This window comes from Salarias fasciatus, chromosome 4 (assembly GCF_902148845.1).
Source record: "Salarias fasciatus chromosome 4, fSalaFa1.1, whole genome shotgun sequence".
Taxonomy (NCBI): domain Eukaryota; kingdom Metazoa; phylum Chordata; class Actinopteri; order Blenniiformes; family Blenniidae; genus Salarias; species Salarias fasciatus.
This window is the reverse complement of record NC_043748.1, coordinates 20,350,938-20,416,251: the sequence shown is the minus strand read 5'-3', so window position 1 is coordinate 20,416,251 and position 65,314 is coordinate 20,350,938. Positions and strand designations below refer to the sequence as shown.

Here is a 65,314-nt window from a genome sequence, read left to right as displayed (position 1 = left end):
ACAGAACCCTGAAAGAACCACCACCAGAACCATCAATAGAACCACCAACAGAGCTAACACTGGAACCACCAATACAATCACCAACAGAACCACCACCAGAACAACCACCAGAACCACCAATACAACCACCAATAGAACCACCACCAGAGCCAACACCAGACCCACCAACAGAACCACCACCAGAATCACCACCAGAACCAGCAATAGAACCACCACCAGAACCACCAACATAACCACCACCAGAATCACCAATAGAACCACCACCAGAACCAGCAACAGAACCACCACCAGAGCCAACACCAGAACCAGCAACAGAACCAGCAACAGAACCACTGGAACCCCCCCAGCCCACCTCCCACCTGAGTCCCGTCTTTCGGATCCTCGTCGTTCTGAAAACTTTCACTGTTGGTTTTTAGTCAGAAGGTCAGAGATTTAGTGTCTGCAGGATTTCTCCACATACAAGAGGTGGAGGGTTGGTGTTGGTGTTGTTGTTGGTGTTGTGGTTGGTGTTAGGAGTGGTGTTGGTGTTATGGTTGTGGTTGGTGTTGGTGTTGCAGGTGGTGTTGTTGTTGGTGTTATGGTTGGTATTGCGGGTGTTGTGGTTGGTGTTGGGAGTGTAGCTCCTGTGTGGAATCAGCTGCCAGTTGAAACCCGTCAGCTGAGGGTTCCGGTTCTCAGATCAGAACCAGCAGCGGCTCTGGGTCGAGGACAGAGCGCAAGTCGGGACGGAGTTTTTAAAAAAACAAAACAAACAGAACCAGGAGAAGCTGCTCTGAGAGGAGCAGAGTTTACAAAGTGAGAAAATCAGAAAGCGGCGACCGACCTGCGACGGCGATCCTCATCCAGCCCGGCTCGGCGCCGCTCATCCCGTCTGCAGCCTCCAGCCTCCGCACCTTGCTCTCCTCTCGCTCCTTCCTCCTCTTCCTCTCCCCTCCTCTTCCTCTCCCCTCCTCTTCCTCGCCTTGCACTTGTTTGAGTCTCTATCCGTGGCGGAGCGGGGCTCCCGCTGCGCCGGTGGCTCGGGTTCCAGCTCTTTGGCAGAAGGTCAGGTTGTCGCTCGGGGAGGGGGGAGGAGCAGAAGGACGGCGTGATGGATGGAAGGAGGGATGGAGGGATGGAGGGAGGGATGGATGCGGGACGGAGATGGAGGTGAGCAGGCGCCCGGGGAAGCGGGGGAAAGAGGGAGCAAAACAAATCGCTGAACGCGAGCCGCAAGGCGAGTCAGAGTTTCAGGTGAGACGAGTCGAAGCTCCTCCAGGTGGAACCTGCTGCATATTCAACGCCGTTCCGCTGCCGCCACGGTGGGCCAGGGAGGGGGGGGAATCCTGTCCTGGCTGCACGGCCAGACTTCAGAAGTGGAGAAAAAGCTGCCAGAAAGTTCCGGTCGTTATCCGTCAGCCGCAGAGGCGAGCCCGGCGCCGCTGCCACGCCGACTCCATCTGGTCGGACCCCCGTCCGGGCGGCTTCCCGCCTCCTCTTCCTCCTCCTTCGTCTTCGTCGCCCTGCCCGCCTCTCGCTGCTGCTCCATCAACGTGAAGCGGAGCGGCGGTCCTGGCCCGGAGCGGCCGGGTCCGGGTTCTGCTCGTCCCGGGTTCTCGCTCCGCAGTTCTCTGCACTTGTTGTTGCGCCCGTCCTCCGTCTCTTCTCGGGCTCCTGCGCCCGCCGGCGGCTGCCCTCCGTCTCCGTCCGGCTGTAATCCCGGCTCCTCACTCCGTGTCACAGGAAGGGCTTCTGAGCTCTAATCGCTCTGTAGTAGGGATTTATCCTCCCGCTCTCCTCCACCCCTCCCTCCACCGTCCCCTCAACTCTCAACATACTACAACCACAGCGCCGCCTCCCCGCCGCTATCCTCTCCTCTCCTCTCCTCTCCTCTCTTTCTTCCCGCTATGCGCCGTCCGTCTCGCCGTCTCGCTGCAGCTCACATCAACAGGTTTGTCCTTGAAATCTTCTCCGGGACGGACGGGCAGCGTCCCGCTTGCTCTCGCATTCTTTTTTATTTTTCCATCTTTGTCATCATGTCAGCTGTGTTTACATTAGTGCATGCAGCACATGCAGCATGCACACGCAGGACCAGCAGCCACACTCCTTCCCCTCTGCTCCAGAGCATCTGTGCACGTGGACGCCGCTCAGCGCAGAGACGTGTGTGTCAGTGGGGTTTTGAGTGAGTCTTGCTGCTGCAGAGTGTCTCCAGCAGAGCGCGCCACCTCGTCCGTCCTGCCCTGCATGGAGAGCACACCTGGACGTGCGGTACGGCGCTTCGTCCCATACGCCCAGAGACGAGGATGCAGCGCAGTCAGATCTCTGTTCTCGAGCTCCAGCTTTATGTTAGGATGCCGGACAAGGTCAGAGGTCAAACTCTCTGAAACCACACGGTGGGATTTTATTGGCCACCAGGGGAGGACCTGCTGCATGAACACTATGGTCTGTAATGGACGGATGGACAGCAGGCAGGGACAACCGTCTCAGCTGCAGGACTCTTTTCTAAAAGTCAAACTTCTTCCGGTTCCTGCATAAAACAAGAAACGGGCCACTTTAAGAACTTCCTGAGTCAGCACGAACATCAGCAGCTACAAAAGCAGGATGTCAGAGGAGGAAGATGCTCTACAATCTGGATGTTAGAGGAGGAAGATGCTCTATAATCTGATGTTGTAGAAGGAAGATGCTCTACAATCTGGATGTCAGAGGAGGAAGATGCTCTATAATCTGATGTCAGAAGAGGAAGATGCTCTATAATCTGGTTGTTAGAGGAGGAAGATGCTCTATAATCTGATGCGAGGTGCTGCTCATGCTAACTGGTCCCGGAACAGGGAGAGTCTCTGCAGGCGTCCTGCTGACTGCCTGACAGTTTTGAGTTTTTTTCACTGATCTTCATCCTTTCATTCTGCCGCTGACGGGGTGAGGAGAAAGACGACGACTCTGACCTCTGCTCTGATTTTAATCCCGATCAAATAGCTCAGATGTCCTCTGGGTTTGAACACACCCTCTTAGAGGCATTCGAGTACAGCTGGGACTTTTCAAGACACAAATTTAGAATTTGTCCACAAGGCCATTTTCAGTTTATCATTTCATTTATTTGCCGTTGCTTGTTGACATCTGATCACTTTCTCCGAAGAGGAAATCTTTTTCAGTTTCTTTCATTTTGGGAAACAGAAGATGATGTAATGTTGTCCAGACTATCTGACAGAATGGCGTCCTTCTGCCTGGCAGTCCACCGTGGTCCCCGGTGGTCCGCAGTGGTTCTGGGCTCCGTCTTTGACCCTGGCCATCTCTCTCCTGCCCCCAGCTGGTTCTGGACGCCCGGAGCTCCTGGAGTCGGACCGTGGAAACTTCTGAAAGGTCGCCTTGCTTGTTTTGGGACATGAAGCGTCTCAGGTGACTCATTCCAGCGTCCGCTTGCAGCTTAGGACCTGAGAGCCCCCTGGAGTCCGGGGCAGGGCGGTGTACGCTTCCTGCCGCTCTCTTGATGTGTGAATACTTTAACGCCTCCCTTCAGTGAGTGCTGGATCATTTGGGAGTTTCCTAATTGTCCACTTCCAGGTCACATGTCCACACGTTCCTCTGTCCAGCTGAGAAGACGGAGGTGAGGAGACGGCGGCCAGGAGCGGCGTCGCTCGCTCGCCATTCATCTTCATTCCTCCCTCAGTGGATGAATCCTCAGGAAATGGATCTTCCCTGCGGGCAGGAAGGCGTCGGGGTGATGAGGTGTCGGAGCGGCGCTGAGGGATGAGTCGCTGCATCCGATTTGTTTTCCGCATGTCGGACGGAGGAGGACGAGCCTCGTGACCCCGATCGATGGCCGCAGCGTAACAAATGTTCCGGAATCCGCCGCCTGTGATCAACGGCTCACCGAGTCGGCTTTCCTCCATCGAAATCTGATCAATAAGGCAAACAGACCGGCTGTAAAGCAAAAGGTCATTATGGGATGGCCGCGTCTCCGCCTGCAGCTGAACAGAGCAGGTTGTGAAACGAGGACAAGGCAGAGTGGTCGTCTGTCCTCCACAAGTCTGCAGGTTCGATTCTTCATCTCTGCATGTCGAGGTGTCCTTGAGCAAGGCTCTGAACCCCAAACTGCTCCCAGCGGACGGACTGAGCACCGCCTCACACGGCAACTGTGACAAATGATCTGGAACATTCTGGAATAGTGGTCTGTCTTCAGGTTCTCCAGGGCACTGTGAACTTCAGGCTCCATGGATTCATGAACTTTTCCTCCCAGACACAGGGAAACATCAGGCTGTACAAGTTCGACTGAAGTATGGTCCGAGTTGGTTCGACTGAAGTTAGGTCCGAGTTGGCTTTGGAATCTATTCAGAGTGGATCACTAAATCCTCCCTGAGAAGCGGTGCCTTCATCTTTCTCACCAAACATTCGACAGCAATGAACAGCAGGATGAGTAACGTGAAGAGCAGCACAGCGAATAGTGAGGAACAGCCCGACAAATAGCCTGAAGGAACAGCCTGAGGAACAGTCTGACGAACATCCTGAAGGAACAGCCTGATGAACAGTCTGAAGAAAAGCCTGATGAACATCCTGAAGGAACAACCTGAGGAACAGCCTGAAGGAACAGCCTGACAAACAGTCTGAAGGAACAGCCTGACGAACAGCCTGAGGAACAGCCTGAAGGAACAGTCTGACGAACAGCCTGAAGGAACAACCTGAAGGAACAACCTGAGGAACAGCCTGAAGGAACAACCTGAGGAACAGCCTGAAGGAACAGCCTGACAAACAGCCTGAAGGAACAGTCTGACGAACAGCCTGAAGGAACAGCCTGAAGGAACAGTCTGACGAACAGCCTGAAGGAACAACCTGAAGGAACAGCCTGAAGAACAGCCTGAAGAAAAGCCTGACGAACATCCTGAAGGAACAACCTGAGGAACAGCCTGAAGGAACAGCCTGACAAACAGTCTGAAGGAACAGCCTGAAGGAACAGCCTGACGAACAACCTGAAGGAACAGCCTGAAGGAACAGCCTGACGAACAGCCTGAAGGAAGAACCTGAGGAACAGCGTTGATGAACAGCCCGACAAATAGCCAGAGGAACACCCTGACGAACAGCGTGACAAAGGGCCAGAGGAACAGTGTATTGAACAGTGCAATGCTCTATTGAAGTGAAAATCCTTCCAAAGCCTCATCACTGTTCTTGCAGGTCTTGCTGGTCCTGCTGGTCTTGCTGATCTGTCTCTTCTCAGATATCTTTCTCCTCTTACCCCGGCGATTGTTTGACTTCTTGTTCCATCTTCACTCCGTCCAGAGGACATGATGAAAAGAAACCTCAAAACGAGACCAGATCCAGTCCACAAAAGAAACAGTTCTGAGAGTCTCAGCTTGGTTCTCTTCTGGTTCTGGTTCTGGTCCTGGTTTTGGTTCTTGATGCTGTAGTGACTCCTTTGTTGCTTGGCCGCCTCTGGCAGTGGAAGCAATAAGCTCTATTATCACTTTCTGAAAGGATGAGTACCAGTCTGAGTACTGGAACGGACCGGGCTCCTGGGTCTTGGTTACCTTTCCAGCCAGTGCTCTGGTTCTGGTGCTGCAGGATCCCAAACTCTCAGAAGGAAGTTAAAGAACTTCAAATTCCAAAGACGTTGCCAAAGACGTTAAAAGAATGACCCAGTTATAAAACGGCAGTCTGAAATCGGCTCAGTCCCTCCGATTCAGCCTCATTGTTCAGGCTGCTGTGATAAGCTGGAGTCGGCCCGCTCCACCCGGGGGCCCCAGGGGGCCCCAGCGGAGCAGGCAGACCAGAGGATGAGGCTCTCGCCTCCCGCTGGCCCGGCCTTCTCGCTCCGTCGGACAAAAGGCAGAAGAAGCACGTCTGACCTCTGACCTCCAGTCACATCCGCAAACATCCTCCGGCTCAGACTGCTGGCATTTACACAGCCGCGCTCCTTCTCTGTCCGAGGCATTTTCAGACGAGCGCTGGCGATCGGCCGCTGAGAGACGGCAAGGCAGAAGGCCAGACCGGCCGTGGCGGAATCCCGAGAGGACGGCCGTCTGAATATTGACGGCTCCGTCTCGGCTCTCGGGCTGAAAGCCGGGATCTCTCCGGGCCGGCGGAGGATCTCAGGATCTCTGAGCCGTCTGCTTCTCTTCATCCATCACTTCTGCTTCACAGAACAGGACTCCAGTCCCCAGGACCACATCTGAAACCCGGAGTCTGTCCACAAGCCACCGGCGCTCCTCCAGAGGCCGTTCAGAGACTGAGTGGACCGGGTCTAGAAATGACGGTTAGAAACGCAGTGACAGCTGGCATTATTAGCTATAGCGCTGTTAGCATAGCACAGTTAGCATAGCGCTGTTAGCTCGGTCACAGTGACGGTGCAGCTCCATTGATGGACGTCCCAGACGAGAAACCGGCTTCACTGCAGCGTTCTGCTTTTCATGAACAATGAACAGAATATCAGACGCTACATAAGCTAACGTGACCTCTGACGCTAACGACGTGACCATCAGCTGATCTGTCCAACTCGTTTTCCTCCACAGGGACAAAACGGAGGACACCCAGGAGCTGAAGCCGTCCCCTGTGGACAACGAGCAAGATTTCTGAAAATCACAGGAATCCTGTAAATAATCCCTGCGGTCAGTTTTCTCTTTTCTGTGATTCTTTCTCTGCTTTAGAAAACGCTCACTGACTGGTGTGCTGCAGAATTACAATTAACTATTAACTAATTAATTAGTTTGCTGATTACTATTGCAGCAACACATCATCAGTAGGGTAAAATTAACCTGTCTCACAACGGTATTGATTGATTGATTGATTGATTGATTGATTATCGAATTACTTACAGTAATTATTCAAATTACAGGTTGCATTTATTCATTCATAAGCCACAGGACAGAACTGACTTCATCACATCTATCCAGGTCTACAGCTGATCCTGATCCAGGCCAACAGCTGATCCTGATCCAGGTCTTCAGGGCTTTAGGACTATACTTCAGGATGGGACTTCAGGACTTCAGGACTTTAGGACTAGACTTCAGGATGGGACTTCAGGACTTCAGGACTTTAGGACTAGACTTCAGGACTGGATTTCAGGATGGGACTTCAGGACTTAAAGGTGTAATACAGGATTTTGATTTCCGGGTGGATCACCTAAATAATTGGTGGGTCCGTTTGTCAATCATTCTGACGAGCTGGTTTCGTAAGGCGGTTCTACGTGCTTGCGCCCAATCAGCTTCTCCCTTTTGTGCATGCGCATTCAGAGTGTTTATGTAGCCGGTGAGCTTCTGAGCCAGTAGTTACCAATGGCGAGTCTGACATAATGAAACTGTAACTGTTTCGGAAAAAAAGCTTTATTTATGAGCGAGGCGGATCGCAGAAACTGTAAACAGAGCCGTGCACGCCGGAGAAGAGGAGATCGCACTCGCACGCTTCCGCGTTTCCTGGGAGAAGCAGGAGAGCCGGGCGGATGGTCTGGAGCATGTGCGTTGTTCAAAAAGTGAGTAGCCGACGTTTGGCTTCGTCCTTTCGAGAAAATCCTGTATTAGACCTTTAACCAATCCTCATGGTGAGTAAAAGTGGATTTGGCTGAACAGAAGCTCTGTAAAGCTGCAGGATTCGCTCATGTTTCACATAATAATAATAATAATAATAATAATAATAATAATAATAATAATAATAATACATTTTATTTATAGGCGCCTTTCAAGACACTCAAGGCACACATGTTGAGAGCTTCAGCCTGCAGCAACGCTAATGCTCAGCAACACACACACACACACACACACACACACACACACACCTACTATCAACACACATGTCAACAATGCATGCACATCAGCAACATCAGATCTTCAGGGTTTCCTTCTGAACAGGCTGTATGGAGAAGGTGAGGTGTGGAGATCTACTGCACTGATCTACTGTACTGATCTACTGTATTGATCCATTGTAGTGATCTGCTGTAGCGATCCACTGTAGTGATCCACTGTACTGATCTACTGTCGTGATCTACTGCACTGATCTACTGCATTGATCCATTGTACTGATCTACTGTACTAATCTACTGTATTGATATACTGTGTTGATCCATTGTAGTGATCTGCTGTATTGATATACTGTGCTGATCCATTGTAGTGATCTACTGTAGTGATCTACTGTGCTGATCCACTGTAGTGATCTACTGTACTGATCTACTGTAGAGGCTTCTGTGGATCTCCAGCTCCGCTCTGCCTCTCGGACAACAGACGGGTCACAGCGAAGCCTCACCACCTAAATCCGGTGTGCAGATGGAAAACAAACAGGAGTGATCTGGCATCAGAGAGAGAGCGAGAGAGAGAGCTAGACAGAGGGAGGGAGAGAAAGAGAGGGAGGCAGAGGGAGGGAGAGAGAGAGAGCGAGAGAGAGACAGACGGAGGGAGAGGAAGGGAGGGAGGGAGGGAGAGACAGGGAGAGAGAGAGTGGGGTAGAGAGGGAGAGAGAGAGAGGCAGAGACACTGAGGGAATGAGGGAGGGACAGAAGCATCAGCAGGTCGATATGAGACTCAAATTACTTTTTCAATTAAAATTCCAGAAATTCTGGAGCAGACTTCAGTCAGAGAGTCCGGGACATAAATCCAGCTTCTCTTCAGACAGTCTGACGGATAAATAAATCAATAATCATCACAACAGAGCGTCGAATCGGACAAACACCGAACAGAAGAGGAGGGGATCCACACATCTGCTCCGCCGTGAAGCTCCGAGATCCCAGAGTCACCGGTTCCCTCTGGAGGGAGAACCAGAGGAGAACCAAAAGAGAACCAGAGGCCTGCTGCAGTCTGGACCAACCGCAGGACCCATCGCTACCCTGGACCAACCGCAGGACCCAGGAAAACCCTGAACCTACAGCAGTGGACCCAGGAAGACCTCCATGTTGGCCTGCAGTCTGAACCTACAGAGTCGGAGAGGAGCTGCTGTTGCTCAACCTGATCCAGACCAGGTCACTGTGGAACGGGTCCTAACATCAGCCGGTCCGACCAGGCTGGGAGACCGGAGGACGTCTGGACAGTGGAGACTGCAGCCGGACTGAGTCAAGACTCCGGACTCAAGTCACTGCGCCTGGTGGAGGAGCTGCTAGACCTGGTGAAGGGAGCTCTGCCGGGGGAGGGACCCCCGGGGGGACCAGTCACCGTCACCGTCTGTCCACAGCTGTCCATCAGGGCTGCAGGTGCTGAACCGGATACGGAAAACCTTTATGACACCCGGGTTACCGGACCTCTCTGAAGTGAAGAAGAGTCTGGACCTGGTCGCTGTGAAGGTCTGGAACTGCTCATCGCTGGCTGGTCCTCGGGAGTCCATGTGGTCCGGGACATCGGTGTCTGGTTCCCCTGTTCAAGGCGCCCATAGAGTGATGCCCTGCGGACGTCCAGGAGGGTGGTGCAAACAGAGACGTGGTAAATATTTATCTAAACTGTGTTCTCGCCCTTCCTGGGTGGATTCTCCTTCCAGCTGAAGTCCTCTCCCAGAGGCCTGCGAGCTTGGGGGTTCCTGCCCCTATTAGGTAATTCAGTAATGATCATCTTCCCTCTCCTTGATACCATCCTTGTTCCCCTCTCTCAGCAGCTGGGCCTTTCGGGCTGCCAGGCCTTCATGGAGAGCAGGTAGCTTTTTTAGCTAGTATAGGTGTGGGTCCTGTCCGGACCTGGAGCGGTCCAGGTCTTCTTCTCTGGACCTGGAGCGATCCAGGTCTTCTTCTCTGGATGTCTGCTGTCGTGATGTGTTCTGGTTCTGGTTCTTGTTGCAGGGTTCTGCTAGCAGGTCTGCGAGCCACTGTGTGTTCGTGCGTGGCTCCTCGTTCTCCCAGATCCTCCTCCAGTCTCCGTCTCCGTCCCGGGTGGGTCTGCTGTGGTCCTCCTGCCATGGAGAGGACACCTCTGCTGGGCTGTTGGAGAACGTTGTGGTTCTTGTCCTGGTTCCGCTTCTCTTCTATGTCTCTTTAGGTGGGTAGTGAGGACTGAGCGGTGTCCAGTGTCTCTGCTGTGGACAGCTGGCCGCATGCGCCTGCAGAGCGGTCCCTGGCCCCGTACACCCACGTCCTTGCCCCGTCCCCACCTCGTCCCCGCCTCCCGGAGGTCCTGCAGTCCGTCCCCTCCACTGTCCGCTGGGTGATCGTCCACGTCGTGACTAACGACCCGGCCCGGCGGCAGTCAGGGGACCAAGCAGGATTTCAAGGACCTCTTTAGCCTGTTGGAGAGCTGTGGGAGGTCGGGTTTTATCAGAGGACGTTTGAAGACCTTTTCAGAGAGAGCCAAGCTTCTCCTGCTCAGCCTCAACATCTGGCTCCAGATCAGCCTCAACATCTGGCTCCAGCTCAGCCTCAACATCTGGCTCCGGCTCTTCTGCTCGGCTCCCACATTTTCTTTTAGAGACGATTTGAACCTCTTCTGGAACGGCCCAGCTTTTTATGGTCAGCAGGAATTCACCCAAGTCGCTGAGCAGCTCCGTTTCAGCAGGTAACGTTCAGCAGCAGTTCCCCCACTGAATGACTGCCTGGAAGCCCCGCCCACTCACCACACGCCACACAAACCCCTCACACCCCTCCACCACCCACACACACCACACACTGTCCACAGCATCCAGTCATCACCTCCTTCAGACACCACGTCCCCCGGACTGTTTCTAAACCCAGGACTCGTTAACATTACAACTCCAGAGCCTCGTCCGGCCGTCCTCCGCTCTGAACGTGGAGCTGCTGAATGTTCTGCTCTTGCTATGAAAAACTTTATTTTAGATAGTAATTCAGACTCTTTCTTGATTCTTCTTTTATCTGAGACATGGCGTCTGTTTGAGTTCTCACCAAACTTTGTGTTTTCAACCGGAGAGAATAAGAGGGGTGGAGGGACTGCGTCCATTAAAAACAAACAAACAAACACTCATTGAGCGAATGTGCAGTGGTTTTTAATGGTTTTACATCATTTGAGCTCCTCGCCTTTGTTTTTTGCAGACCCCCATGACTCTAACAGGGTTTTTTTTTTTTTTTTTTAATTTTAATCAGTGAATTTACAGAACATTTATCAATAATTTCAGGCATGGGCCTTGACCAGTCCGGCGCCCTAGGTGGCGACTGTGGGTGGTGCCCCCTTGCATTCTAACATAAACCGTATACTCACAAAAAAAAACTGGACAGCTTTGTCTTTGACTTTTTGTCTAATCTAAAGAAAGCAAATTCCCAGTCAGCACAGTCAACACGGTAGTACATTATGGATAAATAAGTGAAAAAAAAAAAGCATTGAAATCAATATATGAAATACACTATAGATATGTTTGATACACAAAATTTAAACATGTGGCGTAAAATAAGTGAAAAATAAAATGTAAATGAGGCACTGTACAGAATAAGACATGAACCAGCAGCGACTATGTAACAAAAAGAGGATCCTACAGAGACCTCTGCTGGTGCCTTTCAGTACTGCACCCCCTGATCAGCCTCATCGCCTGCTGCAACCGGACTCTCACTGATTTTAGACCACATGATTGATTCCTCTGATAGAAAGGGGGAAGACGGAAGGTCACGAGTTTGATGTTTGTCATGTTCTTTGATGGCAGCGGTGGAACTTTCTGCGTTTCCTTTGCAGGTCCTGTGCCGGTGATGTCCGGCTGATTGCCGGGGGTCGGAGTCCTACTCCGGGTTTGACGCTTGCTGGAGCAGCTCTGCTTTTTGTAAACTGTTGCTTTGCTGTTGTTTGTGCATCAGAAAATCCAGAGCTGCTGCAGCCGATGAAGGAATCCGGTTTTCTTCAGCCACGTCGGTCTGCATGAGTTTACTCTCCTGCTGGATCTCGCTGAGATCGTCATGCCGTATGGCTGACAGGATCCCGTCTCCTCAGCCAGACACCGGGCTCCAGCCCACCACAGGGTCTGCAGACGTTCCCCTCCCCTCCAGGAGAGCCTCTCAACCAGCCTGATGCCTCCATGCCTCTTATCCTGCTTCCATCCGGTTCCAGCCTGTGATTCCAGACTGGTTTTAGCCTGTTTCAGGAGTACATCCCGCTGCAGCCTCCGAAGGGAATGTTAATCTCCTCTCGCCTTTTCAGGACTAGAGTTGACGAACGATCTCCTGGTGACTCCAGGAAGTGCTCTTCAAGCCGTGGTCCGTCTTGTCGGGACGCTGTCCTGACTCTGACAGAATGATGGAGACGTACTCGGATGTTCTGATGTCTTTCTCAGAGCTTTCTGTTATTGTTGAACTGATGGAGTCAACCAGTTCATTGTGGATTGTTTTGCCCGGATCATGTCCGTGACCGCCAGCTCCACTTTCTGCTCTAACATGCTGCTTCAGTATCGGATCAAATATGGCCAAAAGCTCCGCATCTCTCAGAAAACTCCCATCGTCCGGTTTGTTTAATGTGTATGTGGAAGCTTCTAACTATCTGGGCTTTAGCGTCAACAGGTTTTGGTCAGGCGTAGAACTGTTTGTTTCATGATGTGTGGACTTCATTGAGACTGTTTTTTCCGTCTTGATGAGCTGAGGGTGAGCTAACGGTCTGTAAGCACGAGAAAGTGCCGTGCTTCAAAAACCTCATAAACTCACTGTCGTTGAGAAAGCACCAGACATGAAGGTGAACCGGAACTTTAGAAATAAAACACAATGCACGACCTCTCGAACGTAAATGTTTTCCTACATGTTGTTACGCTGCCTCGGGAGGAGAGCATCAGGTCAACAGGGTCCAGACTGCAGCAAACGCAGAAATTACCATTTCTTTATTATTATTTATAGAGAATAAACCATAAAAAGTAACTATTGGATAAAGAAAAGCTCTCATTTGAGATAAAAACACAGTTATCTTTGATTATTAACCGTCACTGACGGCCAAATTTATTTAGTTCAAATCACAACATTATTGATGAGCCAGAAAAACTTGAATGCTGTGAACCTAAAGACTGTTGACCGTGTTTTCATGTTTGTTTTGGCAACGTTTGCTGTTTCCTGTTATAACTTTGGTTGTTATGTTGTGACTTTTTTCTGCTGGAACTGTTGTTGTTTCGTGTTGTAATTTTTTTTCTTGTTGCAGCTGTTGTCTCATGTTGGAACATGTTTTCAGGTAGCAACTTTTGTTGTTACATGATACGACTTCTATTTTCATTTTGCAACTTTGTTGTTTCATTCATCAATTTTTTCCCCAATTTTCAGTCATGGATGGTCACAGCCTGAAATCTGTTTTAAAACCTTCTCTTTTTTTTAATTTCACTCACCGAAGGTTTTACTGAACCGTTACGTCCCTATTAAAGCAGAAATGATGAATTCTGTTTTTCAGTTTTCACTCATCGATGATCTTAAATAGTAAGACCACCCATGAGTCAAACACGAAAAAAAGTTTTTCAAAATTTTCACGGTATTTTGGAGGTAAGGCAATAGTAAGACCATTGATGAGTGAATTTTGAAAAACTGTTTTTTTCCTTTTTTAACTTATCGATGGTCTTACTATAGCCTTACCTCCAAAATAAAGTAAAAATTTTGAAAAACATTTTTTTTCAAGTTTCACTCATCGATGGTCTTACTGTGGCCTTACCTCCAAAATAAAGTGAACATGTTCAAAAACTTTGTTTTTTTTTTCATTTTTTCCTCATCAATGGTCTTTCTATGACCTTTCCTCCAAAATAAAGTGAAAATTTAAAGAAATTTTGTTTTTCTAATTTCACTCATCGATGGCCTTACCTCCAAAATAAAGTGACAATTTTGAAAAGCCTTTTTTTTATTTTTCAGTATTCGATGGTCTTACTATAGCCTTATGTGATGTGCTGCAGGAACATCGTGGTTTTTTTTTTTTTGTACAGTTTCTCTTGTTTTTTTTTCCATTCAGGTATTTTTGTGAATATTTATCTTGTTTTGTGTTTTGTTACTTTTTTTTTAAGCAATTATCCTTTTCTTTTTTTTTTTTTTGGGTTCTGATTGGAGCAAGTCGCTCCTTTCCTCGTAAACCAGCCCCGCCCACTGCTCATCCGTTTGGATTTCGGAGATGAGCTCAGTCTGGGTAGGAGACCATAGACGGGGATTTCACGCAGTCCTGAAACGGCCGAGCCAAACAGCGTTGCCGCTTTTTGTTTTCAATTTTTTTTGGCAAATTCCGGCGGCTAACAAAAGCCTTACCTCCAAAATGAAGTGAAAATTTTGAAAAACATTTATTTTTTAATTGTAGATGCTCTTACTATAGTCTTACCTACAAAATAAATTGAAAATTTGAATTTTTTTTTTTTTTTTGCAAGTTTCACTCATCGATGGTCTTACTATAGCCTTCCCTCCAAAATGATGCGAAAAATTCGAAAACTTTTTTTGTAATATTTCACTCCATCCATGGTGTTACGCCTTTCCTCCAAAATAAAGTAAAAATTTTGAAAATCTTTTTTTTTTTCAGTATTCGATGGTCTTTCTATAGTCACACCTCCAAAATGAACCAAAACATTTTCATTTTTTTTTTCAAATCTTACCCGTTGATGGTCTTAATGTAGCCTTACCTCCAAAATAAAGCGAAAATTTGGAAAACCATTTTTTTATTTTTCAGTATTCGATGGTCTTTCTATTGCCACTGTTGGAGCCCAGGACTTCCGTCCCACTGACTCCACCCGGTTCTCTTATTCTATGCTTGGTATAAAGAATGCCAAAACGACTGACTTCAGATTATTACCATTTATTTAAGTATAGCCAGATGTAATGTTCAGCGCTGGACCTTACAGGGAAAGATACAAAGTATTTCGCCCCGAAAGGATCCTGATTGTTGACGAATCAGAGTTTTTATTCCATGTTCTTCTGGGCTGGGCCTGCCCCGACAGATAGGCTGGACTTTGTTCGCAATTGGACAATTTGGTATTGATGTCAGCTGCCAACCAAGAGCTGACATCCTTATCCGGTATGTTTTGGAACACTAGCGAGTGTGTGTTGGTTTCTCCGGAACGTGTGGATATGTTTACACCTTAGCAGAGCATCTTATAACCTTGGTGTACTTCTTTCAGGAAAGGCCTAATATACAGTTAATACAATTATTCCATAGTAGTAGTGCCAATTAAAGTATATCCCTAACACCACACCTCCAAAATAAAGCAAACATTTTTTTTTTCAAATTTCACTCATCGATGGTCTTACTATAGCCTTCCCTTCAAAATAAAGCGAAAATTTTGAAAACTTTTTTTTTTAATATTTCACTCATCCATGATGTTACGCCTTTCCTCCATAGTAAAGTGAAAATTTTAAAAATCATGTTTTTTATTTTTCAGTATTTGATGGTCTTTCTATAACCTTCAATCCAAAATAAAGCAAAACATTTTAAAAAAAATTTTAAATCTTACCCGTTGATGGTCTTAATATAGCCTTACCTCCAAAATAAAGTGAAAATTTTGAAAAACATTTTTTTTCCAAGTTTCACTCATCAATGATCTTACTATAGCCTTACCTCCAAAATAAAGTGAAAATTTTGAAAAACTTTAATTTTATTTTTTAATTGTAGATGGTCTTACCCGTTGATGGTCTTACTATAGCCTTCCCTCCAAAATAAAGCAAAAAAAATTTTTTTTTCAAATCTTACTCCAAAATAAAGTAAAAATGTTGAAAAACTTTTTTTTTTCAAATGTCACTCATCGATGGTCTTACTATAGCCTTACCTCGAAAATGAAGCGAAAAATTCGAAAACTTTTTTTGTAATATTTCACTCATCCATGGTGTTACGCCTTTCCTCCAAAATAAAGGAAAAATTTTGAAAAACATTTTTTTTCAAGTTTCACCCATCGATGGTCTTACTGTGGCCTTACCTCCAAAATAAAGTGAACATGTTGAAAAACTTTGTTTTTTTTTTTTTGTTTTTTTTTTTCTCATCGATGGTCTTTCTATGACCTTTCCTCCAAAATAAAGTGAAAATTTAAAGAAATTTTGTTTTTCTAATTTCACTCATGGATGGCGCTACCTCCAAAATAAAGTGAACATTTTTTGAAAAAAATTTTTTTCTTAATATTTCAATTATCGATGGCCTTACTATAGCCTTATCTCCAAAATAAAGTGACAATTTTGAAAAGCCTTTTTTTTATTTTTCAGTATTCGATGGTCTTACTATAGCCTTATGTGATGTGCTGCGGGCACATGGTGTTTTTTTTTTTAATGTACAGTTTCTCTTGTTTTTTTTTTTCCGTTCAGGTATTTTTGTGAAAATTTTTCTTGTTTTGTGTTTTGTTTGTGTAAGGCTATAGCCTTACCTCCAAAATAAAGTGAAAATTTTGAAAAACTTTTATTTTATTTTTTAATTGTAGATGGTCTTACCCGTTAATGGTCTTACTACAGCCTTACCTCCAAAATAAAGCAAAGAATTTTTTTTTTTTTCAAATCTTACTCCAAAATAAAGTAAAAATGTTGAAAAACTTTTTTTTAATTTTTTTTCCTCATCCATGGTCTTACTATAGCCTTCCCTCCAAAATGAAGCGAAAAATTTGAAAACTTTTTGTAATATTTCACTCATCCATGGTGTTACGCCTTTCCTCCAAAATAAAGGAAAAATTTTGAAAATCACTTTTTTTATTTTTCAGTATTCGATGGTCTTTCTATAGCCACACCTCCAAAATAAACCAAAAATTTTTATTTTTTTTTTAAATTTCACTCATCGATGGCGTTACTATAGCCTTACCTCCAAAATAAAGTGAAAATTTTAAAAAAAACTTTTATTTTTTAATTGTAGATGGTCTTACTATAGCCTTACCTCCAAAATGAAGTGAAAAATTTGAAAACTTTTTTTTAATATTTCACTAATACATGGTATTACGCCTTTCCTCCAAAATAATATAAAAATTTTAGTTTTTTTTTCAAATCTTACTTGTTGATGGTGCTTACCTCCAAAATGAAGTGAAAATTAAAAAAAAAATTTTTTTAAATTTTTTCCTCATCGATGGTCCCTTACCTTCAAAATACAGTAAAAAAATTTTTAAAAAGTTTTTTTTTTTTTCATTTTTCAGTCATCGATGGTTTTTCCTTAGCCTTCCCTCCAAAATGAAGTGAACATTTTGAATCTTTTTTCAAGTTTCACTCATTCATGGACTTAGCTCCAAAATAAAGTAAAAATGTTGAAAAACTTTTTTTTTCAAGTTTCACTCGTCGATGGTCTTACCTCCAAAGTAAAGGGAAAATTTTGAAAAACTTTTTTTTTTTTTTTATCTTTCAGTATTCGATGGACTTACTATAGCCTTACCTCCAAAATAAAGTGAACATTTTGAAAACTTTTTTTTTTCATTTTTTTTTTCCTTATCCATGGTCTTACTATAGCCTTCCCTCCAAAATAAAGCAAAAAAAAAATTTTTTTTCCAAATCTTACTCGTTGATGGCCTTACCTCCAAAATAAAGTGAAAATTTTCAAAACTTTTTTTTAATATTTCATTCATTCATGGTACTACCCCTTTCCTCCAAAATAAAGTAAAAAATCATGTTTTTTATTTTTCAGTATTTGATGGTCTTTCTATAGCTATACCTCCAAAATAAAGCAAAAATTGTAATTTTTTTTTTCAAATTTCACTCATCGATGGTCTTACTATAGCCTTACCTCCAAAATAAAGTGAAAATTTTGAAAACCTTTTTTGTTCGTTTTTCAGTCATCATTTGGCCTTACTATGGCTTGACCTCCAAAATAAAGTAAATATTTTGAAAACTTTTTTTTATCAAGTTTCACTCATCAATAGTCTTACTTCCAAAATAAAGTGATTTTTTTTTTTTTTTTTTTTTTTTAGTTTCACTCATTGATGGTCTTCCCCAAAAAGTCAGAAGGATCATGAGGCCCCGCTTTCAAAATGAAGTGAAAATTTTTAATTTTTTTTTGTTTTTAGTTTCACTCATCAATGGTCTTACTAATACCATTGATGAGTGAAACTTTGAAAACTTTTTCTTTTCCTTTGTTGATCATCAATGTGTCGCCTTTATAGCCTTACTTCCAAAATTAAGAGAAATTTTTCAAAAACTTTTTTTTCCCCGTTTTTTACTTTTCGGTCGTCTTACTATAGCCTCACTTCCAAAATAAAGTGAAAATTTTCAAAAACTTCTTTTTTCAGTTTTTGCTCATCAATTGTTCTTACCTCCAAAATAAAATGAAAATGTTCAAAAACTTTTTTTCATATTTTCACTCTTTGGTATTCTTACTATGGCCTTACTTCCAAAATAAAGTGAAACATTTCCAAAACTTTAAGTTCGTTTTTCGCTTATCAATGGTATTACTATAGCCTTACCTCCAAAATAAAGTGGTAATTTTCAAAAACTTTTTTTTTTTATCCGTCTTTCACTCATCAGTGGCCTTACTTTGAAACATTTCAAAAACTTTCTTTGAAACAAGTAAAAAAAAAATATTGCGGTGAGTTTTTCCCTCAGTGTCTCTTGATGATCTTATTTTATCCAATCCTCTGAAATAAAGTGAAAATTATCCCAAACAAAAGTCTTCAGTTTTCACTCACTGGTTTCACTAACTGTCTCACCTCCTTATTAAAGTGGAAATATGGTTTAAAAAAAGCCTCAGGTGATTCAAACGCTGCGGCTGAGATGTTGTCATGGAAACAGATTAACGTAGAGATATATAGCAGACACATGTTCAGATAGATATAAATGTAGACTAGCGATATATAGACAGCTAGTTAGATATAGATGTATGGATAGAATTATAGAATATACAGAGATAGATGTAAATATATAGATATAGAGACAGAGGGGATATGTAGAAGATATATAGAGATACATAAGATAGATGTAGATATAAATAGATAGACATGTTGATAGAGATACTCAGAGACAGATACAGATACTCATAGAGATACAGCCTGATACAGGTAATTTTTTTCTGGCTTGATACATTCGAATGGTTTTGAATTGAAGGTTGCAGAAAATGTTTCCTCTTGACTGATGGAGCAGAAGCTTCGAAACGTTCTTGTGCCGTTTCAGTGTTTTCACAGACCTGTTGTCCTTTCTGCAGTGTCAGCATTCTTTCTGCTGTTCACACACAAAGTAGATTTTAAATTGTGTCTATTTGATTTATGAAAAATGCACTTTCACATCAAAGAAAATTTTTTATTTAAATTTGAGGTTATGGCAGGTATTTCCCCAGCTTAGCTTTATCCAGATGAAGACGGAGATCAAGTTTGAGTCTCTTTATTGGACTTTTTTTTTTAAATTCTGAGACGTCACAACACTGCAATGAAGCAAAAATACAAACCATGAATATAAACGAGGAATCATTAAACATTTGTGCAACAAGAGACGGTAACAAATAGAATTACACATGAGATGATGACAAACTTTAAGACTGAGAACATTTAAACCGGCTCGGACCCGGCGGTGGAGGTCCGGGCCCGGCGGTGGAGGTCCATGCTGTATGATCTTCAGACACCTCTGATGCTCGTCTTCAGAACCAGAAGACAGATTGTCCTCGCTCTCCGAGACACTCAAACACCTGAAGACAGACGGAGAGACGTGAGTCAGGACATCAGTCTCCTGCCGTCGTCGTCTTTCCTTCTGCTTCAGTTTCTCCTCAGACTCTCCGGCTTGTCGGGCCAGAGACGCACGTCTGTCTCCAGAGACATTCAGAGCCCAGTGCAGGTCATCAGCGGAGAGGAAGGAATCAAAACTCTGTTTATGAAGCACTTTTTATATTCAAACAAAACACAGAGTGCTTCACAGCAATTAAACCAAGAATCAATATATAATACAAAAAACCAGAAACGCAGTGAAACCTTCACACACATACACACACACTAATGTGTGTATAGTACAGTGCATCTACGTGAGGACTTCCATTGATAAACCACATTTCCGAGCCCCTTACCCACACCCTGAACCTAACTTTAACCCCAACTCACTGCCTAACTCTAAACCAACCCAAAGTCTTAACCCTTAAAAGGGACAGCGAGGACCAGCAACAACCCCCTCACACTGTCACACCTTACAGTCAGACATGGCACCAACCACCATGGGGGCCGGCCACAGTGGAGGAGTCACAGGTCAAGACTGCTGGAGAACTGACCCTGGCCCCCCCAGACCCCCCCCAGACCGGAGGACCCTCACACCAAACACTACAAGGGAAAAGGTTTCTATTGGCCCCGAGTCATCAGGAGACGTAGCGATGAACAGCTGAGCATCATCAGCGTAACCATGGAAACTGATGAACAGCTGAGTAGTAGGGATGCAACGGTACGCGGCAAAGTACTGATCCGTTCCGTAAGCTTGGCACGGGACAACACGCCCTCGTGGACCGCGGTTTTTGGGTTTTGTGATTCACTTTACACGGCTGCTTCACAGCCCATCGTTTAATTCCACCGGACGCGGAAGCGCCGCGCCGCCGTCTTGCTCCTAAAGTCAAAGCACACTGGAAGCGCCGCCCGGAGGGGCAGGGCTGCTCCTCGGGGAGGCTCTCGTGAATTAAGTATATGCGCCTGACCGGACAGAGAAAAAACGCTCTCCCTCCATGGCCTAATGTCCAACCGCCTCCGTGTTGCTGCTCACGCTCACACGCTGCTGTAACTGCAGCCGGTCGAAGTGCAGCAATTGTTGCCAGGTCTGATTGTTATCAGGTTCTTATTTAGAAAAGTCGCTTGTCAATGTTGGCAGTGGTAAGTTGAGGGATTTATTTATTTATGTATTTTTTTTTTTGCTTGTTCCAAAAGTGCCGTTTATGGCTTTTCTGCTCCCAAACCCAAACTCTGGTTTATACTGCTGTAGAATGTAAACAAGCACTCAGGCAATAAGAGGAAACTTATGTTTTGAAAATACTATGTTCAGTATCTGTTATCATGAGAGAAGCGCATGATATTATACAGTCCACCAGCGATATTTTTTAATGTTTACTGTGAAATGCAGTTTCTGAAAGATAAAGGGAGATCTTTGGGAGAAAAGTTGTTCTCTTTATGCACAAAATGTGTACTGAACCGAAACCGTGGCACAAAAACCGAGGTACGGACCGTACCGTGGGTTATCTGTACCGCTGCACCGCTACCGAGCAGCATCAGCGTGACCATGGAAACGAACAGCTGAGCCCAAACAGGGACTGATGAGGGAGCCCATCTGCGACTGAGCTGGTTTATCATCTGATATTGCGGGAGTTAAGTTCATATTTACTGTCACGAGTTATTAAATGGGTGCAACTGTCTCACGATCCTCGATCCAGGCTGAAACTGACAGGAGCGACTCAGAGTCAAAACCAGGGCAACATCCATCATAATGAACCCAGACTTCACCAGTGCTGTTTTAAAGGCAGAGGGGAAGACACCTGTCTGAAGAGCTTTTCATCACATTGAAAAACTGTTCCTTAAAGAACGAATGAAAAGATTTAAAGTGTTGGGACTGGGATCTAAAAGAGAAAACTGGACCTTCAGTCCTCCATCAACCAGGTGAAAACTCTCTAGTTTCCGCCAGGAATTGTTGTAAATTTTGAGTTGTTGGCGTAGGATCTTACATGGTGCAACAGAGGAGCTCCAGTGTTTCAGGACCGACCTCTGAGAGTCACTCCGGTCTGAAGCCCTCCCTGCTGGCAGACCTGAAACGAGAAAATCAGAGTCACGGCTCTGGAACCGTCCTCTTCACGGGAGATCCTCGGTTCAGCCTCTCCTCAGACTCCCCGGCTTGTCGGGCCGGAGACGCACGTCTGTCTCCATCCAGACTCAGAGCCCAGTGCAGGTCATCAGCGGAGAGCGAGGAATTCACATTCACACAACCAGATCATTGACTCAACGTTTCAACATTTGGCCGAACTTTCCAGGCCCGCAGATTATTGAGTTTCAGGACTTCATAAACACTGAAACCATCTGAAGAAGCTTTACTCGTTTTTCATCAGGGAAAAAAAAAAAACAGTTTCTAGCCTTTTGGGGTTTGTAGAAATCGGCCGTAGAACTGATGGTTTCAGTGAAAACACCGGATTTTGACCAAAAACAACAGAAAATGAGCAAATTCAAGCAGAAGAGAGACAGAAACAGGAAAAAGGCTTCTGATGACAAAATAACTACATTCATTCAGATCTGGAACTTAACACAACCTATTGACAGACGTGTGTGTAGATGTGTGTTCTTAGAAATATTCACAAGTATCACACATCTTTCTTATAGATGTGTGTGTGTCTTAAAAATATATTTAAATAATATTTAATTTATATCTGTCATTTAATTATATCTGTCTTGGATTTAAATATAAATTATATCTAGTTTATATCTATTATTTAATCACATCTGTCCTGAATGTATTTAAATTATACTTGATTTTTCTTTGTATGGTTGGTTTTGTAAATGTTTCACTTTGTGTTTTTTCCTCCTGCTGCAGTTTCCCCCCCGAGGGGCGAATAAAGGACTTTCAGCATCTGCTGCAGCAGTGAGGCGTAATGTCTGTACCTGGCCTCCAGGGGGCGTCTCTCTCGTCTCTGCTGGATCATGAATCCCTGCTGCTGAGGCTCCAGGTGGCCCAGCAGCTCCCGGCACAGCGCCGCCTGGTGGCTGAACAAGACGTGTATCCTGTCAGCCTGAGCTCAGGGTGGAAAAACCCTCGCCTTACAGAGCTGAATCTGTCCGACAGCAGGAGGGAAAAACAAAACAAAAAAATCATGTTAAAACAGAAGAGACAGCTGGACTCTGACCTGGAGATCAGTCTGTTCTGGTTCCTTTCAGCTGCAGAGGAGGGTCAAGCTTTGATTTAGAGACGCTCCGATACCACTGTGCTGCTGACCGAGTACGAGTACTGATACTCGAGTACTTGAGAAACCGATACGAGCAACTAAAACCATGAAAACAAAGTGAAATGTGATTTTTTTTTTTTCAGCACGTTCCCTGAAACACGACACCACTGCCGCCGAGTTCACTGAACATTCGACCTCAGCCTGACCCATGCATGGACAGGAGGAAATCAATGTTTGACCAACAGAACTCGGGCTGCAGCGGATCAGGAGACTCGGTCTGGATCACGAGTCCAAGACACGGATCGGATCAGTTTTCAGATCAGCACTTAAAAAAAATAAAGAAACAAGACAGATGTAACTCTGTCCTCTATTCGTTGAACACTTCTGCCCTTGAAATCAACACAAAATCAACTGAAAATGTCCAATGTGGATGTTTAAATTACGTAAAAACGACTAAGTGTGATTTCAGGCGCCGCCTCCTGAAGGTGAGCAGTCGGCTCAGAGCAGGAGAGTCTGCACAGCTTCTCTTCTCCTGCTTTTCCATCAAACAGCCCGGTGGCTTTATTAACCCCTTCATCCTCCTCCAGAGAGGAATCCGTACAGATGAACCCGAAACACACGACTGAAACACCACAGCAATTTAGAGAGCAGCTCGTACCGACAGTCAACAGAATCAACACAACACGACATGAAGAGGGAGGAATAAATATAAAGGCCACTACTGTGAGCTGAACCGTTCTTTAATAACTCTGATCGCTCCTCAGCCTGTAAACCACACCGATCCATGACAGACGACCCCCTGCCGAGAGGTCAGCCTGGACTCCACTGCTGAAATCCCCCCCTCCTCACGGAAACAGACAATGGCCAACTGCAAGGGACGTTCAACAGAAGACAGAAGAATGAAGACAGAAGAATGAATGACTGAACTAGCAGAGCTCGCAGCGAACGGACAGCACAGCCTGATGACAGACAGACACACACACACACACACAAGTGCAAGACGGCACACAAACTTTTTTGGGCTTTTCAAATTAAACACATACAGGACCGACTGAAGTTGCCTGCAACAGATCATCATGATGTGAACGTGCAGAAGGCCAGGCGTCTGAAGACAAGCAGAGCGCTCCAGAGTCTGACGCGTTTTCTTCCTGTGCTTGAATTTAGAAAGATCATTACTGACAGTGAAGTTGTGACTGGTGACTCACCTTCACAGGAACCGTCCCGACTGAAGGCCTTCATCTCCCCACAGACCTGGAAGAACAGAGAGATGAGTCCCTCCTCTCCTCCAGTCCCTCCTCTCACTCGTTTCCAGCAGCAGTTTCTCCTCAGACTCTCCGGCTTGTCGGGCCGGAGACGCACGTCTGTCTCCATCCAGACTCAGAGCCCAGTGCAGGTCATCAGCGGAGAGGAGGACGCTACGCTCACGCTGACAGGTCAGTCATTTAAAATCTCCTCATCTCCCTCTGGGATCCAGACGGGTGAAAACACTGAAACCAGCTGAAGACATGAAATGTTCGCCGTCCTGAATTAGAACCCAGAAGATCCCGTTTGTTTCCAAACCGCTACAGAAGCTGCGCTGGCCTCACTTTAAAGCTCTGGAGGAAAAACCACGGCAAAGGCTCAGCTGGTCGTGAAGCTTCAGCCTCCTGGTGGCGCCGTTAAAGCTTCTATTCAACCCTTCAGTATTCAGTCGTCGCTCACGGAGGATGATTGTACAGAGCTGTATCAGTGCTTTCAGAGTCGTGGATCTCACTCTGTCAGACTCTGGGCATAGCGCCACCTGATGGCTGCAAAAGACGCGTCCCATCCGAGGTTCATTCAGTCTTCCTTCCTGAGCCTGTCAGCCTTAGCTCAGGGCAACAAAACCCTCGCCTTACAGATGTGAGTCTGACAGCAGGAGTACAGAAGAACTCACATGGAAATAAAAAAACCGCCGACTGAAGCTGCTGGACTCCAGACTGCTGAGCTCTCTGCGTTTATAGAACTTGAAGCCGAACATGAACACTTCCAACGGTGAATCGAATCGACAGATCTTATTACACGTTTAAATCTTCAAACAGAGAAGAAGAATTTCATACATTAGAGAAAACTTTCAGAGATTCTGGTTGACATTGAAAACTGTCCCTTTGGACTGACTGAGATAAATACTTTAGCTACAATAATCCTCCATAAATCTGACTTCAGTTCTAACAGAACGTCTGCTTTCAATACATGAGCCTCACGAAGAGGAAACAAATTCACACATTTCTGCTGAGAACCAGCAAAAGATTTGAACATGATCGTTACTGTCAGGACTGCAGCCGATGAAGACCTGAAGCTTCTGATCGGAGCTTTTAAACACAGGCTTCGTTTCATCTGTTGTTTTAGGTCCATCGTGAAGGTTTCCTGCTTTACTTTATGTCTGGATACAGAATAAAGTGTTTGTGTGTGTGAATGTGCAAAAATCCATCATGACTCACCTTCACAGGTACCGTCCCGACTGAAGGCCTTCATCTCTCCACAGACCTGGAAGAACAGAGAGATGAGTCCCTCCTCTCCTCCAGTCCCTCCTCTCACTCGTTTCCAGCAGCAGTTTCTCCTCAGACTCTCCGGCTTGTCGGGCCGGAGACGCACGTCTGTCTCCATCCAGACTCAGAGCCCAGTGCAGGTCATCAGCGGAGAGGGAGGATAAAGAGTAGGAAGAGTGGCCTGCAGTACCAGAAACGGCCACCGGTGGAAGTGAAGAGCTGCAGCAGATTTATCGACACCAGCTGACCTCCGGCTTCAGGACAAAGAAGCCCAAGCTGTGACCGCTTACAATTCTACGTTCAGGAAACCGTTCTGTTAAACTCAGTTTGGAGTCGCATCGCACTCTTGATAGAACTTTATACTGAATAACTTAACATGAGTTATATAACTTAATGCCCATATTTTCACAGTGATGCATGTCTCCAAACAGATATATATTTTTTAAAGTAGCTGAACAAGCTTTCCAAACACCTTAGTTTTATTTATTCAGAGAAGGAAACATGGGAACTACGAGCATCAGGCGTGTAAAGACAGAGAACAAGAGGTGTGCATTTGAGGTGTGATTCTGGGCAACGTACCAGATGTGGTGTGCCGATTCAGTGTCTTCACGCTGCTGCTCGGCCTGGCAGCTCTTTATCTTACGACGGAGCGATGCGTGGATCTCCAGTTCAGCGCCGTCCTCCGCCGCTCGGGGAGCTTCTGGAGCATCTTCCTCCCCATCAGGCAGAACACTTCCTCTCTTCCTCCCTGCTCAGAGTCTGGAGTGTCTCCTCCCGCCTCCTCTTCTGCAGCCACATTTCTGAGGAAGAGGATCCAGATGAGGTGGGAGGGGCCTGAGGGGCAGCAGCACTCATGACCCCAGCTGAAGCCGCGCTGCAGACGGGTGTCACCCCCACGTGGCTTCCACTGAGGCCTGCTGACTTTCTGAGGCTCTAATAGTTTAATCACTGCTTCTCCTGCCACGTCTCGGGACAGAGCAGGCAGTTCACACTCCAACCCGCCAGCTGGTAGAGGCCTCTCCTGTTCCTACTGCCATGAATCAGTAGCTAACATGGCCTCTTCTGTGAAGGTGGGAACCCTCAGGACCAGGATTACACAGATGAAGATATTTTGGAATCTCCTCAACGTCTGCATATTAGTGAAAATAATCTGTCATCTGCTCTACTTCAGTTTTTAAGATAAGTTTCTTGTGAGACCGTTTGAGTGTGTTCTGAGGTGAACCGTGCTGATTCAGGAGCAGGGACATGGAGGACAGGAAGCAGAGAAAACTCAGTTTTTTCAGAGGTGTGAATGACTTAAAGTGATGCATGGTAGCAATAAAAACAGCAGTTTTATATGATCAGACCAGTTTAAAGCCCATCTATAAAGGTGATTTGAATTCATTTGAATTTAAATGAATCAACGTGACACCATGCTGAAACCCAAAAGCAATGAAATAAAACAGGTGCCTGAATTAAAAGTGCCAGGGAGTTGTGTTTGGCATTACACTGATGTTTCACTAACCTCACACACTGATCGGACACGTTTCAGCCCACGTGGGAAGCGCACGATCCGCGCACGCGGGGCTTCAGACTCTCTCCACGAGGGACTGATCGAACCGGGTTGTGGAAATAACAGTTGGTTTCACCTTGACTGGTCAGACACAGCAGAGAAGCTCGGTTTTAAAGTGATTTTTCAAACGGAAACACAGAAGGATCGCGTTCAGCGCCACGCGGTCTGCAGTTTCCCCTACACGTACACAGCACGTGCTCGTCCATTAAAAGCGTTTTTTTTTCACTCAGTCTAGAAGCAGTGCCGAGCTGCGGCTGAAGGAGCAGAAATATCTCTATAAAAACCGAAGATAAAGAGAGAAAATGAAGATATTTTACCTTTTTCGAGGGAAAAGTGCCGCTGAAGTGCCGTCCTCCTCCATTCCTCCTCTCTGCTGCTGCTGCTTCTTCTTCTTCTTCGTCGTCTTCCTGCTCTCAGCGGAAGCTGGTCCATGAACGCACCACGGCCCCCTGCTGGACAGGAGGCGTCATTGCACGACCTGCACGTTCAAATTACACAGAACAGACACTTTCAAATTGAACTGAACTGAAAGTCTTTATTTGTCCCTCAGGGGGAAACTGCAGCGTTCCAGCTGGACAGAGAAAAGAAATATAAATAGAATTGAATTGTGAAAAATGTATAAAGCCCAACCATACTGTATATAGAAAAATTAAGTATTATTTAAATAAATTCAGGACAGACATAGTTAAATAACAGACATAAACAGGCACAATTAAATATAATTTAAAAGAGATAATTAAATAAATAACAAATATACACTAATGGATATAAATAAATATAATTTAAATATACATTTAAGTCTGTACTAATGCAATAACAGATATGTTAAACATGATACAAATATACATTTACCTACTGTTGAAATTTGATCAGTCTATTGTGTCTTTTTCTTCTATTAATGCTGTAGTTTGTTGGAGACGATTCACTCAAAAAAAAAGCTCTGCAGCACCATCAGAAACTAGGTTTTCAGAACGTCTGAAAAATCTGTACGAAAATCTGTAAAAACACGATGAAATTCTGAAACTGCGACAGAAGGATTTGATACAGAAACAAAGAACCGACACGGCCGAATCTCTGCACGTGAATTTATTAACTATTTACAGTCAGAACACCAGCAGCCCGCCGCTCACGGCCAAGCCTTCAGAGAAACGCTGGCGTTCAGGAACACCAGGTGCTTCACGCTGGCGGGCTCCAGCTCGCTCCTCCTCTCCGTCAGGCGCCGTCCTGCTTCGGTGAAGAGCGTCTCCGAGCGGACGGCGGTCGCCACCGCGCACAGCCTCCGGGGCACCATGTATGAGAGGTAGCGGTAACCCGGAGCCCGGGCCCGCCACCAGCCCAGCGGGTCGCCGTCCTGCGGCAGCAGGGGCTCCTGCGGGTACGCCCTCGCCTCCGCCTCCACCTCGGCCGGCTCGTAGCTCAGCGCGCCGGGATTGGCTCGATAATTTTCAAAGAAACTCCAGACGTAAGCGCCCGGCGGTTCCTGTCGGCGCGCCGCCTCTGCCCTGGCCGCCGCCGCCAGCTCCTCATTCCTCTTCCTCTCCTCTCTGGACAGCGGGCGGAACGTCGCCGCCACCATTACTCTGTGAAGAGCTTCGGCCACCTTGCCGTCGTCGAAGGCCAGATTCCTGAACCTTGGGTCCAGGAGCGTGTTTTCTAACAGGAAGGGCATGTTCTCCAGGCTTTGGAACCGTCTCTCCATGGACGCACGGAGGACGGACACCATCGCCTTCACCCTCGCCGTGGCGACCCGGGGCTCCTGGTAAGCCGTGATTCCCTGCAGACCCCGACACAGAATCACCGTTTTGGAGGCTGCAACGTAGCTGGAAAAGTAGAAAATAAGCATTAAACACCCTGTTAGGACGCAGCGATGCATCGTGACGAACCATATTGTGGACGTAGCAACAAACTGGACTTGCCCGTCTGCGCTCATCTGCACGGAGACCTGCTCCAACGGCTCCAGAATGGAGCAGGCCTCCTTCAGCTCCTCCCATTCCTCGTGGCTCAGGAGATTATCGCGAGCGCCCATGGCCTCCAGGGTGGAGACGACGGCGTCCCTGGAGGCCAGAATCGCTCGGATCATGGGGACGGCGGAGGTCCACAGGCCGGAGGGGTCCGGCTGCAGTCTCAGCCTGGGAAGGCCCAGCCGCCGCTGGGTGGATCTGAGCGCCTCCTCCGCCGTCCTGCTCAGGCAGAAGAAATCGACGATGGCGCTGGCTTTGTCCACGGTGGGCTTCATGGCCGCCACGGCCTCTCTTCCGAGCCGGTCGATGGCGTCTGCGAGACACGGGTGGTGGTTCCACCTCAGTTTCCGAACCGCCTCGATGATCTTGGCGTCTCCGGCGCTCACGCAGCACATCACCTTGGTGTCTACGTTCCACTCCTCCGCCACTCTGAGAAACTCCTCCGCCAGCTTCTCAGCAGAGTCCGTCCCATCGAACAGAAGGCAGTCCAGCACGCAGGACGCCATCCGGTAGTCCTCCACGAAGTGGCACGCCACCGACACGTAGAACGGCGCGGTCCAGCTGCTGCAGCGCGGCGTCCAGCGGTCCAGCGTCAGACACACCGCCGCCGCGCCCCTCACCCGCTCCACCAGCAGGGCGTGCTCTTTGTTATAAAGCTCTGGGATGATCCTCTGGGAAAACTCCTCCATGCTGGGAAACACATACGGCGGACAGAGAGCGCGGACGAACAGGGTGAACCCACGGTCCTCCACGAGCGACACTTTCTCAAACCGCAGCGCCACCAGCTTCGCCACGCTCTCATCCATCTCGACCTGCCGCTCCGGGGTGAACGTCTCCTCCAGAAACTCGATCCTGGAGGTCTCGCTCGTCGGCGGTGGACTGGCGGACGCCGTAGGAGCCGCACAGGGGTCTCCACTGTTGACATCCATCGCCTCTCTGCCTCTGATGGAGCTGAAGGAGGAGCAGACTCTCCACACGGGGATCGAGCCCGGCTCTGGAAACGACTTCAAATGAACACAAAACGCATTACTGAGACACACACACAACATGATCACGTCCGCTGACGGGTGGGCTGCAGGTTTACGTTCTAAAAACGGTTTCTGTGTCACATTCGCTAAAATATTTTCACATTTAGAGGCCATTCATCCATTCTCTGTACTACGTATTGACATAAAACCACATTTAAGATTTTAACTGAGACAAAAACGTTGCCAGACAACCAATATGAATATCTAAAACCTTTATTATATCAGTGGAAATAAATAAAAAAAAGAGCATATTTAACAATAATCTACAAAACGAGAAAACAATGAAGAAGTCACAGATCGAAAACCACTGGAACCAGACTTATAAAATCCAGACTACCTTATTCTACAGAAGTTAAAATTTCATTAAAACACTGATTCTGATTTGTGAAACCTTTATAGGATTTCAAAAAAAACAAAAAACAAACAAAAAAGGAAAAGGTGCAGGTTTTTACGTATTTTCCTCACCTGGACCGCATTGGACCAGATCCACATCGAAAACCCCTGGACCCAGACTTCTGAAATCTTCTGACCAGGTCTTTCTAAAGACGTTACACTTCCAACAGCGTTTTAATTGAAAGTTGAACATCTGCAGAATAATAGAGTCCAGATTCGAGAAGCACAGGTCCAGCAGTTTTTGATCTGACGCGGGTCCAAAGCGGTCCAGGTGTGGAAAGCGGATTAATGTGAAAATACTTTCCCCAAAGTTAAAGTCAGCTCGCGCAGCACCCGTGCTTCCATTCACAGCCTCCGACTCTAAACTGTGGTGATGTGCGGCGAAAAGAACCGATATTCGTGCATGAAAATCAGAGATAAAACAGATTGAAATCAGACCAACTCACCTGCTGCAGAGGACGTGAGGAGCTCCGACGCTGCTGCCGCGTCCTTAAATCTTCTTTGTCTTCTTTTTTTCCCGCGAGCTGAATTCAGTGAGTGAAAACGCTTCGTTAGCGCACCATCGCCCCTATTGGAGAGGAGGCGCCATTACACAACCAGCAATTCTGAATTCTGACAGGTCAGGGGCCAAAAGTATAATCTGTTTTTCTGACCAAACCAACAAACGAAAATGGAAAAAATGGCTCAATTTTCCTTTTTTCGTTTTCAACCAAAAAACGAAAAAACGGTTTTTTCTTTCTCAATTCAAAACCAAAAACAAAACCAACACAAGCAAATTACGGCCGAATTTTGTTTTTTGGATTTCAATTTTTAGTTTTTTCGTTTCAGGTCTCAAAACGAAAAAACGGAAGCACGTGACCCCTGACGTCACGGGTCAAATGGCCTCCCTACCAAAATAAAAGCCTTACTAATAAATGGGCAATAAAAGATAAATTACGTTAAATAGCGTTTTTATTTTTGCACAGCATTTATTGCATACACTACTAGGCTTGTAATAATGTTAGAAAATAATAATAATTATTATTATTAACAACAATGCTTGTGGTGTAGCTACACAAAAGCCAAATTTAAAAAGTTGCATGTGGCATACAATGATGCCTTTAGGCTTCTAATGAAGGTCCCTCAGTGGACCAGTGCAAGCCGGTTGTTTGTGCAAAATAATGTCAGAACACTGAAGGCTGTTATTAGAAATTTTATTTTTAAGTTTATTAAGCGACTCATGGACTCTGATGATAAAATTATTCAAGCTTCTGTCAAACCTGGGCAGAGCAGTGTCTGGTACACTTCTGTGCCCTGGAGACACTGGAGGGAGTGTTTATTTAGTTTATATGTGTCATGCTGTTTTTCTGTTTTGTTGCTGTCTTTAGTATTTGTGTGTAATTTTATGAACCATTTCGAGTCTGGAATAAAGCATAAAGAAAGAGGAGCATGCCGCTGTTTGTCCATAGGAGCATATGAACATTGTAAGATCCTTACGTCCCGAACGCACTGGACACGGAAGCGGAGTGGAGGCACCGCACGCGCCGCGAAGTCTCCGCGCCGGCGCTTGGCTGTTCGTATTGGATCTGCTGCCTGCGCTCTCCGCCTGGTCACACATCGACTGCACTCGGCTGATCCGTCTGCTCTCGGTTTTCCTCTGTCTCGCTCTGCCGGGATGGATGTGTGTGTTCTGGTGACCTGTGGAGAGACTTTTTCTCCTCCTGTCCTCTTTTTTTCTGCATCACACGAATCTCTGTCGCTGTGTGTGTGTGTGTGTGTGTGTGTGTGTGTGTGTGTGTGTGTGTGTGTGTGTGTGTGTGTGTGTGTGTGTGTGCGTTCTCGTATTTCTATCCTTGTTGGGGCCAAATGTCCCCACAAGGATAGCAAAACGTGAAACGACGTGCCTTGTGGGGACCTTTTTCCGGTCCTAAGTAGGAGAAACAGTGTTTTCTTGACCATGTTGTTGTTACTGAAAAAGTAAAAGTGCAAAAAACATTTCTTTAGGGTTAGGCTTTGTTGTGGTGTGGGTTAGGGTTAGGGTAAGGGTCAGGGTTAGGGGCTAGACATGAATGGGAGTCAATGGACGGTCCCCACAAGGATAGAAATACAAGACTGAGCGCGCCTGTTTGTGTGTGTGTGTGTCCGTCTCTCTTGTGATTAGACCCAGTGACAGACGGACGAGCAACACCGTAACTAATCGTCATTTAATTTATTTTATTTTGAAAATTGACCGGATTCTCTTGCCTTTTCTGTTTCCGACTTCCTGTCTGGTCCGATCTGCTTGATCCAGCTTGACAGTTGCCGCTCTCGGCGCTCGCGGTTCGCGTGAAAAATAGAACGAAGCGGAGCGGGCGTGCGGCGCCACTGTGCGCATTGTGTGCGGCCAGTCAGATAGGTTAACATGGGAGGCGATCAGAAGCGCCGTGCGCGGCGCTACCGTGTGCGCGGTGCTGCCGCGTCCAGTGCGTTCGGGCCGTCAGTCCCTCAACTGAGTACTGGATTTTTCTTCTAAATTGGCTCACACTGCCATCTACTGGGCGAAAAAGGGAAACGTTTCTCATCAGCACCGCCATGCAGCTGACATGTCACAAAGTTAAAATGACCCACGTATTTTATGATCAACAGACATGTCACACTTATGGAAAAGGTGAACACTTAACGATCTGGCGTCCGCGAATTAGATGTATGCAGGCCAGGCAGCAGACCTGTAATCATTATTATTATTATAATTATTCTCATAGTAGTAGTAGTAGTAGTAGTAGTGGTATTGTTGTTAATAATAATAATAATAATTATTATTATTTTCCAACATTATTACAAGCCTAGTAGTGTATGCAATAAATGCTGTGCAAAAATAAAAACGCTATTTAACGCAATTTATCTTTAATTGCCCATTTATTAGTAAGGCTTTTATTTTGGTAGGGAGGCCATTTGACCCGTGACGTCAGGGGTCACGTGCTTCCGTTTTTTCGTTTTGAGACCTGAAACGAAAAAACGAAAAATTGAAATCCAAAAAACAAAATTCGGCCGTAATTTGCTTGTGTTGGTTTTGTTTTTGGTTTTGAATTGAGAAAGAAAAAACCGTTTTTTTCGTTTTTTTGGTTGAAAACGAAAAAAGGAAAATTGAGCCATTTTTTCCTTTTTCGTTTGTTGGTTTGGTCAGAAAAACAGATTATACTTTTGGCCCCTGACCCTGACTCCCAGACGGAAATCCGCTCCAAAAAGAATAAATAGAAAATAGAGTTAAATATCAAATACAACACGAGAAAAAATTAAATTATAAATGAAATTAAAGTATTGTCAAATAATATGAAGGTTGGTTTGGCTCCAGTCCCCTGCATCCCTGAAAAGCACAAGCAGCTTGGAGAATGAACGAATATTAAATAATGATATGTTAAAGAACCACGGGTTTTTCTTTACCCTTCATCTACTATATAAATGTACCAATTATTACTTCTCAAGCAAAAACTAAAAGAACAGAATATACTCTTTTTTTAACTCATCATCTACTTTTGTTTTGAACGGAGTGCAATCACTATAGGTTGAATTCTTAAAGACTACTCACAGAGAAATCTACAATTTGAGTTTTGTGATCATTTTGCAGCTTTCAAACTAAAAGAATTCCTCTTCTTCGTTAGCTGTCGTACGGCAGACGCAGGCTATAAAAGCGCATTACCTCCTGATGTGTGAGTGAATGAACTCTCACAGTTTTGGCTCGAAAATGTAACAATGAAAAATTCTAGCATGCAAGCTACAGGGAAAAACAAACAAACAAACAAACAAACAAAAAACAAAACAAAACCCTAGATTCTATTCATTAATCCCGTCCTCCGAAGATAAACTGAAAGAATTAATGCAAAAGGTCTCTTTTAACTAAAAGAGGGAGAATTCAGGTGTTTAAACCCTTTCAATGTCTCACATAAGATTTCCATTAAAACAACCCCTGGTTCCTCTTCTCCACCTTTAATATTTTGACAGGTAATAATTTTAATAAAGCTTTTAAGGTGCCGACAGACACTCTCTGTGAGAACTCTGCAGACCGCTTCAGAACTAAAATCATGGACATCAGGTCCAGTCTTTCACCAAAACATGTTTTATCAGTGAACACAGCTGACCCGTTGTCCATGCCCCAGGAAACACTGGACAGTTTGGACCTGGTTGATGAAGGACTCTGGGTCCCGTTTTCTCCCAAGTAAAATCAACAACCTGCCTGTTATTAAATGAAATGCGGTGTTCCCCAAGGTCTATATTTAGGTCCCATTCTTTTCAACTTTTACATGCTTCTTTATGGGGATGTCATCAGGAGACACAGTTTCCATGGTTACGCTGATGATACTCAGCTGTACATCAGTTTCCATAGTTTTCATAGGTTTCTATTGACCCTGAATCACCAGGAGACATGGCCACGAACAGCTGAGTAGCGTCAGCGTAACTACAAAATTTAAAGACAGCACCGGGGAGTTTCAGCCCTCTTTTATTGTAAGTTTTCATTGCTTCATAATGGAATTAAGTAAGATACAAGAGTTGTGTGGTGTTTGTTATGGTTTCAGAGTTGACAGGTCATGTTGTTCAGGGTCCTCCTCTTCCAGGACGGGTGGTCTGATTCAGGTGATACTGGTGAACCTTCATTCAGGATGCTGCATAATCAATTGTTTAGTCCAAACCAACTAAAGCAAACAGAGTGGCGAAGGCAAGATAATGCAAATTTATTGCTACAGCACAATTCAGACACAAATCTTCATGAAGATAATAAAAAGCATTCAAATGAGAGGATTGAGGGAGGCATGCAAGAGACAGAATAATAACGTATATACTTTATTAGTATGAATCTGAAAAAAATATTCAAAATCTATCGTTTAATGGAGAAATAATGTTTTAAGCATAATGTCTTAAGACATGATTTCAAATATGAAATCATGATTTCAAAGCGCTGTATCAGCCAATCTGTTGTTAATCGATTTCCTGAAATGTTTCAGCCTTGTTTTGATGATGTGCGTAGCGATGCAGAATCTTACATGAATTGTTTTAATGACCGCTGTGAATCAGTGCTGGACATGGTTTCACCGGTAAAGCACAAAATTGCGTCCTCTAAAAATTCCCAGCCATGGCTTAATGACGAGATAGCTTCATTTAGGAGAGCTTGTCGAAAGGTAGAACGGCTGTTTAAATCCACGAATCTTGAGGTTCACAGATTACACTTAAAAGAGATGATTTTATCTCTAAATGAAATGATTAAACAAGCCAGGTCTACCTATTCTGCTAACCTTGTGAATTTGAATAAGAGAAACCCCAAAGTTGTTTTTGATACAACTCAGAGAACTGCATCACCTTCATCTCCAGCTGTGCCTGTTTTCACCACTGATGACTGTAACAAGTTTCTGAAATATTTTGTGACAAAAGTGGAAAACATCAGACAAAATGTGAGTCCGTCTAATGTGAGCATGACTTCTGTGTCTCCTATCACTTGCTCCTGGTCTTTGTTTTCTGTTGTGTCAATGGAAGATGTCACAGTAATGCTGAGGAAAACGAAGCCCTCCTCCTGCCCTTTTGATGTGTTACCGACATCTCTGCTTTACAAAGTTACTGACGTCGTTGCTCCACATGTTGTGAACCTCATTAATGTTTCCCTTTCTACTGGTTTGGTTCCAAACTTTTTAAAGCAGGCTGCGATAAGTCCTATTTTAAAGAAACCAAATTTGGATCCAGCAGAGCCTGGAAATTATCGGCCTATATCAAAATTGCCCTTTCACTCTAAATTTTTAGAGAAAGCAACTCGAGCAACTCATTGCTTTACTGGACTTAAATGAAATGTTGGAGAAATTTCAGTCTGGTTTTCACAAGATGCACTCCACTGAGACTGCTCTCGTAAAAGTGTCCTGTGATATTCAGATGGCTGCAGACTCTGGTCAGTACTCACTTCTGGTTCTACTGGATTTATCTGCAGCTTTTGACACAGTGGACCATAAACTCTTGTTACAGAGGCTGAACACTGACCTTGGAATTTCTGGAATGGTTCTCGAGTGGTTCTCTTCTTACCTGACCAATCGGACATTCTCGGTGTGTGTCAATAACATTTTGTCTGAAGCCACTCCTTTGGTGTATGGTGTTCCTCAGGGGTCAGTCTCGGGTCCAATTTTGTTTTTATTGTTCATCAGCCCCATTGGCAAAATCATTCACCATTTTAAACATGTGTCTTATCATCTCTATGCTGATGACATTCAATTGTACATTTCTTTTAAAGAGAGTGAGTTGCACAAATTGTCTGAGTTAATGGACTGTATTTTAAAGGTGCATTAAGGAGTTTTTCAACTTTAAAAATGTGTAACATATTTATGGTGGAAAATAAGTATTTTTAATGATGTGTACTATGTGTCCTGACATATTCATTACAAGTACCTCTAACAGCGCTAAATTGTCACTTGAAAGTTGCAGTGCCGGTTCGGCACCAGACTTTTTTGGGGGAGAATTTGAAAGGAATGACGTAATGCTTGCTCTGGCTGGCCTGATGGAGTTAAGTTTTATTTTGTCCGCCATTACTCGGCCAGATGCTTAGAGAGCAACAACTGAGCAGGATCTTCCAGAAAGTAAGAACAGACTGGCTTCTAGCACTGCCACAGCTCCACACAGACCCCACCAGGGAAAAGAAACTTAAATCTTACTCGAGCGCTACTAAACGAGCGAGGAAGGAGGTCCTCTCTTCCGTGCACGCGAGCCACAGGCACGAGTTTTTCACTCAGCTGCATTACGCCCAAGGCCTGCAGGGGGCGCTGTTTCGCATAAAACGTGCAAACTCCTTAATGCACCTTTAAGTGTTAAGACTTGGCTTTCTGAAAACTGTCTCCAGTTAAACTCAGATAAGACAGAAACTTTGATAATTGCCCCTGAGCAGAAAATCCCCTTTATTAAGAGTCACCTTGGTTCTCTGGGCTCCTCTGTCCAGTCGAGCATCAGAAACCTCGGTGTCTGGTTTGACCAGTCTCTGTCTCTGGACAACCATTCAAGACTTTTGGTCAAAAACTGTTTTTATCATTTGAGAAATATTGCAAAGCTGAAGCCAGTTTTATCCGGCACTGATCTGGAGTTGGTGATCCATGCTTTTATTTCTTCTCGTTTAGATTATTGCAACTCTCTCTTTACATGTTTTCACAAAAATGTCCTCAACCGTCTTCAGCTGGTCCAAAACGCTGCAGCAAGCCTTTTAACGGGGTCCAGCAGATGGTCACACATTACGCCAGTTCTGGCTTCTCTGCACTGCCTCCCTATTAAATTTCGAATCGATTTTAAAATTTCAGTCTTGACTTTCAGAGCCTTGCATGATCAGGCTCCTAAGTATCTTTGTGATCTGCTTCAAACGTACACACCTGGTCGCTCGCTCCGCTCCTCAGACCAGAACGTCCTCATGGTACCAAAAACGCGTTTTAAAACCAGAGGAGATGTGTCCTTTCAGGCCGCGGCTCCAAAACTGTGGAACGCCCTGCCTTTGTCCCTTCGTGTGGATGATACGGTTGACTCTTTCAAAAAGCAGCTGAAGACGCTTTTATTTAAACGGGTTTTTAGTTGACTGGATGTTTCTGATTTGACTGGCTGTCTGTTCTTATTGTGTTTTATTTCAGTATTGTTTTTTGCACTGTGAAGCACTTTGTGATTTTATCTGTGAAAGGTGCTATACAAATAAAGTTTATTATTATTATTATTATTATTATTATTATTATTATTACAATATGCGAGTGTGAACCAAAAAAACACAAGAAAATAATTTAATCAATAAAATATTAGAAGTGACACAAAAAATCATTTTAGATAAACATGTTAAAAATACACAAAACCTGTATTCCAGGGAAAAGACATGATGAGATGAAATCAAACTGCAACTGAATTCAAAACAGAGAAAAATGGAACTGACATGTGGAGATACTTGTAGTTCTGCACTTTGTCCAGCAGATGGCAGCATATAAATAAATCAATACAGTTAATATGAGGAGAATAGAACAAAAAGTAACAATCATAGAGGAAATGTGTTTACATTTGATGGCCTTTAATGTGAAGAACTAACAGCCCATTTCAGCATATTGAAGAAGCAAACAAGGTTATCAATGAATCAAGGTTGCATTTGCATGTGATCACTATTTTAAATGATTAAATATATTTCCGTAAACTCTAATCTGCGTCCGGTAGTTTTCATGTGGTTCAGTGTTGTAAATGAAGTTATTGCTGAGGTTTATTTCTCATGTCCTTCATACGATGATAGAAGTTGCTGTTTTCACTGAAGGACATCTCAGAAATGTGTAAAGTTCAGTCAGGAATCTCGTCTGAACCTCGGTGTGTTTGCTTTCCCTTGACATGCCTGTTTCCTCTCAGTATGCAGCAAACGGTCCCTGTGTGCAGTGAATTCTCATGAAAAGACTGTGTCGTATAAAGAAGAGAGAAAACCGGAGGAAACATGCAGAGAAAAAATAATTCATGTGGAAAATTGCTCCTATAATTTATAGAGCCATTTTCAGTGTCAGCAACTGCTGAGCTCCATCAGCAATGAAAGCATGTTTTTTTAATGTGGTAGTTCAACATTTGATTGTTAATGAGTTAATTTATATTTCTATCACAGAAACATCAAAGTGCTCAACGACGTAGCAAATAAGAAAAAGAAAGGAAAGGAAAAAAAAGGGGAAAAGGAAAAATAAAAAAAGTGGAGAATGAAAGTTAAACATGTAATCGCTACATCTGTAGCAATGACAATTTACAAATGCAATTGTTTTTTTCATCTTAAATCATGTAATAATTAGCATATTTTTCAGCCTTACCAGTTTAGCCTTGCAATACCATGTTCCACCAGCAGGCGGTGCATTGAGCCACCTGAAGAAACTGCAGCAGGAATAACAGTTAGTTTGTGAAGCTCAGCTTCTGTGCAGCAGCGTCAGCTGCTTGATCAAACCACACCGTTTAAGTAAGAAGCAACAGAAGAGGCCAAACTCTGGAATCCACGTGCCATTTACAGGAAAAAAGGCATTTCTAACTCAAATCATTAGGGTTGTGTGTAAACGTGCAGTTATTTCACAAGTTCCTATGGTTTTTTTCATGGTTTAGGTTAAATACACTGACACAGTTTGTGTAAAATAAACAGAAAGAGATCAACAAGTTATTAAAATAGACTCATACTAGTATATCCCATTATATTTGTGGAAACTAGTTATAATGACTTGGCTATGCTTGAGAATCTGTTACGCTGGAGGCCATCAGCAGATCGTCATTACTCAAATGGAGACACTGTTGCTTGTACAACAGGTTTTGTTGGAGTTTTCCACATTCGGCTTGTTCCAGAAATCCTGTCAGAGTGCAGGAATCATAACAGCACTTAGCCGGGACCTGATTACACATGTTGACATTCTCCGTCTGCTTCGCCTTAATAACAGGATCCCACAGCGCCGTCACCATGCGCCCGGGCCGGGCTCTTCCCTCCACGTTCTGATTACAGGATCACTGACGTGGGATTACTGCTTCCTCGGCTGCAGATGTCTGGCGAGCCGCTCGGCGTGTTCAGACACGGCCGAGTTTCACCGGTTCAGCGTCACGTCACCGGAGAGGCGGACGCAGCACTGCGTTTCCAGGTGAGTTCGCTCACACGGCAGGCTGAAAACAACACGGCCTTTTGAAAACGCCGCTCTGCTCATGTGAAACACAACCGGAGGAAACAGTTCTGCACATGTTCAGAGGATCTACAAATAGAACAATGTTTCCTCCAGAGGGTCCAGACTCCCAGTCCAGACTCTCCTGGAGTTGGTTGTTTGAGTTGACAGTCATGTAATAACAATGTAATAACAATGCAACAACAACGTAAGAGAAGTAACAGTGTAACAGCAATGTAACGAAGTAACAATGTAACAATGTAACAACAATGTAACAGTGTAACAGAAGTAACAATGTAACAACAATGTAACAGAAGTAACACTGTAACAACAATGTAATAACAATGTAATAACAATGTAACAGCAATGTAACAACAATTTAATAGCAATGAATAAGAGTTATAGTGTATTTTTCTCTGCACATTTATCTGGTTTGGAAAAAAAACAACAACACCCATTAGTGGCCCAACATGAAAACTACATCATTTTCAGTGTTTCTGTTATTTCCTTTGAAACGGACTTAAATTTTCACTTGAAACGTGGTCGTTCATACGGGGTCTTCGATGTTGACAAAACCAGATTTGCACATGTCAAAACAGAATGTATAGGATAAAGAAGAAGATTTGAATTTCATGCGACAAACATGTTGTCAGACACGTAAGAAAGGCTCTTTGTTTGTTATTCTCCAGACGGGGTTAAAATAAGAAGATGAAGAAACACAGATTAACTTCTACATGATCAGATACGGTGATTTTGAAGGCTCCCGATGTTGTGTGTGATGGTTATAGTTTGGCTTCACAGTGGAATGTTCCAGAATGATGATGTTAAAAATACTGGAACGACCAATGGGAATTTTGTTTACCTGTTTTTTTGTTTGAATTAAAAAAAAATAAAGAAGGAGTGGGTCTGAAAGAGGGGGTATTGACTTCAAAGCAGATCCGAGTTTAACACACACACACACACACACACACACACACACACACACACACACACACACACACACACACACACACACACACACACACCGGATGTGTGCTCCAGCTGTGAAGGCAGGCGGGGGGATTCAGAGGGGGGGTCGAGCACGGCGGCGTTTCCCCGATCAGGACGTTCTGCTGAGTGAAACAGTAAAACACACAGAGAGCAGACCTGCTAAAGCTCACAACACACACACCAAACGACAGGCCTCATTAAAACAAGCAAGAAAAACCACTAGAAAGGAGAGAAGAGCCGGCTTCCTGCAGCTGTTTGAGAGAGAGAGAGAGAGGAGGAGGAGGAGGAGGGAGGAGAAGGAGGGAAAAGGGGAGGAAAAAAAAGAGAAAGAAGCCAACTCATCTGACAAACAGTGGGCCGGAGAAAGGGGAAGAGCAGAGCGGCGTCCAGAACGAGTGGAAAAGCAGAGGGAGAGGAGGAGGAGGGTGGAGGAGTCTGCTGGAAGAGGAGAAGGTCTGAAGAAGAAGAAGGAGAGGAGAGGAGAGGAGAGGAGAGGAGAGGAGAGGAGAGGAGAGGAGAGGGGTGAGTCTGAATGGAGGGAGAGGAGGGAGCGCCCCTTTCTTCATCCCTCTCTCCATTTCACTGTCTGCTGAGTTATGTGTGTCAGATGAAATGAGGACAGAGGGAGGAGTGTGTGTGTGTGTGTGTGTGTGTGTGTGTGTGTGTCAGAGGGGACCGGGGGTGAAAGAGTTTGGTCGGTCCGATTCTCCAGATGGACTTTATAAACCACTCAAACGAGGCTGATTTTTTGAACTTTTAAAGAAGTTCGCCTTCATTCGGACTTTCAGAATAAACTCTGAGGACGAACCTTCCTCCAACACACCCAGAAGTTCAGTCTGCAGGACACATGCTGCTTACTGAGCTGTGCTGGTAGGCGGTGAGTCTTGAAGTTTTGTACTTTTAGTGAAAATATTCACATTTTAACACTTTGCGTGGGCTTTAAAGAAGTCATAAATGCTCGGCTATGCATTGCAGATGTCAAAGATTGCACATGAATGCAAAACAAAAGAAGCCAGTTTATTGTATTTCATGCATATTTCGGTTTTTACCACTCTTGATGAAGCCTCAGCTGGCGAGGAAGGCTGAGAAATCGGATTTGATAAGCCCATCAGGAAGACTAATTGATTCCAGTTGACCTCCTCGTGCACTGCGCATGAAAAACAACCGGAGTGAGGAAAGCTTCAGCTCTTGCCTCATGAATACACACTTTCTTAAAAGATAACGTGTTGCAGTTTTCTGCTGGATGACTCTTACAGCGCCCCTCCCCCACACCCCCACACACTGCTGATGTTCTGCCAGCTCAACAGAGGATAGTGAAACCCAACCACCACACACACACACACACACACACACACACACACACACACACACACACACACACACATACGCACACACGCACACACACCGGGGCCTGGGCGATGAACTGTTTACATCACCTTTTCCACCGAAAATGCAAAACTTCTGTTGTTTCAGTTGACCGTTTCCATGACAACGGAGCATGGAGTCGCTGAAAACAGCAACTTTTTGAACGTTGACTCTGCTGTCTGATAGACTGGAGTGAACAGTGTTTCTGCACATGCTCAGTAGAGACGTGTCTGCTGCCATCATTAATGCTTTATTGTGTTGTTCTCGGATAGTTTATAAAAATGGACAAAACTTAGGTGGCGTCCCCCTCACAGCGTTCTGACGTCCGGTGTGTTGATTTGAGCAGGACGTCTCTGAAACCGGATGTCAATTTGATTGGTCCAGCCTGTCATGTGACTGCATCACGTGGACAGAGGAGGCGCTGTGACGGGGCGATTCATGCAAAACTTGAACTCATAAAATAAAATCAGCAAATGATTTATGTAAAAATCAGAGTCTGGTGAAGTCAACATGGTTGTAGAAACTAGTGATCAAGACCAGAACAACTTTAGAAACCGGGCGCTTTATATGTTCATTTAAACTCTGAAAATCGGCATTTCTGAATGGGTTCCAATGAGACCCTTAGCCTCGTAAACCAGCCCCGCCCACTCCTTATCCACATTAGGACTGTGGAGCTGGGGAGGGTCTGGGGACATGGCAGTACAAACTTGGTGCGGGGGGCGTCGGTTACTCTTTTGACTGACAGCTCACTTCAGCCAATCAGCGCTTCAAAACAAATACGTCATCAAAATGCGTTAGCTTCTCTCAGTGTTAGCTTTAGCTCTTTAGCTCTAGCTTCTCGACACGCAAAGACACGCAAAAACGTCTTTTCCTGTTAGAACCTCACCAGGCGCAGACTCTGGCTCTGGCCTGATTGTTGTAATACTTGGCATTTTGGCGGTGACTTTACTTATTGCAGCTTTCAGACGATGGTTAATGTTTATTTCCGCATCTCCACCATGACTGTTTTGGAAGAAGCTAGGCGCTGTGATGGCGTCACTTCTGGTTTTGCCAAAAAAATGTGGAAGCAAAAAGTCGCAACGCTGATTGGATCGGGCGTCGCACTGCTCCGTCGCCTCGTCCCCAGACCCTCCCCAGCTCCAAAATCCAAATGTGGATGTGGAGTGGGCGGGGCTCGTTTACCAGGCTAATGGTCTGGTTACGTCTACGCCACGTCACTATAACGTCGTATAAACGAAGTGCCTATCGATGAACCCACCCAACGACTCATGATTCGTGTTCCTCCTCGCCGGACTTTCTGTCCTTCACTCCCAGGAGGCCGTTTTACTGCCTTCTGCTGCTGCAACACCGGATGTTCCCAGAGCGGGATCGATAGAGTGCGTCCGTCTGAACGCTGAAGGGTTTGATATCCGGCCGAGCCCCCCGAGGAAAAGCAGCCAGCAGGAAGTCGGGGTCAGGGGTCAAAGAAGGAGGCGGGGTGTCGTTCCTGTGCCCTCCTGCAGATCCCGGGCCGGGAACCGAGGAGGAGAGCGGGGCATGACTTTATTCTGTTAGAGGAGCATGTGATGCCCCGTGAACAAGAGAGAGAGAGAGAGAGAGAGAGAGAGAGAGAGAGAGAGAGAGGGGGGAAAAATGTCTGAATCTAATTGTGAGCCGTGAGGAGGGATGGCTGCAGGGTGGAAAAACAGAAGAGACACGGCGGCTCTGTCTGGGTGGAGTTCAGCTGCAGAACCAGAAAGCAGGAAGCGTTCGCCGTTCTTCAAAACTTAAAACGATTCTGTGAGAAGTGGAGAGAAAGAACAGCAATCCTGCTTCACGTTATTCATGATCAGATTAAAAAAAAAACAGAAAAATCAGTGTTTCAACTTCTAATTTGTCTGAGAATTCAGTGAACTACCACAAAACGTGATACCAAAACATCAGACAGCGAAGTAAACTATAACCAGCACACACAGTGGGCCAAACATAAGGCCTGTGGGCCAAAACTGGCCCACATGAGGCTCCAAACCGGCCCATCAAACTCATGTTTATCAGAAAACACTGATTTTTTTCAACGTTTTACTGTATTTTGCACCAGTTTTCATTAAAACTGGCTTCATATTGAGATTCTTGTTATTATTTTTTTAGATAAAAATATCAATATTTTCATCTCATATCCTCTGTGCATCAACAAAGAACTACTTTGGTTTCAATTTAAAAGTTAGGACACTACTTTCCCGCTGTGAAATGTGCCTGCATGTGGCCCCTGATCCTGCATTAAAGGAACTCTCAAGGCTATAAATAGTAGCAAAGAAACAAAGTTCAATGAAATGTGCATCCTGTAAAGAGGTTTAATGTTCTGCGGCGTGGCTGAATCCACTCTGAGAGGGTTTTCCAGGCATTTCCGTCGCCTTGCCGCCATGTGAGAGCCGCTCTATTGTCAGCGTCCGGTTCACATGTTGGGAGCAGCTCCGCAGCTCTTCTTTTATCGATGATAAAAAGGCCGAATCAGGCCGCCGGCGCGGGAAGAGCAGATGATAGGACGCGCCGACCCCGGCTGACCCGCTTATTTTAGGACGGCTCGTGTTTCCAGGCTGGGAATGCTGGGAGAGGGCGAGCCTCCCGTCCTCTGCTGGCTCACATCTGCTCCTCCGGTACCATTATACCGCCACCTGCTGTTTGTCCTCATATCCATCCTGACAAGCGCTCGTTTGTGTGCCAGGATATTAAATGTCTTCATATCACCCGGCCTCAAACGGCGGCGCATTATGGTATCGATTTCCCGCCGAAGGCACGCCGAAGCTCAAGTAATTCGGGGGAATAGAAATCCTGTTTTAATCACAAATTATGTCCAGAAGACTGAGCAGCAGCAGCAGAGACAGTCAGCCAAAAGTAATACCCAGAAGATGTGAGCTAAATAATCCGGCGAGCTCGGAACGCTTCAACCAGCTGCTTCAAAGTTACAGATTACATAATTCAGCATCACATGATTCAGTCCAAGTAGCGGATGAATTGTTAAAGATCTTAGGAAAAAAAAAGCTGTCAAAAACATTATGAACCGGCTGAAACATTTCAACGTTTCTACACGAAATCAATGGATCAGTGACTGGACTGATCCAAAAGCAGTAACTGAGTACTGGCTGACAGAGTGGTGAATTAGAAAGAAGCAATGAGTGAAACAGTCACAAAGAAAGGAATTAATGGAAGAAATTCACTTGATATGTTGTTAATGTGAAAATACTGATGTTAGAAAACCTTGATGTCTTCATTTAGCATTTTCATTCACCGACCAAAACAAACAGGCCAAACCAAACTAGACCAGACCAGACCAAACCAAATCAAACCAAACTGGACCAGACCAGATCAGGCCAAACCAAACTGGACTAAACCAAATAAACCAGACTAGGCCAAACCAAACCAAACCAGACCAGACCAGACCGGAACAAACCAACTAAAACAAACAGGCCAAACCAAACCAAACTGGACCAAACAAAACCAGACTAGGCCAGACCAGGTCAGACCAGACCAGACCAGACCAGACCAGCCCAGACCAAACCAAATCAAACCAGACTAGGCCGGACCAGAACAGACAAGGCCAGACCAGACCACACCGGAACAAACCAACCAAAACAAATAAGCCAGACCAAACTGGACCAAACCAAATCAAACCAAAGTGGACCAGACCAGACTGGAACAAACCAACCAAAACAAACAGGCCAAACCAAACTAAATTAAACCAGACTAGGCCAAAACAGGCCAGACAAGACCAGAAAAGACCAGACAAGACAAGACCAGGCCAGACCAGACCAAATTAAACCAAACTACACCAAACCAGACTATCCAAAATCAAATCAAACCAGGCCAGACCAAACAGACCAAACAGCCTGAACCAGGCTAGAACAAAAGCAGCCAGATCAAAACAGATCAAACCCAACCAGAGAGAACCAAACCAGACCAGGTCAGACTAGACTAGACTAAATCAAACCAAAACAAACCAAATGGAGCTTGAGATTGACAGGCGGATCGGTGCAGCGTCTGCAGTGATGCGGTCGTTGTATCGGTCCGTTGTGGTGAAGAGGAAGCTGAGCCGAAAGGCGAAGCTCTCGATTTACCGGTCAATCTACGTTCCCACCCTCACCTAAAGGTCATGACCGAAAGGACAAGATCCCGGATACAAGCGGATGAAAAAAGCTTCCTCTGTAGGGTGGCTGGGCGCTCCCTTAGAGACAGGGGGAGGAGCTCAGTCACCAGGGAGGAGCTCGGAGTAGAGCCGCTACTCCTCCATATTTTACAGTTTTTTTTATTTACAATTTTACTTAGCAGACGCTTTTGTCTAAAGCGACGTACAACAGTGGGGGCAATTCAGGGTTCAGTGTCTTCCCCAAGGACACTTCGACATGCAGACAGTGGGAGACAGGAATCGAACTCACAACCTCCAGATTGTGGGACGACTGCTCTCCCCACAGAAACACTGCCGCCCCTCCACATCTCATCTAGAGGGGCCAGCTGAGGAGGCTCAGGCATCTGGTTAGGATGCCTCCTGGACGCCTCCCTGGGGAGGAGTTCCAGGCATGTCCCACTGGGAGGAGACCCTGTACTCCAGCATATAATACCAAATCAACTCTTGACTTTATAAAAACTTATGAACTTCTCACAAAATAGACACAAAGCAGGCAGGAAATCATTTTTTAACCAACTCCTGAGCAGGTGAAGCGTTTTCAGCTTCTTTTTAAACATTACCGTAGCTCCAAAGCCCCAAAGCCGTCATTACCGCAGAGCAGCGATGATTACATGAAGGTCAGCGTGCAGATTAAAAGGCCGGGCGATCGCACAGCCGGAGCTAATCACACATTCTCTCCTCCTGCAGAGAGCAGCATGTCGACCCCGTCGTCTGAAAGCAGCCCTGAGGATGTCAACAACCGCAGCTTCTGGATGGTAGGTGGAAGATTCAGCCGTTCACAGGGGTGTGAGGGTTCAGAGGCGGCTTCAGTGTGTGTGTGTGTGTGTGTGTGTGTGTGTGTGTGTGTGTGTGTGTGTGTGTGTGTGTGTGTGTGTGTGTGTGTGTGTGTGTGTGTGTGTGTGTGTGTGTGTTCTTTGCCCTGGTCTGTGCATCTCGTGATAGCACTCAGAGATACAGGAGTTATCTTTTCCCGGTGCGTCTGCAGTCTGGAGCGGCTCCCAGCCATAACACACTCTCAGATCGTCCCTCAGGCGGCGGAGCTCCGTAAACAAGGCCGCACTTCTTTCTATTCTCAGTTGTTTTGTTTTTTTTTTTCACATGTGAACGGGATCCACTGTGCTCGACTCGCGTTCTGCTGCTCTTTCTCTGAGAAGGCTTTAGTAATACTTCCTGGCTCATCAGGGATCTGATCGTCTGTTTACATGACGGCGCTCCGGGGTCGGATCTCTGGGGTCCACGACAAGCCTTTTCCATTTTCACTGCTGTTTCTGAGAATATTCCTCCTCCTGTGCCCCAACAGAGTCTTTCTATCCTGATCGAAGACATGATATTGAGCCTCATGTTAAAATAATGATATTTGTATCTGGATAGTATGATTCCATGATTCTCTGTGATGATAACGTCGCTGTGCAAATGGAGGTTGAGCTTGATATTTATTCAAACAGTCCTGTTTCAACTGAGATAAAGGAAAAGAAAGACGTCGGAACAAAACTCCACCTGCTCTTCCAGCATGAGCTTCGGGAAACACTCAAACACACACAGAGAAACACACATCTCCTCTGATCTCTCACAGTTGAAATGGCGCTCATTAGTTCAGCAAGAAATCCAAAACGATTCGCAAACATTTCTTAACATTTTAATGAGCTACTGTTGTTGTTGTTGTTGTTGTTGTTATTGTTGTTGTGTTGGCCGGCCTCAGACAAATGCCAGTTTACAGCTCCTTTTACACACACACACACACACACACACACACACACACACACACACACACACACACACACACACACACACACGTTTCCAAAAAGCTGAGTTTTCAGCGGCTCTGAGCGCCGTTGTCTTGTAGAATCTTCACTACTTCAACACCATGTGGAGGCTGGATTTGTTGGTGTCCCGCACGTTAAAGTAGTTACAATAAAAAGGCGAAATGAAAGGTTAATCCAGGTGTTGGTGCAGCTTGCTTCAATCAGGCGACACAAACATTTATGGAAATTAAACCCATAATTCAGTTCAAATAGAGCTGAGACGTTTGTTCAAGAGTAAATCACAGAGAATGACTCCAGCCCTGATTTCATGTTTCATTTCTCCTCTCGCTGCTGTACTTTTCCATTTTGCTGAGTTCCATGCTCTCCGTTCACACTCGCCACACACACACCGTGTAATGGGAAAGCGCCGGCGCTGTAACGCCGCCGCCTCCGTCCCCCGCCGCCCCGCCCCACTTTCATCTCCCCCCTCCTGTAATTCTGGACGCCTCCTGATGTGCTGGATGTGTTTCCAGGCCAGCTCCAGTAAAAGTGAATGAGGAAGATGCTCTGTAATCTGGCTTCTTGACAGAAACAGCTTTAAACTCAGATTTAAAGGCTGCGATTGCGTCGAAGATTGAGAACGTTTACATGCAGGCAGTAACCCTTTCTTAACCGGAATATTCACAATAACCCAGCTGTGCACAGCCATATAAACACCTGCAAAACCCCGAATATGGCCATATTCCAGTTTTTAAAAACCCGGATATTACCCCTGGGTTACTCCTTTTCCAACCTGAATTCCTGGTCATATAAAGGCGCATCGGAATATCCCGGTCGAAAGGGACAGGAAATACTGTTCTGCCATGTTCTATCCACAAGGAGTCTGGTCTCTTGAGAATACAAACTACTTGTGATACAGCTTAGCTGCTACTAAGTAAATAAAATGTGGGGAAACGATCATTCAGTTATTTTCTTTTACTGAAAAAACGCTGCATCGCATCATTGAACATCTTACCATGTCCTGCCACAGTCTTTTTCTCACAACATGCAGAGAGAGCCTGCAGCCTGCAGCGCCTTTCTTCTTCTGTGATGTCTGTGTAAAATAAGGTTGAACATGCAAACAGCACCCCTAGTGGCATGAATTGAAAATGCAGTGGGGATTTTCCTGGTCATGTAAACAGGAGTAACTGTCTGTTTGAGCATGTAAACGGGTTATTCCAAATGTTTCAGAAACTGGAATATTGACCTTAACCCCAATATTGACTGCATGTAAACGTACTGATGTGGATCCAGGCTAATGCTAATGCTAATGCTAATGCTAATGCTGCTAACAGTGGGGCGACTTCCCTTCATCTCCACCAGGCGAACCTTTTCATTTACTGGAACCGTTCCTCCTGTTTCCCAACAAAGTGAGAGATATAAAACACCAGCATGAAACCTGGCACGCCGTTTTTAATTCTGAATCCTGTGTTTTCATTTCTCCTCCGTCCAAAAGCTCCGGTGAGGCAATGGGATGATTCTGGTGGAGGTCCAGCCGCCATCGTCCCGCCCAGTCAGCCATTCTTTAAAGCAGTTTGACATGGAAGCTGCTGATCAGCTGACTCATCCTCAGTGTTTCACGCTCTAACTGAGCTCATTTTCCACTGATGTTTCCAGCACAGACTCCAGATGTGATCTAGAAGATGGAACTTTTCGGAGGACGCGTTTCGAGCCGTTTAGTTTCCGAGTTTCTCGCAGCGGATTAGCGTCTGCCTCAGAGCCCGGCCAACTGGGTCGCCGCTGCCTCGCCGCCGGCCTCGAAACGGATTCCTCAGCTGTTTCTGTTTAGCAGGGGGAGTCGGTGCAAACCACAACACAGGCGAGGGGGGAGGGGGAGGGGAGGCGGGAACACTGATGGGAGGCTCTGCAATTGATTCTGATTAAAGCAGAAAACACACGGTGTTTCATTAAAGGCGCACTGAGCGCTGCCACGACGCTGTTTGGCCCGCAGTAAATGACTTTTACAGCCCGGCTGCACGTTTCAGACGTGTCAGACTCTCATTTCAAACCGCTGTGGATTTATATGGAAGCCGCGAGACGTGAAAACAACTTCACTGCAGAAATCTTAACGCTTCTGTAGCTAAAATATTTCAGAGCAGGTTTGGTTTTCATTCACATCAGTGGCTTAAAATGGGAATTTATTGAAGACAAATAGATGACAGGATAAGTTTTCAATGTTTTCTTTGAAAAATGCAATAATTTGCTTGGTGGTTTGGCCAGACTGGAGCTTGTTGTGGTCTGATTTTGGCCCACTGGCCTTATGTTGGACACGGCTGGGTTAAGAACAGGATCGTAGCACATCATGTCATTCACAGTCTTCTATCCAGGACTGGTTTATTGAACCTTCCGTCCTTCAAATGCAGAGTTTCGTCCTTCTGCAGCGGCTGCAGGAGGTCTGGAGTTCACCACACACTCCCATGAATCCATCTCTGCCGAAGCTTTACACATGAAGACAGATTTTCCCTGAACCAGTCTCACCTGGTAACAAACTATCTGCACAACTAGAAGAATAAAAACTGCTCAGATCTTTCTGTATTCATTACTGGCTGATGGAGCGCCACCATGTGGCCGTTTAGCTGCACAAACGCAAAGATTTCAGTCTTTGACAAACGGGAGTGTGTGTTGGGAGAGGCCTGCTCACGTATCGTCTTACACACATCTTGACAATTTCGTCTGCCTCGCCATGGCGTGGAGAAACCCTTGGCAGCTGTCCCCGTGTGTCGGCGATCCGGCCTGACAGGAAGTGAGACGGAGAGCGGCGGCTGCCAGGAAAATGGCACAGACCTCCAGATTCCACATCCTCAAACATCACGCCGGCCTCAGATGTGTTTCTACTCCCTGACGCCCTCACGGCTTCGCTCCCCGTCCGACCGGATGCGGCCGCTCGACGGCGCCCCGAAGCGCCCGCCGCGGCACGTGGGAGTTGACCTCAACTGCAGACGCTTCACAGCTGTGAAGAGAGTCTACGGCTGTGTCCGAATGTCCCCCCTCTGCCCTCACCTCTCCGTCACTACATAGAGCTGGACTACATAGTGGACTTTATAGAGCCTGAATCCATTGGCGATTCGGACACGCAGCTTCCTACTTTTCCCCTCAGCGCTGATCACGTGACCCCCAGCTGGAAGACGTAATTCCACGACACAAAAAACATTTGTAATATTTCTTTTAAATGTGCTCTTATTCTGCATTTTACTTTCCTTGTCATCTTTCTAATCGTTGAAGAAATTCATTTCGTACATTCATACATACATAGATTCGCAATGCACGATGGGTAATATCGAGCCGTCTAGGGACCATCGATGCTCACTACTTTTCAAGATGCTTTGTGGGAAATTTCTAGGGCCCTTCTTTTTTGCTATCTGGACATAAATGGCGTCTTCACTATGTCGTGCCCTACAGAGGGAACAGTCTGGACATTCGGACACAGGCTTGGTCAGTGTGTCATGAGGAGAGGTGGCGGATCCCGAACACTGCCAGAAGAAAGGCAGTGTGTGTTTTGACCAGAATAGAATCAGCTGGGTGCTTTGATCATGTAGTTTAAGATCGTGCACAGTCAGTTTTTGAAAGTTTCAGATGTTTTTTGTTCGTATTTCTTCTGTTCATTCTGACTCATTAAGATCCTGGAAGAGTAAACACAGACTCAAACTAAGTGATTTTCTGAGTTTCACTGTGTAAAATATGTTTTCCTAATTCGGGTTGTCAAGCAGTTTCCAGAGTTCCAGAAACAAACTGCCAGCAGATGAACGCTTCTGTTTTCTCGAAAATCAGCCAAGATCCCGAATTAAACACTGGAATTAAATAAAACATGGGCTACTTGTGAACGGAGGGGTTAAACCTGAGGCTCGTGGTTCTGTTTCCGGCAGCCCGGGAACTACCAGCGCACGGTGCGGCGCACGGAGGACGCCTTCCAGGCCTGCAGCGACATCGTGGCGTGCTTCCAGGAGCGGGCGCGGCTGGAGCGGCAGTACGCCCAGCAGCTCGCCGAGTGGAGCAGCAAGTGGAAGCCGGTGGTGGACTCCAGTGAGTATGCGTGACCTCTGACCTCCGCTCGGAGGACGTGACCCCGGGTGACCCCGTCCTCCCGCAGGTCCGCTGTACGGCTCGCTCATGAAGGCGTGGCAGTGCTTCCTGTCCTCCGCCGAGCGCCTGGCCGCCCTGCACGCCTCCGTCTGCCGCTCGCTGGTGTCGGAGGACGGCGACCGGGTCCGGACCTGGCAGAAGGACTCCTTCCACAAGAAGCTGTTCGGCGGCTTCAAGGAGACGCAGGACATCGAGACGGGCTTCACCCGCGCCCAGAAGCCCTGGGCCAAGAGGCTCAAGAAGGTGAGGACTGTGTTTCCGCCTCCAAATACAAGATTATTCATCATCACGGTTCAGGTGGTCAACAAAGAAAACCAGAACACAGACGATTTATGAGAGAATGGAAAGTAAAACATTACAAATACTCACATTGATGTAAGTAAGAAAAGTTTACTTATATAGCACCAAAAAACAGGAAGATGAAAACTGAAATAACAATGAAAGTAGAAACAGAAATAAAACCAGTAAATATAATGAAATGAACCCTTTGTAAGGCACTGCTACAGAGCTCTACAATCAGTATAATAATGCTCAATATCCACAGAAATCTCCTGTGAATTTATGTCACGTCAAAGAAAAAGGAACATTTCTTGTTTAAAATTTGTTTCCCAGAATTTTCTATAGCATCCCTCATCTGGATCTAAATACACGATGCGTTATAAACAGAAAGTAAAACAGATTGGGATTATTAGAGGCCAGTTTTCTACAGTGACCCTGTTTTTCACATTTTACAACATCTAACTGTAAACTGACACCCAAAATGCGACGAAAGCTTTCTGTTTTCACTTGAAAACATGTAAACAAAGACTCATTGTAATTAGTAGATACTAATTTCAATAACAAATGAAATTAATTCAAGCATTTTGGTCTATATTCCTGAAGCCAATACTTTTTTTCTTTGATAGATACATTTTTAAATGTGTTTTCACCTCATAAACTTATTGTTTGTCTAAGAAATGTGACTCTGGATGTGGATATATTAAAATGACCCTGAATTCAAAAAGTGACAAATACTTTCAGTACTTATTTTCACGTTGAAGTTTAAACTGAGCTGCAGCAGAAAGAGGCCGCTCCAGAGCAAGATGATCACATTCCTCCCATGAAGCTAACAGACGGCAGGCTATCAGATGACAGAAAAAAGATTCGCAGACGGAAAAGCTCCTGGAAAAAAAGATAAAAAATGTTGGTAAAATCTGACCTTTGAGTCAATATCTTAGAACTTTTCCTCCGGGTGTGTGTAGAGGACGCCGCTTAAATCTGCTGGACTGTGATCTGAAAGCAGCGAGGAACATCCATCAAAGACATGATTATGCATCTCACACACACACACACACACACACACACACACACACGGATTCCTTGGGGAATCAATATTTCATACATAGTAGAAGTGACTGTAGCGTCACAAATGGATTCTCATTAGGTGGACGGCCTCCATTCAGAGTGTGTGTTCAGACGACAAGGCCGGAGTGTGTGTCTGTTGAGGGAGGAGTGCGTTCTGCGTCTTCATTCGTGTGGTTTATCTGTGGCGTCGCCGCGGTGACGCTCTGCCTCGCCGTCTCCACAGCTGGATAAGGCCAGGCGGGCGTACCACAAGGTGAGCCGGAAGGAGCAGGCGGCGCGGGAGCGCGAGGCCCACGCCCAGGGGAACCCGGACGTCGCGATTGACAAGCAGAAGAAGATCCAGGAGGAGCGGCAGCTGGTGCAGCAGGAGGCCGACAAGGTCCCACACACACACACACACACACACACACACACACACAGCGCTGTCGGTTCTAAACATCTAACCAGGAATCTGCAACCTGTGACTCTTCACTTCCTCCGGATCGGCTCCTCTGAAGCTTTCTGCAGACTGTATGCAGAATAAAGTTCATCCTATAATAATTGTTTTTGAACTTTTCTTTGCATACCAGCTTTATTTTGAAAATTATTCTCCTCAAGAAAATGGTTAAAAAGACAAAAACTGCTAGAACTGCAAAAGAAAGAAAAAGCTAACATTTCTAAAAAACTAGAACATTTATGTGCGAGAAGGAGTGCTGGTTAAAAAAGAATGATCTGGAATATTTGAAATTTTCAAGAATTGAGTAAAAACAGGTCAAATGGTTAAAAATGGCAAGAAAATAAAATGTCCAAAAGTCAAAATGGTTCAAATAACAAGCCAACATGAATCGGTTAAAGTGCTAAGAAATGCTTCAAAAGCTAAGAAAAAGCAAAATTAGTTTGTTTAGCGAAACTGCATCAATAATTTTCTAAGATGTTTTATTTTCTCCAGAAGAATCTGATTTGTTCTAAAGTGACAGACTCGGTTTCCTCGGAGGTAAACCTGCAGACCAGGAAGTGGACTCGCTGTCGCTGCGTTCTCAGGTCCGCTCCCGCTACGAGAAGGTCCTGGAGGAGGTCAACCGCTACGCGCCGCGCTACATGGAGGAGATGGAGTCCATCTTCGACCAGTCGCAGGACGAGGAGCGCAAGAGGATCGTCTTCCTCAAGCAGGCCTTCCTCTCCATCCACAAGCACCTGGACATCACCAGCAACGAGAGGTAAGCCGCCGGACGCCGAAATCAATAATCCCTCTTCGTCTGCTCCTAATTAAACACCGCTGCTCGATAGATCAGCCGGCAGGGAAATCACATCCACTCTCACGCAGGAAGTAATCGGTTTAATTACTTTTTAAAATATGTTGGGACTTTAAAAGGGGAATTATGTAGATGAGAGGAACGATGCGTCCCATTAATCTGACGGTAATGCTTCACTTAGCATCCTGCTGGATGGAGACGGTTTACCAATGCATAAGTTTGAGTGTTCAGTACGGAAGAGAGATGAACGTCTTTGGAAATCAAGCTTTTCCTCCCGATGTCCAGCGTGAGAGCCGTGTACAGCCAGCTGCACGACACGCTGATGGCCATCGACGAGCAGGAGGACCTGCGCTGGTGGAGGAACACCCACGGCCCCGGCATGCCCACCGACTGGCCCCACTTCCAGGTCCGCGCTCCTCCGACCGGCCCCGGGAATCCAGCGCTTTAAAGCTCTGCTGTCTGGTCTGAACCCTCTGATCTTTCAGGAGTGGACGCCGGAAAAGAAAGAGAAAAAAGGGAAGAAGGAAGTGGAGAAGAAAGAACCGATTGAGAAGAGGTGAGTCTAATCACCCATTTAAAAAACCCAGAAGGTTTCAGCTTCCGACTCTGACCGGACCTGTTCCAAGCGACAGACATGAGGATCAGCACCTCCGAATCCGAGGCCATGGTCCTCGACCAGAAGAAGGTGGCTTGCCCTCTCCAGGTCGGTGGACAGACCCTGGCCCAAGTGGAGGAGTTTAAGTATCTTGGGGTCTTGTTAACGAGTGAGGGACGGATGGAGCGAGAGACTGACAGGCGGATCGGTGCAGCAGTTGCAGTGATACAGTCGTTGTATCGGTCCGTTGTGGTGAAGAAGGAGCTGAGCCGAAAGGCAAAGCTCTCGATTTACCGGTCAATCTACGTTCCCACCCTCATCTATGGTCATGAGCTTTGGGTCATGACCGAAAGGACAAGATCCCGGATACAAGCGGCTGAAATGAGCTTCCTCCGTAGGGTGGCTGGGCTCCCTTAGAGACAGGAGGAGGAGCTCAGTCATCAGGGAGGAGCTCGGAGTAGAGCCGCTACTCCTCCACATCGAGAGGAGCCAGCTGAGGAGGCTCGGGCATCTCTTTAGGATGGAACCTCCTGGACGGCTCCCTGGGGAGGTTTTCCGGGCATGTCCCACCGGGAGGAGACCCCGGGGAAGACCCAGGACACACTGGAGAGACTATGTCTCTCGGCTGGCCTGAGAACGCCTTGGGATCCTCCAGGAAGAGCTGGAGGAAGTGTCTGGATACATGGAAGTCTGGGCATCCCTGCTGAGACTGCTGCCCCCGCGACCCGGCCTCGGATAAGCGGTGGAAGATGGATGGATGGGTTTCAGCTTCCTCCCTGAGAGTCTTCCTCTCTCTCTTTCAGCAGTGGCGTGATGATCGGAGGCGTGAGAGTCCGAGCTCTGTACGACTACGTCGGCCAGGAGACGGACGAGCTGTCGTTTAAAGCCGGTGAGGCAGAAAACGTGGAGAAGCAGCAGGAGATGAATAAATATGAAGGAGCTTGGTTTTTCTTTGACGGATGGCAGGTCGGGTTCAGGGACGCACAGCTTTTAAAATCCTCCTCTGAAGACCGAAACACTCGTACCGAAGCTGAAAACTGCTGTATTGGCCTATTTTTCAAAAAACATTTTGTGAAAATAAAAATATGTTGAAGACAATAAGGTTACTCATAAAACAACTTTTTTATTGTTTTCTAGGAAAACTCACAACAGAGATAACATTTCATGTGCTTTAAGATCAAGACATATTACTGCAGTATTAAATAAAAAACTACATTCTCTTTCTCAAAATCTGAGGCTATGACTCAGTGAAAGTTGGCATCAAAACTTCACCTCTATTGTTTGCTCACTTGTCTAGCGTTGAAGCTCCTTCGTTCCAGATGGTCACGTTCCTCCATTTTTCATCAGATCCTGCTGTAGACCGTTTTAGCGAACATACAAGCAAACCTTCACTGTGACGCTCCATTCGCTTCCTGGTCACCGGTACTTTGGCTCCCTCTAGCGGCGTGGATGTGTAATGACAATCTAGTCCTCAATTATAGTATGACCCCATTTTGGAGAATACAGTTTCTGTAAAAAAAAATATCGTCTTATATTCGAACCAATACGGTATAATGGAGGACTAGATTGTCGTTACACATCCGCGCCGCTAGATGGAGCCAAAGTACCGGTGACCAGGAAGCGAATGAAGCTTCAGTGATCTGATGCAAAATGAAGAATCATGACCATCTGGAACGAAGGAGTTCGAACGCTACAAGTGAGCAAACAGCAGAGGTGAAGTTTAAACTGACGGTTCAACGCAGCAGTGTCAACAAACCACTGCCAAGCCGCCAAGATATATTAGACTGAATCATTAATGCTCATGAAGTTGAATAGAACTTGAATCTGATGGTTATAATTTTATTTACATCATTAATGCAGTTATTGAAGTTATTTGTTGCTTATTCACTGAGTCATAGCCTCAAATTTTGAGAAAGAAAACAATGTTTTTATTTAATATTGCAGTAATATTTCTTGATCTTAAATCACATGAATTGTTATCTCTGTTGTGAGTTTTCCAAGAATAATTTTACAGTGAAAAGTTGTTTTATTAGTAGCCTTATTGTCTTCAACATATCTTTATTTTCACAAAATGATATTTGAAAGACAGGGGCCGTCTCATAATCAGAGTCGTCTTATATTCGGGCCAATATGGTAATACGACCCCATTTTTGAGAATACAATTTATGGATTAAAATACCGTCCTGTAGTCGGGCCAACGTGGTATTCCCTGCAGTCTGAAGCGTGTGTGTGTTTTGTGCAGGTGAGGAGTTCCTGAAGGTCGAGGATGAGGACGACCAGGGCTGGTGCCGGGGGATGAAGGACGGCGGCTGGGAGGGGCTCTACCCGGCCAACTACGTGGAGGTGGTGTAGGTCTGCACGCTGACGGAGGAGGAGGAAGCCGATGCTGTAAAAACACACTCCGGGTAGCAGGTAGCCAAAGATGAGAGAGCGATCACACCTCGGTGGACATTCTGACACTCAGATGTTTCTTTTTTTCTATAAATCTACCGGTGGTTGTAATCGCCTGAAGGATTCTGAGAAATGTTTTAATATATATCGTCCACCTCTCGTATGGAAGCCATATTAATAAACTACGCTTTAATGTTGAGGACAAAACATGCTGGACTCTTCGGCCCCGTCTACACGACAATGTCTTGAGGGAAAACGCTCATGATCGCGTTCACATGGCAACTTTTTGAAAACATGCCCGTTTCCAAGGAAACGGCAGCAGGGATGCAGTTAGCTTGTTTTCCACTAGTGGGCGTTTTAAGCATTAGCAATGGGAGTAAAAGTGATGGTTATGTAACCATTTTCAAAAAGTTGCTCCGAGCGCCGTTGTCGTGTAAACGGACGCCTGAAACACAGTGAAAGTTTTGTATTTTCACGTGTTAAACTCTAAAGGTACACTTTGCTACTAATCACCTGGTGCTGATACGTCTTCATGTGCTTTTTTTTTTCAACATGTTGTATTCTTAAAAATGTTTGAGAAGCGAGTGGAGAAAGTGACGCCGACGCCGTGATCGGGATCGACTGCAGGCGTCGATTGTAGACGCAACTTTCATCTCCCGTCTGTGTTTCTGCTTCAAAGGAAGCGAGCGCCCGTGTGGAGAACGTCTCTGTTCTGTAATTCTCGCATTAAATCAGGAGACTGACATCGCTTTCACATCCGAGCCTCGACCGAAGCGGCGAGCGTCACACGTTCAGCTCGGACGGCATTCACTCCACAAGCTTCTCTCCTGTAACGGTTTATACTTCTGGCCACCCAGCGTGTCGTGCAGAGGAATCAGTCCCTGGTTTTTTTTCTGTATGTTTTCCACAGTAGAAAATGGAATAAACATGACACTATGTGATGAATGCTCGTGCTGATACAGCATTATCCGTGTTTGCACCATTCCAGCTGATGATTCTGAAGAAGAAAAAGTTTATCAAGGAAAAGAGAAAGTGGCAGATTCAACTTCTGGGCCTGTGCACAACGGCTGCACTGTCAATATGACTTTGTACATTCTGAGTGGTTTAACATCCAGAATATGCTCCTTTCAACATGTATGTCGTCTGCTTCCTCACAGAACCAATCATCCAATTAAATAATTAATCCATAACTTTCATTTCATGATAAAAGACAAACTTTTCTTCTGTTTTGAGTTCAAACAAATCAACAGTGTGGAGTCATACAGTATAACTGAGTGGAGGTAAATGATATAACGGGAATTACTGCAAAATCTATGTGCAGAAAGAGTTGTTGACTATTTTTAAAAATTTGATTGCAGAGTAAGACAGTTATATAATCCAAAAAGCTTTCCCACTTCATGGTGACAAAACGTTGAAAACATTTTTGTGCTTCTGATTATTTAGTTCAAATTCAGTTTGAAGTAGAAAAAACACACTGTTTTCAAAAACAATTGAGCAAATGAAAGTGAAACTCCCCTGATGGAGCTTCATCGCTGAATTTCAACTTTCTGGGTGGTTCAGTGTGACGGGCAGAAGAGTCTGAGCGCTCCGTCCTTCATTTACACTGCTACTGGTGAAAGACGCCGGGGTCACACTGAACCTCTGAATGGTTCCTAATGGCGATGAAGAGCAGCGAGTGTAAATGGAGGAACAGAAACGGCCTTTATCTGCGGCGGCAGAAGTCCATTTAGCAATTTTCTTCCCGTCTCTGATGGGAGTGTCAGTCTTTTCACAGCGGACTGGTTTTCGGCGGCAGGTCAGAACGCCCCACAGATAGTCTGCGCTCCGCGGTTCCTCAGGGGGAAGCCGTCAGGTCTGAACACGTGTGAGATGCCATCTGCGTTCACAGCGCTCAGAGATGAAACCGATAACCGGCGAGTTCGACGCCGTACCGCCACGTTTCTCCCAGCTGGCTGCTGGAGCTGATCGCTTGTCGCGCCGCAGTGTGAATCCCCGCCGCTGAGCGCATCGTAAGAAAACAGCATCCAGGGAAAGGTTCGTCTAGGAGCTGCTCTGTCCACAGCCGTCGTCGTCTCCTGTCCACGTCCCGCTGTCTTCGTCTGTCATGCAGCGCCCTGTTCTGAAATAAAGAAACCCTTTCACAAACAAGATGGAGACTGTTGGACGTGGAATGGTGTTATTGAAGGTCCCTGCTTCAGTGTGTGTGTGTGTGTGTGTGTGTGTGTGTTCGTCCTTGTTTTGCTGACTTCATGGGCTTTGAGAGGTGCTGGCATTCCACACTTGTGAGGTCCAACCTCACTTATGGGGACTTGGATGAGCATGTTGGCGAGGAAACGTGTGTGTGTGTGTGTGTGTGTGTGTGTGTGTGTGTGTGTGTGTGTGTGTGTGTGTGTGTGTGTGTGACAGTGGACAGTCATCCCATGTGTGTCTCAGATTATGAATCATCCTGTGATCATCCTCTTCAGTCCCAGAGTCCTGCCTCCGGATGATACTGCAGAGCTGTTAGCTCACACACACACACACACACACACACACACACACACACACACACACACACACACACACACACACACACACAAACAGACTCACTTTTAGACCCTGTCAAGAGAGCAGCGTTGGGGTCAAACGCTGCTCTTTATCTCCGATGCCTCTACGGCGTGGCGTCACTTCTGGCCATCAGCCAATCAAAACACGCCCTGCACCACTGTTATGCTTCTTCTTTTTTTAAAGCAAGGCTGTAGCAAGACGTGCTGCAATAAATCCTGACGAAATGCTACAAATCAGCGCTCACACACATCTCCACTGTGCTGTTATGAACAGGAATGTGTGTTTCCACTGCCTGAGCGGAGAACTCGGCTTCACCCTGGAAGGAATTTCCTCACCTGATGACAGCTTGGCTGATCGGAGCAGATGTGGACTCGTCTGAAATCCCAGAGGAAGTTAAGATCTGACATTCCTGCTTCCAGCGCTCACAATATTTGCCACAGCGCTCGAAAAGAATCCTGAAAACTACACTCGGAAACCAGTTTGTCAGATTTCTACTACAAATCCAAAACAACAGCTTAGTTGACTGTATTTATGTGAAAAGACATGATCATTAAATGTTTAAATGTTTAGTGGTTGTTTGCGCTACACTTCAATTTTTCCTCCTTTTGAACAATACTCTTCTCATATTTGTTATGGGTTGATGATTCTTTTCATGAGGAAGGATTTTATTATATTAAAATACTGAACAGGAAGACAGAAATATATATATTCACTTATAAAAAATGGGAAAAATAATGAGTGTAGGGATAGAAGATGTTTGTCTGTCTGCTGCTGACAACTACATGACAGCTGAAATGAAGATCAGAGTGTCGTCTGCATATTCATGACCGTCTGAGCTCCTGGAAGCTGTAAACTGAAGTGGACCCAGGATTTAACCTTGGGGAACTCCGCACGCAATCGACATACTAACACAGACAAGCTCCTGTCTTTTAGTCGACATCCGGCACCGTCAAGATGTAGAAGTTTCAACAAGTTTGAACTCTTCATGACTCCGGCGAGAGAGAGAAAAGTGTCTTTGTCTTGAGCCATCCTTCATCTTGTTCTCAACAAGCAGAAAGAGTAGATTTCTGGAGGATGACGAACCCGGCCGGCGACCTGAGTGCTTGTTTTTCCGCAGTGAAGTGTTGTGCCAGCTCCGCTACGATGAAGTCTGGATTCCGTCTCTGGCTTCGGTCCACAAGACGCTTTAAAAGAAAATGGTTATTACCGGTAAACACGCTGCCATCCAGAGCGATTCGTCTTCAAAGGAGCTTTGCTTTGCTTCGCTGGTGGGAGTCGAACCTTTCAGGGTGAGAGTGAACCCTTGTTTGCTCTCAGATGGATATAAAAATGATTCAGACGAGCGTGAGGGGAAACAAATAACGGGGAAGTGGTTTTATTAGGCAGCTCCACCGGAGGGCCACTTAAGAAGCGATGCAGAAGTTTTGATCCTCGTCCAGGATTTCCTCGGTTTCTTCTCCCCGTCACGTCGCGGGAAGAGCTGAAGGGCAGCGAGTCGCGTTTATGCTTCGGCTGTTTTACAAGGAGCCGACAAAAGGGTAAGAGCAATGCCGAAAATAATGCGGCTCCGAAGTGTTTTCCCTCTGCCGCCGGTGACACTTTCCAGGGCGAACTTTCCAGAACCTGCTCCGCACCTCATTTCCATTCATTAGCTGGGCCTCATTTCGAGCTGTAGGTGTAGCGTAAACACACACACACACACACACACACACACCCATTAGCAGACGCAACAATAACGAGTGGAAACAGCTCGTTTGCATACTAATGGCCTTCTGATGCTACTGAGACCTCAAAATACAAATTACTCATCAGAGTCAGCTGTTGATCTCTGTCAGGTCGCCGTGCAAGACGCCCACTCGGCTGACCTCTGACCTCCACCGCACTGTTCCTCGATGCCGTCCATGAGCTTTCACTTGATGCTCTCTATGTAGCTTAATCAACTGAACTCTCCGAGATGGAACTGAGACACTGAGCGCCGTGACTCAGCCAGCGCCGAGCCAGCGCCGAGCCAGCGCCGGTCCCTGGAACCGAATCGCCCCGAAGCTTTCCTTAAACATTCAACTTTTATTCTTTCCAGAAAACCATCTTTTAAATCACATGTTGATAAAATTGAGTTGAAACTGGAAATAAAAAAGTTTAGTTCTTCAAATGTTTTGAACAACACATTGAAATTCAAAGCTAAAGGCTTTTTTCTTGCATTCGGTTTATTTTTCTGTTCTTTTTTGCTCTGATTTTGGTTGTGAATATCTCTGCATTGTTCATTTTTATATTTATGAATATTCTGCACCAGAAAGGTTGCTTATAATTGGCTTCATGTTCAGATTACATCATTTTCAGTACTAATTTGTGAAAATTTAGACTTTTATATCATGTCTACTCTGCGCCATGAAAAACAAAAACTTTCAAGTTTAAATTTAGAGGTTATATGTGTCTGGTTTTCTGGTTCCAGATGGAACTGACCTTGATGTAGCTCCTTAAGTAAAATGTGTTTAACATCCCTGATAACACATTTATCTTTGAAAGTTATGCAAAATTTGCTTCTCTTTTTAAATAGTTGCTTTTTGTTTTCAGAATGTTCCATTTTCTGTCTCTGTGCTGAGAATCGTTCTGCCGTCTTGCAGCAGAGGGAGCTAAAAGCTCGCCGCCGCCGCTGCCTCCAGCAGGCCTGTCTGCAGGAGAAACATCCACCGGCGGCGGAAATGGGAAAACATCTTCATCCCCTCGTCTCTCACGAGGCGACAGGCAGGAGTTGGGGTTGCCATGGAGAGCCGGCGGTTAGGCGCCGCAGAACCTGGCTGGATGACTCGTTACGTTCAGAGAAGTTAATGAGGAAATCACAAAGCAGACAACTCCGTGTGTGTGTGTGTGTGTGTGTGTGTGTGTGTGTGTGTGTGTGTGTGTGTGTGTGTGCTGCAAGAATGACTGCCCAGTTGTCAAAGAGACAAAAAACATATGAACATTTTCTCAGGCTGTCAAACACACACACTCACACACACACACACACTCAGCAGCAGCTCCCTGCTCCAGATGCTCTCTCTCTCTGTGCCTCAGTGTGTCTTCGCCCTCGCTCTCTCTGAGCTCCGGCTGCCCCGGGGAGCCTCCTGTCGGAGCTCAGGGGTTTACACGGCGGCCAACAACACATGGACGCTCTCCCAGCCACCTGTAGACCCCCGCAGAGCCCCGGAGCGCCGCCTGTCTCCTGCAATTCGTCTCAAGGATGTCTGGAAGAATCCCACATGCTGAAGAACAGGCAGCCGCTGCGCCGGACGCTCAGAGGCAAGGCAGCGGGTAGAAATGCCACAAGGTGCAAAGAGCAGAGCGCCAGGCTTCAGGCCGGACCGCAGACCAGCTGAGGCCGGCCCGGGGTCGTCCGAGGAGAGCGGCCGGTCCGCCGGTCCCGGCCTCCAGAAGAGTCCTTTTCATTTCGAACTGCCCAAAAATAATGGGCAATCAGGAAAATGGTTATTCTCGCTTTTCAATTAGCCTAATTAAAGAGAGGGCAGCGGGCGGCTCAGAAGGATGTGTGTGTGTGTGTGTGTGTGTGTGTGTGTGTGTGTGTGTGTGCGTGTGTGTGTGTGAGACTCTCCGAAGGGGTTCGGCTTGAACACTGCATCAGCAGTCAGAATGAGGAATTAACCATTTGCTTTCGTTCCCGGAGCAGAAGCTCAGTCCGGTCAGCAGTCGGGCTGCCAGGGGACACTCGGAGCCACACGGCGTCTCCGTCGACGCTCCGTCCATCACCGGTATCCGCCGCCGCCCGCCAAATCCTCCGCCGATTCATTCTGGATGATAATGAGAGCCAAAGACGCGCTTGTCTCCGTCTGCGAGGCGGATGTGGCGTCTGCGCACGAGCTGCGTTTCCCTCAGCTGGAGGTGCAGGGAGGTGGGTGGGGGGTAGGAGGGGGGATGGGGGGGTCGACAGGCCGACCGGCAGCGAGGGAGTCAACCGGAGGTTCAGCATCCGGCCTGACAGCGGGAGCCAGATGGTCATGTAGAGCGCTTACAGTGACACGGACCTACACAGCTCCCCCTGCTGGAACACACACACACACACACACACACACACACACAGACACACACACACACACACACACACACACACACACACGAGCACCACCACCAGTGATTCCCAGGTCATTTAAGCCCCGCCCCCTCGGTCTCAGTCTGATGGCCAGAGTTAATTGGCTGCTGTCTAATTGCGGCTCATTATCCTGAGTAACCAAACAAAACCTCCAGCCTCCCTGCCTCTGCGCTTTCAAATTCCCATTCCAGGCCGCCCATACCCCTTCTTCTCTTTCTTTTTCTTCTTCTCCTTCTCTGAGAAATTCTTCAATCGTCTCTCACTTCTTCTTTTCCACCTCGAGCTACAAACACGGAGTTCGATGGAAAACCAAACGAAGACTTTTTACCAAACAACAGAAGAGCTCGATGAAATATTCAGGTTTTCCTCAGAAGCAGAGCATGCTGGGTCAAACATTTTAATCCAGGGGTCACAAACAGCCCAGTTCCTCCTTGAACTGGTCAGACTGGTCAAACGGAACCTTTACATTTAGACTTCGAAGTTTTTCTCTGTTGCGGTTCAAAGTGTGCTCGATGAAAATGTCGATGTTTCGACAAAGTAAAATAGTTACGACTGAAAATGACTTCAATCTCAACATAAAGCCAATTTCAACGTGCAAAAAAAAATTCCACAGCTGTTGCATTATGGGTGATTTCACACACTCCCCCAATGAGTTTTTAACTTACATTCCTTTTCCTGGTTCCCGTGTCCTCCGTCCTGCTGCTGGAGCCCTGCAGCGACTTCCTGTTGCCCTTTTTGCTATTTTCAAATGGGCAAAATATCATATTCACGTGAACAGACACACACTCATCTTGGAAATCCTCATAATGCCACCACACACACACACACACACACAAACACACAAACACACACACACACACACACTCGGGAAAGGCCAGCCCCGCCTCGCCCACACCCTGCTGGCATTTGGCAGGCCCTCTATATTTGGGTAGGACCCCTCCCTGGAGCCCAGCGTCCCTCCTCTCCCCGCCCTGTTTAATCTGTCTCAGAAGAAAAACCTCGGGGGTTTAATTCCCAGAGTGCTTTGCTGGCATGGCCACCCGATCCTCACACAGGGAGTGCATCAAGCCTGAGAGTGGACGTCTCAACACCGGGGGGCGACGTGAAATATAGACCACAGCTCGCCACGGCGGAGCGGCGG

The 65,314-nt window shown here is 45.9% G+C and overlaps 1 protein-coding gene, 1 long non-coding RNA gene and 4 other non-coding genes across 11 annotated transcripts; 1 reads left to right on the top strand and 5 right to left on the bottom strand.

Moving 5' to 3' along the window:
• Positions 1–19,047: 19,047 nt before the first annotated feature.
• LOC115387304 (uncharacterized) lies at positions 19,048–27,017 on the bottom strand. Of its 2 annotated transcripts, XR_003931356.1 has the most exons (8): positions 26,945–27,016; positions 26,580–26,708; positions 25,655–25,875; positions 25,028–25,073; positions 23,774–23,819; positions 22,288–22,457; positions 21,363–21,443; positions 19,048–19,364 (listed from the first exon to the last, which is right to left on the bottom strand). It is a non-coding gene; the product is annotated as an uncharacterized LOC115387304 (long non-coding RNA). The 2 variants fall into 2 exon arrangements; XR_003931357.1 differs by lacking the exon at positions 26,580–26,708 and having other exon boundaries at positions 26,945–27,017.
• LOC115387810 (small nucleolar RNA SNORD88) lies at positions 19,436–19,526 on the bottom strand. The gene has a single exon (XR_003931426.1). It is a non-coding gene; the product is annotated as a small nucleolar RNA SNORD88 (small nucleolar RNA).
• Positions 21,509–21,599, bottom strand: LOC115387809 (small nucleolar RNA SNORD88). The gene has a single exon (XR_003931425.1). It is a non-coding gene; the product is annotated as a small nucleolar RNA SNORD88 (small nucleolar RNA).
• Positions 23,887–23,977, bottom strand: LOC115387811 (small nucleolar RNA SNORD88). The gene has a single exon (XR_003931427.1). It is a non-coding gene; the product is annotated as a small nucleolar RNA SNORD88 (small nucleolar RNA).
• On the bottom strand, positions 25,141–25,231 carry LOC115387812 (small nucleolar RNA SNORD88). Its single transcript, XR_003931428.1, has one exon. It is a non-coding gene; the product is annotated as a small nucleolar RNA SNORD88 (small nucleolar RNA).
• A 12,552-nt stretch (positions 27,018–39,569) lies between the features above and the next one.
• LOC115386470 (protein kinase C and casein kinase substrate in neurons protein 3) lies at positions 39,570–58,486 on the top strand. 5 transcript variants are annotated; one of them, XM_030088753.1, is made up of 10 exons: positions 39,570–39,590; positions 46,810–46,877; positions 51,767–51,923; positions 51,991–52,226; positions 53,551–53,706; positions 54,348–54,523; positions 54,845–54,965; positions 55,045–55,115; positions 55,958–56,043; positions 57,397–58,486. In XM_030088753.1, exons 2-10 carry the CDS (start codon positions 46,818–46,820, stop codon positions 57,504–57,506), a joined length of 1,173 nt encoding a protein of 390 aa, XP_029944613.1. In that variant the 5' UTR covers positions 39,570–39,590; positions 46,810–46,817; the 3' UTR covers positions 57,507–58,486. The 5 variants fall into 5 exon arrangements, with proteins under 5 accessions (XP_029944613.1, XP_029944614.1, XP_029944610.1 ...); XM_030088754.1 differs by lacking the exon at positions 39,570–39,590 and adding an exon at positions 40,958–41,120 and having other exon boundaries at positions 55,961–56,043; XM_030088750.1 differs by lacking the exon at positions 39,570–39,590 and adding an exon at positions 40,959–41,120.
• The last annotated feature ends 6,828 nt before the right edge of the window (positions 58,487–65,314 follow it).

What these genes read in the sequence shown, in the direction of transcription:
- LOC115386470 (XM_030088753.1), top strand. Translation starts at nt 46,818, where the DNA reads ATGTCGACCCCGTCGTCTGAAAGCAGCCCTGAGGATGTCAACAACCGC. An exon ending in GAAGCCGGTGGTGGACTCCA is followed by an intron (nt 51,924 to 51,990) that starts GTGAGTATGCGT and finishes GTCCTCCCGCAG; the next exon opens with GTCCGCTGTACGGCTCGCTC. An exon ending in TGCAGCAGGAGGCCGACAAG is followed by an intron (nt 53,707 to 54,347) that starts GTCCCACACACA and finishes CTGCGTTCTCAG; the next exon opens with GTCCGCTCCCGCTACGAGAA.